This window comes from Ylistrum balloti, unplaced genomic scaffold (assembly GCF_031769215.1).
Source record: "Ylistrum balloti isolate Yb309-2 unplaced genomic scaffold, AGI_CSIRO_Ybal_v1 Utg370180, whole genome shotgun sequence".
NCBI lineage: Eukaryota > Metazoa > Mollusca > Bivalvia > Pectinida > Pectinidae > Ylistrum > Ylistrum balloti.
The window spans coordinates 129,819-184,534 of NW_026782166.1; the positions used below are offsets into that span (position 1 = coordinate 129,819).

Genomic DNA, 54,716 nt, shown 5'->3' on the forward strand with positions numbered 1-54,716 from the left:
TTCACCTCTTCCTGAATCAAGGGTCATCTCCTATCACTTCACCTCTCCCTAAAACAAGGGGCATCTCATATCACTTCACCTCTCCCTAAAACAAGAGGCATCTCCTATCACGTCACCTCTTCCTGAATCAAGGGTCATCTCCTATCACTTCACCTCTCCCTAAAACAAGGGGCATCTCCTATCACATAACCTCTCCCTAAAACAAGGAGCATCTCCTATCACTTCACCTCTCTCTAAAACAAGGGGCATCTCCTATCACTTCACCTCTCCCTAAAACAAGGGGCATCTCCTATCACTTCACCTCTTCCTGAATCAAGGGGCATCTCCTATCACTTAACCTCTCGCTAAAACAAGGAGCATCGCCTATCACTTCACTTCTCCCTAAAACAAGGGACATCTCCTATCACTTTACCTCTCCCTAAAACAAGGGGCATCTCCTATCACTGCACCTCTCCCTAAAACAAGAGGCATCCCCTATCACTGCACCTCTCCTTAAATCAAGGGGCATCTCCTATCACATCACCTTTCCCTAAAACAAGGAGCATCTCCTATCACTTCACCTCTCTCTAAAACAAGGAACACTTCCTATCACGTCACCTCTACCTAAACAAGGGGCATCTCCTATCATTTCACCACTCGCTAAAACAAGGAACATCTCCTATCACTTCACCTCTTCCTGAATCAAGGGTCATCTCCTTTTACTTCACCTATCCCTAAAACAAGGGTCATCTCCTATCACTTCACCTCTCCCTAAAACAAGGGGCATCTCCTATCACTTCAACTCTCCCTAAAACAAGGGTCATCTCCTATCACTTCACCTCCCCCCAAAACAAGGGGCATCTCCTATCACTTCACCTCTCTCTAAAACAAGGAACACTTCCTATCACTTCACTTCTCCATAAAACAAGGGGCATCTCATATCATTTAACCTCTCGCTAAAACAAGGAACACTTCCTATCACTTCACCTCTCCCTAAAACAAGGGGCATCTCCTATCTCCTATCATTTAACCTCTCGCTAAAACAAGGGGCATCTCCTATCACTGCACCTCTCCCTAAAACAAGGGGCATCTCCTATCACTTAACCTTTCCCTAAAACAAGAGGCATCGCCTATCACATCACCTTTCGCTAAAACAAGGGTCATCACCCATCACTTGACCTCTGCCTATACAAGGAGTATCACCTATCACTTCACACCTCCCTAAAAGAGGCATCTCTTATCACTTTACCTCTCTCTAAAACAAGGGGCATCGCCTATCTCTCCACCTCTCCCTAAAAGAGGCCTCGCTTATCACTTCACATTTCCCTAAAACAAGGACATCGCGTATCACTTTACCTCTAAGTAAGATTCTCTCCTCTTATTTCATCTTTCTTTTAAAGTAAGGGACCTAGTTCATCTCTATCTCTGAAACAAGAAGCTCTCCCCTCACATCATTCCCTCTCTCCCTCTCAAAAAAGGCCTCGCCTCTACCTCTACATCTCTCTTAAAACCTATCCCTTTTTTTTAATATATCTTCGATTTGACAATAGGGTGTTACCTTTACTTAAATAAAAGCACTTGAAGTTAAACATTTTCATCTATCGTTGTAGTATTGAGCATGGTAAGTGATCCTTCTTTAAAATCACATGACTTTTGGTTGTCATGTATGTTTGTATTGAAAGTTTTCTCGTTTTTCCTATCAGTACATCTATTCCACCAGTGACAGTTCACACTAGCTTGCCTGACAGCAAACAGATCATGTTCATGTATAGTTTTGTCAAATTTCCACCGAGAAACAGCTTCGGCTACCTTTTCCTCAAGTTCCTCCATCTTAGATTCGTCGTCACTCAACCAAAGTTTCTCTATGATTTTGGGTAAGAATATTATCACTACAAAAGCTATAGTTGTTGCTGTTTTGGAAAAACTGTCAAACGTCTTCCGTAGAAATATAATTGTTAATGTTAGAATCATGAATATCCCCGTCACAAGAATCTTTATCAATAGATTAGAAATTCTCTCTCTGACAGGTGAACATTCACTGCAAACGAAATCAAATTCTTTCATCGATATTTTCTGCCTCTTGTCTGCTTTACTCTTATTATCTAGTCTGTTACTAGATTCCCGATGTTTGTGTTGGACATATTGTTCTGCAACATCTTCATCAAGAGCGGCGTCAGATTTCAACTTAAACATTAACTTTAATATCGTCCGATATCCGTTTGTGAATTTCCGCAAATAAAAACATAAATATAGGATGATAGGAAAAACCATGCTATATTTGGAGAGGTCATCAAAAGAGTAGCAATGAATGGTGTACATTGATGAGTGAATCATCACGTTAAACAGGAACACCAGATTATTACCACATACTATGATAATAAAAAATGTAAAATATAGCGCAAGGAAACAGACGCGAAAAAGTTCGAACCGGGAGTTTACCAATGTCAAAGATGAGAAGAATAGCCCAATCAAAGGAAATAGTCCCCAGAGAACGTTTATCACAACATTTAAAGTAAAGAATAAAAGGCATAACAGAAAAACGGGAATAAATGTCACAATATCCCAGCACATATGTGTTTTTCGCAACAGTAATCCTGAAAATGATTCCCTAATAAGCAAACGCCAGAATCGTGGATTGAAAATAATCCTAAATCGTTCGACATGCATGGCTATCATTTGCTGACCATCGGTTAGTTTGTTCCTGTTCTCATGCTGAATGTGATATTTTAACCTTGATTTCTTCACGAATGCCGCCTTAGGTGTGCCGGTGGAAGAAAGCATGAATATATAGGGATCATCTAAAAGTTTAGTGTATGTACTTGTTGGAACCACATGAAGAAGAAAAAGCGTCACAACCATACCAACGATAACAATTACTCCGTATGTATAATATCGCATTATTGGTGACGAAGACTGATACATCCAGTCGTCTAAGTCCTTATACGCTAATTTAGACGATAGATCAGACACCTGAATCCACATATTGGGCACCTGAACTAATATACTGGTAATCCATAAGATCAAAATAGATCTAGTCACTGGGCGTGTCATATGGTACTTCTGGAAAAGTGGGTAACAGTTGACCATAAAAAGCGATAGTTTTAGGAGGAATCGTTTGATACTGTAAGGCCAGTCGTTTTGGTGATAGCAGGTAAGGTTGTCTTCTTTGATATGTAACGCGTCGTAAAATACGTACACCAAATGTGGACCGTAGAGTAGAATGATCACAACAAAGGCATAGGTAACGGATATAAGAAACGGCTCTTCCACCGCTTTACCACATTCTTCCGTACAGTTGCCGGTTCCATTACATGCTTGTCCGTTTTCTTCAATTTGATCTGGACTACCAAAAAATTCTAATAATCCTTTCAAAACTGGTGAGGCAAAAACCTCTCGGTCAGGAATGTCGCGAGAAAAATTACACGTCACGTTTGCTTCAATAAATTCCATTTCTGTTGATTCCTGACTATACACTGTCTTTACAAACTGTTCTTCCTTAGCCAAAACTAATTGTTCTGGATTTCCCATTGTCCAAACGAAGTCTGAAACACTTTTCATTTCATCAAAATGAACTAGAAAATACACCACAATTACATCCCATCTTCTGTCTTTTAGGTCCTGTTTTAATTGGTTTATCCGATCTATATCATCCGGGTTCATTATCATAAAGCAGTCATCTCTCTTGAGTAGCCCTTTTCGTCTAAGGAAGTTGTTCATCTCGACATCTACCTCCGATTGGATTGACAAAGACACCAAGAATATAAACACCAGGACTTGGAGAAGCGATCCCATACTGGAGATAAACTGCAACATGAAAGTTGCCAGTTGAATTACACAATTTTATTTCATCCAACTACTTTCAAAATAAATAACAGCTCGTTTATAATTAAGTATAACGTTTATGAATAAATCGAACATCAAAAGGGTTAAAATGTGGCCCATGATTATAGCTGACTTCAGCAAAATGCATATTTTTCTTAACATTTTTCTTGGTAAAAGGTTCACTTTATCGTTATAAACATACATATATATGTTACTAGGCAACAAATAGAAATAATTGTTATATGTTGCTAGGCAACACACGCCAGTCGTTTTATGCAAGAGTTATTAGGTAACTGGTATATATATTTTACTTTGATGATACGTACCAAATCAATTCTATACCGAATACTAACATGGTACTATATAGCAAAGGAAATGTAATCTATTAGCATTTAATGTTGTTTTATTGATATGATGTGTCACTATGTAAGGTTTGTATTAATGTAAATTTATCTGTAATTAACATTGTCGTATTGATATGATGTGTTACTAGTGAGTTTTGTATCCATGTTGATTTATCTGTAATTAAAATCTCTAAGTATTATTGCCTGAGTTTTGTATTAATGTAAATTTATCTGTAATTACCATTGTCGCATTGATATGATGTGTTTCTAACTTAGTTTTGTTTCCATGTTAATTTATCTGTAATTAAATTTATCTCTAAATATTATTGCCTGAGTTTTGTATGTAACAAAATAGGGTTTAGCGTAACACATCTGGATTTTCATATGGGACTGGTTGAAATAAGTTTAAACAATAGTTCGTTTAATGTTCAATAGTATATCAATAAAACACATATAGGTAGTTCACATGGGTGTGGATAATTACTTGCATATATACACTTAGGTTGGTGTAGTCTGGGCCCCGAGAATCTTATCAGTGGGTGTACAGCTTCGGCCAGTTAATTAATTAGAGACTATTCCCACTTCCTCGATAATTAAACTGATGTAATTCACCGTGCGGACAGTGGCCACCTAGTGGTGGAGTAATTATAAGGGTATATTTCAAGTAACAAATTAGCAGGAAGAATCTCAATCTTGCACCTCGAGTACAGGTGGCTATACTTCAACAATCGTATCATCTAGTAACAAGTGAAGTCCATATAAGGGGATAGCGGGACAGAATCGGTCAAGATGAGATAAAGGGGTTTGGACACCCGACTGCACGGTCAGAGACAGCCTTGGGGGAGCCTACCAGATGGACAGTTATGGTACGAGACACAACGTGAAGCACTAGTATGAGTATATAAACTCTGTATGTTGATAAGATGTTGCTTTTGTACATGTAACATTATTATTGTTCAACATGTAATAAACATGGCTATTACAAACAAGTATGTGTGTTTACGCCTACTGTGTTGCATGTATTAATGTTGATTTATCTGTAATTAACATTGTCGTATTGATATGATGTGTTACTAAGTTTTGTACCCATGTTAATTTATCTGTAATTAAATCTATCTGTAAGTATTATTGCCTGAGCTTGTATTAATGTTGTTTTATCTTTAATTAACATTGTCGTATTAATATGATGTGTTACTAAGAGAGATTTGTATCCATGTTAATTTATCTGTAATCAACATTTTCGTATTGAGATACTGATTAGTGGGTGAATGGTTTTTGTATGGTAGATACCTAGTGTAGGTTGTTTTGTAAGTTAGACCTTAGACAATACTACAGTGTATATTTGAATAATTCTGACGTTTGGGTCCGGAACACTTTTTTGTGACACCTGAAACTACAGTCATTGTGTTTTTTGCAAGGTATCAGCTAGACACAGGTATGTTGATGGCTATTAGCTAAATGATAACACAACAATACGTCTAGCCATTCGAATGGCACACGCTTATACAATGACTGTGTACGCTACCCTGTTATTGGATGCTGTGATGGGAAAGTATTAGACACGTTAAATATCGTATGCATGAGTGCCACTTAACAATGTCCCACATATTATTAAGTTACAATATGGCACATAAAATCAACATTCCGTAATTTACGCCCTAATGGTAAGAGGGAAAGGTGTTGAAGTTATAATAACGAGTGTACAATATAATCAAAACAAATAAACAACACATACACGTCTTAAAAAAGTTCCTGATAAACTTAACAAAAAAGATTATTTATCAACTTAGCTGAAGAAATTATGTAATAGTTTCATTTCCTACAATTTTACAAACTTGAACTTTCATCATCTTTTTACTTTCTGTCAATAACGGGAAACACTCCCTACACCTGACTTGATTTATCATTGTGATCCCCATAATCAACTTCGGTCAACATCTACCCTTTGTATACCTCAATATGTGATCATACAAAGCTCCCCACTTCTCTGGATCATTGTTTGTGTCCGATAAAGTTAAAATCAACTGTCATACAACGGTGTTGTATGGTCAGTGTACGATTTGAATCAAAATAATTGATATTATGTGAACTCACCTTTCAGACAGACTCTGACGGGTAGGACACTGCTGCGTTACGCAATTTGTCTTGGTTTTAACTGGTGTAGACAGCATACACTTAAATACAGATCTTTAGCCCTAAGTATGTTATTAATATCTGCGTTGAGCCACGTGTGGCCGGTTTCAATACACGTTGAATAGCATCGCTTATCTCACCTTGTTTTCAAACATAAAACATTTAAAAACCGCAATGTGTGAACTGAATCCAAAATATGAAATTATATGAAATACTCAAGTGTATTTATAATTTATCTTCACCTTTTATATGGGAATTAAATTAAGATATCGACTTGGACCTAACGTGATTATTAGTTTTTAGTTATAATAACTTAAACATTGAAATTTTATAGAATTCTGATGTTTACTATTATGAATACAAAATCATTGCTCGACAACCAACAGTTATACATTCAAAAATGATCAACTTATCATAGAATCTGTGTGAAGCGTCCATTCGCTACGTGCCTTGATATGGCCGAACTAAACACACCTGGTCAGTTACCAATAAAAGTAAATTTTGACTGGTAAAGTTGCTGACAAATGTATACTGGGAAACATTGTGCCAGCTCACCAATCCTTATATGAAGCCTTTACATTCCATCGCTCAACAGCTGTGAAATTTTCAGTACGTTTTGACCACGGTCACCGTGATTTTGTCTTTCACTTACTGAGGTTAAACACGATGTTTTATACTAATGTTTCTGAATTAAGGGATGCTGTTATGGTTTATTGTTGTGTACATGGACATTTAAGATAAATGGTTTGCTTACTTATCTGTCCAGACCACCAACTGATTCGTTTCAATGTGACAGTCACTTCATTGGTGAAAGTCACTTCATTGGTGAAAGCCACTTCATTGGTGAAAGTCACTTCATTGGTGAAAGCCACTTCGTTGGTGAAAGTCACTTCATCGGTGAAAGTCACTTCATTGGTGAAAGTCACATCATTAGTGAAAGTCACTTCATTGTTGAAAGTCATTTCATTGGTGAAAGTCACTTCATTGGTGAAAGTCACTTCATTGGTGAAAGCCACTTCGTTGGTGAAAATCACTTCATCGGTGAAAGTCACTTCATTGTTGAATGTCACTTCATTAGTGAAAGTCACTTCATTGTTGAAAGTCATTTCATTGGTGAAAGTCACTTCATTGGTGAAAGTCACTTCATTGTTGAAAGTCACTTCATCGGTGAAAGTCACTTCATTGTTGAATGTCACTTCATTAGTGAAAGTCACTTCATTGTTGAAAGTCATTTCATTGGTGAAAGTCACTTCATTGGTGAAAGTCACTTCATTGTTGAAAGTCACTTCATCGGTGAAAGTCACTTCATTGTTGAATGTCACTTCATTAGTGAAAGTCACATCATTGTTGAAAATCACTTCATCGGTGAAAGCCACTTCATTGTTGAAAGTCACTTCATCGATGAAAGTCGCTTCATCGATGAAAGTCACTTCATTGTTGAATGTCACTTCATTAGTGAAAGTCACTTCATTGTTGAAAGTCATTTCATTGGTGAAAGTCACTTCATTGGTGAAAGTCACTTCATTGTTGAAAGTCACTTCATCGGTGAAAGTCACTTCATTGTTGAATGTCACTTCATTAGTGAAAGTCACTTCATTGTTGAAAGTCACTTCATTGGTGAAATTCACTTCATTGTTGAAAGTCACTTCATTGGTGAAAGTTACTGCATTGGTGAAAGTCACTTTCGTTCCAATTTTCAAAGATTTGTTCCATATTTCAAATTTTTCAGAGTAAGATGTCAAAAACTGACCCCAGGTGTTTAAAGGCTAGGTAGAGATAACCAGTGGTTGATGTTAATTTTTCGAATATAAATGAAAAAATAATAATGATAATAAATACGAAACACATTATCATTTCACAGCGATGACTTTGTTAAGACAAGTTAGATTTATAAGTTTTCAGGGTCAGATTTGTTTTTCGAGTCCTGACTTTGCCAGTGGCAACAATTTCAACTTATCACTAGCCACTTGTTAACTCGAACAAAAATTTCAGCAACTTGGTACAACTTTTAATACAGGTTTCCCTTGAACTTTTCCCAAGAGTATCCGTGTAAATCTTTCATGTACACTTTTCTGTGCACATATCGGTATTTTCATGTTATTTCTGCTATTAACTACGGCTGTCGCCGAATTTTCCATTTGAGTTGACAAAATAGATACATAAATACAGTTTCTTGCTTTCCAGATCCCTTCTATAAACCTTTAAAACAAAAGTGGCCTTTATCAGGCTGTAACTATTAATGACGTCAATGCCATATATAGCCAGCGAGGGGAAAGGTCAAAAGTAATTACCTCGTAAAAGCAAAACCATTTTCTTTAATCAAAACTACTGAAAGGAATGTTAAAATCGGGAGGTCATGTGGTGCAGTGGTAAATCTCTCACCTTTCACCTAGACGTTCAGGGTTCGATTCCGGAAACGGACGTAAAAAGGTATAATGGGTACTCCGGTTTCCTCCCATAGTAAGACCATTTAAAGCGCTTCCATCCGGACAAACACGAGTGATTGATATAAGCTGGAAAATTTTGTTTCCCAATTGTCGTAAAATAAATACTGTTGAATTTAATACTAGATATTATTTTAATGTTAATTGTATAAGGAACATAAAATTGCATGAAAGTATAAAGTCACATGATGGATAACAGTGTCCTGCACGAACGGTTTGTTTTAGGCAGTATCAAAGATTAGAAAACGCTATAACAAGATGTATAGAATGTTAATGAACCGTCTAAACGACTACACGGTGTAATAATTTGATATCTGCTGAAGGTAGGCCCAGTGAAAGCGCATCCGGTTGTGTTTTTACTCTGGAGTTTACCACATGTCCATGGGTGACTCACACGTAGTTATATAATATTTTTATGTCATAGAAATAAATTTAGAAGTATCGGTCGTGTCCTCGAACTCCAACCCATGAGAAACACGATGGACATAACTAGTGAATGTTCAGTTGCCCTAGGACAAGAAATCATCAATATATCTTTGAGTGAAGTAAAATAAGTGCAGCAGTAAAACAAAACCAAGTCAGCCAAGAGAGGGGCAGTCAGCCTGTATATCAATTCAAAACATGCCCAAGTAAACTGAAATAGAATAAAATGACTATTTTTGTGAGGGAATACATTCCTTTATTGAATAATCTTTATTCTATGCTTGTGCTCATAAAGTGGCAGATAATATTGTGCATCATAAAAACGTTTCCAAGAATAATCTGATATCAGAACATTATCTCTATTTTTCCTGTCAATAAAATTAACATATTAGTGTAAGACAGGCTGGATAACTCGTAATTCAGGATAATCTCAATGTCAATCTGTCTTGAATAAAGAAAATATTCAGTCTTATCTGGATTAGAAATGACATCCGATGATTAAGACTTTCTTGGGACTAATCCTATGATAACTGTTAAAGGCACAACAAATTCACAAAACCAGTTATCCTCCGTACAACGTGATAACAATAAACCAATGTGAGGCTGATGCTTTACTTTCTATAAAAGTTATTTTCAAGATTTATTTTAGACCAAACTCCATCTTGGTATACCGCTAGTGTTGCGTGTGTGACGGGCCTTGTGTTTTTAGATGGCCATTCATCTGATTTTTGAAAACACCACTCATACAAACAAATTCATCCTTCTTCCAAACCCAGGTATCAAGTGAATAGCCAGTGAGGTTATTACAATAGTTAATGATATACCTCCTTAATTTGTACCAATTTCGATAGCAAGGAAACTAACCAGATATTATTTCAGACAGGAGAAGACTGTAGACATCTAAAGGGTGTGAATCTGCAGGTATTATGGACGAAATATTTCGGCATGAGGCCGCACGCATATGGGACTATTCTGTAGAAGTTTAAAGAGCAAGGACCTCTAGGTGTTGTGGCAGTGGACTTATTTGTATATGTTTTTCGTGCGCTGCTTAGCGACGTTTTGTTTGTCGATGTTAGTGACCATTTCTTGTTTTATACAGATCTAATTTGATGTCACAAAGTTGATTGACCACCTTTTGAATGAAACAAATTTGAAACTCATTTAAATTTGTTAGGGTTGAGTATTTTTTAGCTAGGGTCTGTCACATTTACCAAATATGTGAGTTTTTTTATATACACTCGTTAGTGCCTTACTTGCATACATTAGTATCCAGGGGGCTTGTAAGGTAGGGATTATCTCAATCACCAGGTCTCTGTACGGTTTTTTTTTTTTATCTATAAATTCTCTATTGCTAAACATGTATACAGTAGTATCCAGAGGTTTGTAAGGTAAGACTATCGAAATAACCAATAATTGTTATATATAGACATTATTTTGCCCCCTTTTTATATCCATATGATATTTTGTCACATGTGTAAAAGTTACTATTGTTTGTAACACAGCCATTGACGTATGTATGTTACATGCTTAGATGCCTCTTAGGGATCTATTTCTTCAAACAAAAGTCAACTCAATCAAGTGACATTTCAAATCCGTTCAGTTTTTTTATAAACAATTATATTCATATCATATCGTTTTGGGTGTTTACAGGGAAATGTATACCGGCTGATGATAGATTCTTGACTTTTGAAACGAAAGATAATTGTTAAAAGGCTATATCTAAAGTTTCTAGATCAAACTAACAATGATTATATGATGTTATGCTGGAAGAGATCCACACGCAGGATACAATGAACTACTGAAACTATAACTAGAACCACAGAACGGAACAAATTGTCGTATATCGTATTACAGGTAGTATAAAGTTATAAAATATTTATTTGGCTAAATTCGAAAATCTCACATAAAATCTTGGTGGACTTACCTGTTGATATACGCGTGGTGTACGGATATATTGATCACATTTCTCATCAGAACACAATCTCTATCCGGATTCTCATTTTTTTTCGTCTGTCCTTGTAGACAGTCAGGGTTCCTGTTTACATATCAATTTACCCAAATTTAGTTTTCCATTCATTGCTTTGCATTCAAGTCACGCAGTATATTTTTTAAGCAGCGAAATGACGCATTGAAAGATAATCATCGTCTTTTGTCAAATCCAGCTATGGTGATCAAGAAAACATGTTTAGTCAACCTAAGTGACAAGAGTGTCTTAGAAATGGTCGCTATCTTCGGGAAATTTCATTTTGTCGGCTATTTCAAAAAGTTTTAATTACATCCAGTAGTGCCAAATCATGAAGTAAACTGCATCATACACCTGCTTCGACCTTCTTGAACTGGTCATTTTAAAGCTTAGGAGAAGACTGAGGAAAATCCAAAGCGATCAAAAGAAAAGTTGAAATCAGATTGAAAGGTGCATTAATCCCATAAAAGATATTTCGTAGTTTTCATATTATATACATATATATATATATTAGAACAAAGATATGTGAATGTGTATATTCTGAACTTTGCCACTATTGAAATTCATTGAAATGACAAGCAGGTTATTGAATAGATGTTAATACAGGAATATCACATGATAATATGATATTAATAAGAGGCCTCTAGATTTACCTGTAAGGTAAGGAAATGAAACAGAGTTGAGATCATTTTTCACAAGATCAATTGTATAAGCATTGAATCTTGCTTTCGATAATTCCATGTGGTAATGAATCGAGCTGCTCTTGTGACAAATTTAATGCTGAATTTACTTGTACAGATGTAAGGAGCATGCACATATATGATAATGATGGAATGTCATGTGTCAGTCTCTCCCCCTCCTTTTTACAGTTTTTCAACGGTATCCATACACTTATTTTCATGATTAGACCAGTCAACATGACTTGAAAAATAGACCAAAGTGTTTAAGACAACGAGTAATTTTATAACCAAATTGTTGGAATACAAATCTGGATGCAAATTATCAATGTCAATCCGTCTTGAATAAAGAAAATATTCAGTCTTATCTGGATTAGAAATGACATCCGATGATTAAGACTTTCTTGTGACGAATCCTATGATAACAGTTCAAGGCACAACAAAGTCTCAAAACCAGTTATCCTTTTTTCATATTTAGATGCCTATTTATCTTATTTCAAAACAATGCTCATACAAACAGCCTTTAAATATATCCTTCTTGCAAATACAGATATCAAGTGAATAGCATTGAGGCTATTGAAATAGTTTAAAGTGATATGTCTCCTGAATTTGTAACCATTTTGATAATAAGGAAAGTAACCAGATATAATTTCAGACAGGAGGAGGGTAAGGACCTACAGGTGTATCATGGACGAAATAATTCGGCATGAGGCCGCAGGAATTTTAAAGAGTAAGGACATCCTGGTATTATGGCAGTGGACTCATTTGTATATGTTTTTCGTGCGCTAATTAGCGACGTTGTGTTTGTCGATGCTAGTGACCGTTATCTTTATAGTTTTAATTTGATGTCACAAATTGTTTGACCACCTTTTGATTTAAACAAATTTGCAACTCATTTAAAACAATTCGGCTTGAATTTGTTTTAGGTCGGGACTATCCGGATCACCAGGTCTGTGGACTGTTTTATAATCATTCTCTACGGCCAATGTTCCGAAAGGGTTTGTCGTCCCGGTCACCTGCTTTAGGCACTTTCATTTTAAATCTGTGATCTATTGTCATAAACACTGTAGACTGCTATTACGATGTCGTTTGTTTAACAATATGATCTGTGAGCATCTAGCTTTTCATCATAATCTATTGACGTCATATTTTGTTTACCTATAACATATTTCGTAGAACCACAAGTTCCTTAGAACTGACGTTGATTGTTACATATATTAAACGTTTAAAAATTCTGGGGACATTTAATGAAGAAAGCGACACGAACTAGGCTAAATTATCAACTTACGGTATATATTTGGAAGGGTCTCCATCAGAAACGCCAGCCTGTTGGAATAGAGTTGTACAATTTTGATGAATTACTTGGGTTTCATTTTATATAATCACAATGATTGTTACATATAAACATATCAAAGAAGGCTTATTCTTTTCTTTCTTTTAAGATCCCTGTGAGGTTTTGTACTCGTGTAAATATACAGGTAACACAGCCAATTACGTACGTTATTTGCCTGAGTGTCTCCTAGGGTTCAATGTCTTCTAACAAAAGTCAACACGATCAAGTTACGTTTCAATCCTGTTCGTCGTTTGATGCCCAATTATATTCACAGCGTATCGTTCTAGCAGTTTGTAGGGAAATGCACAAATTGGCTGTTGATAGATTCATTGCTTCTAAAAGCATGTATCTAGAGTTTCTAGGTCAAACTAAGAACAATTATATAATGGTGTATAGGAGGATATTTATACTCATAACCCGCTGAACTACTCGACCTACATGTATATATAGTAGTATAGAACAGAACAAATGGACATATACCGTATTACAAAGTTACAAAATATTTACTGGACTAAAATCGAAAATCTCACATAAAATCTTTGTGGACTTTCCTGTTGATATACGTGTGAGGTACGTATATATTGGACACATTTCTCATCAGAACACAGTCTCTATCCTGATTCTTATTTTTTTTCTGTCCCTGTAGACATTCAGGGTTCCTGATTACATACCAATTCGCGGAATTTTAATGACATTGTATCTATTTAAAGCAGGGAGATGACACATTGAACAATAATCAGAGCCACCAATGGTTATAAAGAAAACGTATCTAGTCAATCTAGAAGTGGTTAGTATCTTCGGAAGATTTCGTTTTGGCGGCTATTAAAAAATTTGGAATTACATTACTGCATCATACAGCTGCTTCGTCCTCCTCGAACTAGTCTAAATCGCTATGAGCATAGACACGTAAACCTTGGAGAAGACTGAGGAAAATCCGAGGTGATCGAAAGAAATGACAAAATCTAGATTGGGATGTGCATCGTAAAATATACTTGTTGTATTTCGTAATTTTCATATATCTGTAGAGCCTTATATTATTCAGTAAGGTATGGACTTGAAACAATGTTGAGATCATTTTCCTATGATCGATTATTTAATCAATTTTTTATCAATGAATCATATGTGTTGCTCTTGAGGCAAATGTTTAAGTAATTATCTCAAGAGCAGCTCAATTTATCGTGAAATCGACAAAAGCAAGATTCAATGCGTATATTTCATTTAAGAGGGCTTGTTTTCATTGCATTAAAACATCCAAGTTGGTTGTTTCTAGAAATTGTGCAAGTGTAATGGATTGTGGTAAAAAATAGTTCGACATTTTAGAGGATTATCAAACAATATCATTCAGGCAAAATACGATTATACGACGCATTAAAAATATAAACACAATTAGATTGTACTAATTTATCTTGTCAGAAAATTTTTGAAATTACGAAAATTCTCCGACATCTCTCGGAGGAATAAGTGATATACTGTGTTCTACGTTCGTGTCCCGCTTAGCTTCGAACTGTGCGACAGTCATTTTTAGATTGCTACAGAGTGTGGTTTGCGGCCTTTCTAAGTATTCTAATTATCTATTGCATCAATAACTTTGTCAAGAAGCAGTCTTGGTGGATATTTTCGTTTTCAGACAGTACAAGGTTACAGATATTTGTAACAGACAACATTCTCAGGATCTCAAGCAGATTTCAAAATATGGAAAACAATTTTGTTCTGCTAACAATTACTATAATGTCCTATTTTGTCTGGAGTAAATTCGTTTACTTTTATTTAAAGATTAGAATGACACATATGTAAGAGTTCTCTCCCCTTACAGAATCTGTAAGGGATGTATTCATACGTCCAGATCAATGTTAATCTGGTCAAATTCATTGACAAATGAAATAGGCTAAATTTGGTAGTTTCACTGATCCCAACTTGAGTAAAAATTGTAATATTCGCAAATATTGCTGAAAATGAACTTTTCATGTCATATATATTTAGATAATGACGTCACGTTTATATAATATATCATATGAAATGAATATATTCAATGACAAAAATGGCAACCATGCGATAAATTTAATCCACTCACAATAAACATTATATCTTTCAAAAAGAAAAAAAAATAATAATAATTTCATTTAGAATATTTTATTGATTTGCTTTTACAGACAAAAGGAATTAGACAACAGACATAGCACATGAAAGATATTTTTTGATAAGTATACACAAGAGGTACATGGTGAATGAATAAGATGAAAGGTATTAGAATAATATAGAATTATTTGAAACGTGCTACAAGTCATAAAACAAAAATGACCGAATTGGGTCGTTATGATAATAAATGATCACGTAAAAATTTGGTACAAAAGTCACTTTGAATAAAATACAGCATAGACAACTTGTCCACGTACTCACACTCCTCTGTTGAATCAGTACAGATAACATATAGACAAAACTTTGGCACAACAATGTATGACGTTAACGCCCGGTATCGTTAACAGATATCTAAATCCTGAGAACTTTTAGAATACGATCACTCAGATCAGAAAGATAGGTAAATTGGATATGATTTCGGTTAGTGAAAAGAGGACAATGGAGCAAAACGTGAGACCATTCTTCATCCGGCTGGCCACAGATACAGAGAGGGTTATATATTAAGAGGGAGTTAAATTAAACACGCCAACATAATTGCTTAACTGACATAAAGACATATTCAGTTTCCTGTCTCCATTAAAAAGAGAAGTGTTTTGACGTTGAACATCTTCAACAGGTTGAAGTAAAACATCATTTGCTGCTTGAACTAATGAATGACATTGTGGGAAACAGACAATATGGTTTTTTACTTTCAGGCACAATTTTTGGGAATATTGCTAGCGGTACATCAGAGAGTCTATCATGACGAAGATATTGAACAGTATTATTGATGATATAATATTGAATGATAAACATGAGCGGGAGAGCCACTGTCAAAACACTTCAAAATGAAATATTTTGGTGATGGAGATGACGTTTTACAAGTGGGACTGTCCGTTCAATTTGCCACTCTATACCTGCATATTCTAATATTGGATGTATCAATGTAATAGATATCAACTCAAACGTATATCTGTCAGTTTTATATTTCGTTATTCTATGTATATTTCTGACTTAATTTCATAAACTTATTTCTATGATTAAACTCACGAATATGGCATGAAAAATTGGCCAAGGTGATTATGACAACAATTAATTTTGTAACTAAATTGTTGCAATACAAATATGGATGCAAAATCTCAGTGTCGTTCCGTCATGAATAAAGAAAGGACTCTTATCCGAATTAAAAACGATGTCTCATTTTGTTTTCTCATGCTATCGTTTAGGTTATCAGCGGCTTCTTCTATATTTACCTCAATTATATATCTTGAATACTTGCAAGGGCGGGTAGTGAAACTCACAAAAATAGATATACGCACAAACACTGACAGAAAATATCAAAATTTCGACAAAGCAGGTAGCTTTCCCATATCATAGATATGGTTGGTAGACATGAAAACCACTTGTGTGTCTACCTATGAATGTTGCATTCTGGTATCCTTGCTTTACTAAATATAAACTTAAAACCAAGGGTAGAAGGAGTGAAGAGAAATCAAAAATACCTTTATTAACGTCTGATTGAAAAACTATTCAGATTTTGTTGCACACTCCAACCTCCGAATCTATTAGGCTGGTAAAGAATCATAACAAGTCGAGCGTCTCATGTCAGTAAAAATATTCCTGTCCAAAACCAGGAACCATAAGAATCGTTATAGCCTAAACGTTGGTTGAATCTCTGTACAACTTTGTTAAATAAACAGCTACATGTACAGTTATGATTCAGATATAACAAACAGCAGCTACGTGTACAATTCTGTGTCAGTTATAACAAACAGCCACCTGTACAGTTTTGTGTCAGTTATAACAAACAGCCACCTGTACAGTTTTGTAACAGTTATAACAAACAGCTACCTGTACAATTCTGTGTCAGTTATAACAAACAGCCACCTGTACAGCTTTGTGTCAGTTATAACAAACAGCCACCTGTACAGTTTTCTGTCAGTTATAAGAAACAGCCACCTGTACAGCTTTGTGTCAGTTATAACAAACAGCCACCTGTACAGTTTTCTGTCAGTTATAACAAACAGCCACCTGTACAGTTTTGTGTCAGTTATAACAAACAGCTACCTGTACAGCTTTGTAACAGTTATAACAAACAGCTACCTGTACAGTTTTGTGTCAGTTATAACAAACAGCTACCTGTACAGTTTTGTGTCAGTTATAATAAACAGCTACCTGTACAGTTTTGTGTCAGTTATAATAAACAGCTACCTGTACAGTTTTGTGTCAGTTATAACAAACAGCTATCTGTACAGTTATGTCAGTTATAACAAACAGCTACCTGTACAGATCTGTGTCAGTTATAATAAACAGCCACCTGTACAGTTATGTCAGTTATAACAAACAGCTACCTGTACAGTTTTGTGTCAGTTATAACAAACAGCTACCTGTACAGTTTTGTGTCAGTTATAATAAACAGCTACCTGTACAGTTTTGTAAGTTATAACAAACAGCTACCTGTACAGTTATATGTCAGTTAAAACAAACAGCTACCTGTACAGTTTTATGTCAGTTATAACAAACAGCTACCTGTACAGTTATGTCAGTTATAACAAACAGCTACCTGTACAGTTATGTCAGTTATAACAAACAGCTACCTGTACAGATCTGTGTCAGTTATAATAAACAGCTACCTGTTCATTTGCCATTTAAAATATGTAACTGATCTAACTTAACGTTTGTGTCCCTGATATTGAGCCAAAGAGTTAAAGATTTTTAGCAGGAAATTAAACTAAAATCACCATTCTATTGTCTTGTGTATGATTATATACTTTCATAATTTTTTTAGTTATTAATCATTGCCGTCGTGCACAAGAGATTGTGCATTTGTATGTATAATTGTATAAATGTATACTTGGTTGAATTATCAAATTGATTATTGGTTAAACTGAGCTAGTTTTGTTGTCACAATCATTCCCCTTCATATTTTCCAGCTTGCTTGTAATAACATGAGAAGGGAAGTAACTCTCATTCCCTTACTGACATCAAACAGAGAAGCGAGCCATCAATATACCATAGTTGCTTTTATAAGGTAAAAAAAAAAGAAAAAGAAACAAGCCCCAGTATTAATATCCTGAGTTCTGTATGTATCGCATTAGACTGGCACCGTTGTAATGTCACGTTTATCATAAACGTTTTTCTTTAGTCTTGACTTCGGAGGCAATCGTATGTCATCACAATATGTATGAGACATGAGGATGTACACGACTGGCTCGATACACCGTAAGTTAAAAATTACAATTATCGCGAAGTTTAGTATAAAGTTAGCATGAAATACATGAATAGATATTAAAGTAAGCTGGCAAAATAGAGACAATAAGAGAAATTAAAAAAAGTATTAATAGAAATATGTATCAGAATTCGAAACAGTTTTCCAAGGAAGAAAAAAAGGACAAGTTTAATGAATCTTGATTACAAGTGATATGATAAATATAGGGTCATGATAGGTCATATTATATGTGTGTCATGAACTGAATATCCACGTGGTATTGTAAAAAATCAGCGAACCCGAAATTAAGTAAAGGTCACCTTCAATATAGAAATATAAACTACACCTTGCAAAACATAGCAACATGAAAAACATGTACTATCTTCCAATACATTATGTATATAGAATCATATCACAGGACGATCGAAAAATGTAGTTCTGAATTAAAAATATAACATGTCAGTAGAATGACACTACAGCGTCAACTTACGTCACTAAAATATATCAATGATTCAAAACGTAGCGTAAAATAGAATGACACTACAGCGTCAACTTACGTCACAAAAACATATCAATGAGTCAAAACGTAGCGTCAACTTACGTCACTAAAACATATCAATGATTCAAAACGTAGCGTCAACTTACGTCACAAAAACATACTAATGAGTCAAAACGTAGCGTCAACTTGAGTCACTAAAATATATCAATGAGTCAAAACGTAGCGTAAAATAGATTTACACTACAGCTTCAACTTACATCACAAAAACATATCAATGAGTCAAAACGTAGCGTAAAATAGAATGACACTACAGCTTCAACTTACGTCACAAAAACATATCAATGAGTCAAAACGTAGCGTAAAATAGAATGACACTACAGCGTCAACTTACGTCACAAAAACATATCAATGAGTCAAAACGTAGTCAACTTACGTCACTAAAACATATCAATAGTCAAAAATTAAACTACAGCGTCAACTTACTTCACTAAAATATATCAACGAGTCAAAACGTAAAATAGAAACTGAATTATACAAACTCGTTCACAATATAAAACGGAATCAAAATGAAAAAAAGTCAAACTACAAATATACGGTGACCAGGAAATAGTACGATATATATATAATGCAGTGTCATCATGTTCTATTTAAATAGAAATGTACTATTCTGTTCACACTTAGTATCACTTCAACAGATAAAACCAGATTATTATTATAGAGTCAACAGATTGAGATATTGATATGACGAAGAAAACTGTTGTGTTGGTGGTTCTATACACATTGTATATCATATACATTGTACTTTGTTGTCACACCTCTAGTGAGGAATGATGTTAACCTTTCTCTCTTTTTATTTATTGTGCGATGACTTGGTTGTCTGTCTATCCGTCCGTTCCCTGTTTATTGTACGATGTCTTGGTTTTCTGTCTTTTTCGTCCATCCCTAGTTTATTGTACGATGTATTGGTCAGTCTATTTCGTCCATCCCTAATTTATTGAAAGATGTAATTTACATACTTCTGTTGTCTTTCCATTATCAATAAAGTTCTTTACATAATAAACTACAGGTGCATGTTTACCTGATATACCGAAAATAAACAAGTAATCTGAACTTCAGATCATGTCAAACGTAGGTCGGGGCGACTGCAACTATAATGTAATGACAATGACCTCTCAATGACCTTTACAGCTGAGTAAATTCTACACCGGTTATAGAGTGTGAATTGTACGAGAACACACTATTGTCAGTGAGAAGGAACCGGTTTTAATACTCTGACAGAAACAGGGATTTAAACTGCCAACTTCCACTGGTATAGTCAATCTTCCTCATTCACAACTTATACACAGTAGGCGACCCCATGTATAGATCACATAATCTCGTCACAGGTATTCCATTACACTTTTAAGTTAAATCCAACACTAACTTATGTTCTCTGACGAAAAAAAGTTATGCAACTTTCGGGACACATTTCAGGGTTAGAAGGTCACATTCGATCTCCTAGTGTGGCCTGATGGCCGGAGATAACGTATGGTTTAAATCCACCAGGCACCATTTATAAACTATAGCGGACATCTTTGAAAGGTTCCAATTGGGTATTTCTAACATGACAAAGTAATGTCAAATGAATGATAGGACACAATTTTTTCCCTGTCATTGTTTCATCAATTACACAATCAATGTTATTTCTGTGAGGTTAGGATTTTTTCCCCAGTTTTGAATGTCATTGGATATATACGATGTACACGGTGATGTTTTTAGGTGGTGGATAACAGGCCTTTTAAATCTATATGCTATATGTGTTATAATGTTGCGTCATGAAAAGAAAAGATTATATTTTTATTGTGTATGTATCTGTAGAACAAATATAAACATGTCTGTGGCGGATTTTTAACATCCCGATTAGGGCGAGATATAATGACGATTAGCGATTACGATAGAAGAAACCTGCTGTTATATGCTTTGGTACTATTCAGTGTTATGAAATTGTTACATAATGGTTTTCTTCTAAGGACATGGAAAGTCCATGCGATCAATGTCCTTTTTGTGTCGATATTATTTCATTATTTGAAATATTGAAATATTATGTAACTCCTTTCTACGTGACAGCATATATTTATCAGAAAATATACTTGATAATGTCAGTTTAGATGAACATAATCGGAGAATTATCTGTATGTCGTTTATAAAGTACAAGAATGTTTTCACGAACAAATCACTGGTAATGTAATACATATGTGTCATGTTGAAACAGGTAGGAAAAAGAAAGCTGCATTATACCGACATCTCAACGGAGTCTCAATTCAAACTTAGAGTCCATGAGACAAAGGCTGATCTGCGTAATCTTAATCAGCCTGCGTGTTTAGAAACCCTGTGTCGTGAGTTTTCATGTCAGCTCCCGAAATCTTGCACATATCGTTACAATTCCTCGCATGCCGTCATATAAACGCCATAGGTTGATGGTGCAGGTCTGTTGCTATCAAGAAAAAGCAAAAATCACAATAGAGAAATTGAAATCATCACGTTTATCACGCAGCTTGTTGGAAAGCTGTTCATGCTGATTTCATTGTAGCAAAAGACCGAGTTAAGCAGCTAATGTAGAAGAGTCTGTCGTGTCTTTGATTTCAAACTCAGGTGGTTACATACGATGAACATAGTCAATAAATATCTTGTTATTTAAAGTCAATACATCATCAAATACACCTGAAAGTGAAATTGAATGACTTCGCAAGGTCTTTGTGACCTGTTCTGACAAGATCTTCTATAAATAAGACTCGTATGAAAACAAAAATAGTCCGTCAAGAAAGGATCACAGTTTGTTTACAAAGGTATACACCACTTATCGTATTGTTACTTAAACTCTCTGTTAAATTAAGTTTGTAGCAAAGTATGACAAATCAAATCAAAGCACTATCGATACATCTACGTGTTGCTGTGAAGTAGCTTCTCATAAGCATGTACGTTAACAACATATATTTAGCTTTAACGTGTATACCATACTATGCTGTACATTATTGTAAAACCTACCTAGCTATTGATTATTTACATCAGTGACGTACCTTGCTATAAATCGGTAGGAGTTTGATTAACGTCTCCATTTGTCCTGTATAACATTAATTGGTATATTATGACACTAGTCTAACATCCGTGACCATTGTTGCCTTAGAACAATACATTTCACTGTATCAGTAACTAAATCACCACTGTTAAAATATGATTGGTCATCATCGCCGACAGCGAGTGACGCAAAACACAATCCTACAGATTGTTTATTATTAGTCTATAGCTAATTATTCCACATCACAAGTCGTTGCCCATGGTAACCTACCTAAGGACAAACCTTTTTAACTGAAATTATGGTAACTTTTACATAATATGTAGGTCACTTTGATATACTTATTTAACTTTCCACACCTCGCCAATGAGAGTAATTAACATTGTGATGTTCATGTGCTACCTTGTTGGTAATTAAACTTGACACTTTATATATAATCATATTTAAGATTGTTTAAGATGCGACTCTCTTAAGTTTCCCAGTTGAGATACAAAACGACTGTCTAGGAGCACAGAAACGCTGTGATATATGGTGATAGGTACATATGTTAAATGTTGTAGGTGTTCACGTCATTGTTGTGGAATACGGGGTCGTCATTTCACCTTGCATGAATATTAAATTAGCCTGCCAGAAGCTGCCCTGTTTTATATCTTAACGTAAGTAGTGTATGCTTACAAAACTGTGCCAAATACACACTAGGGAAAAGTGCAAATTTGGAATTAAATTCACTACAACCAAAAAGAGGATTCAAAAGAAAAAATAATAGACAAATAATAACTTAAGAAAAATATGTATATAACAATAAATAATTAAATACAAATTATATCAAGTTGAGTTTGCTCGAATACATTTCATCTTTTTTTTTTTTATTGAATCTGTTAATTTATGAGTTTCCCATTTCTATCCGCCGTTTTTGGTTTCGATATTGTTTACGAATACTATTAACTGATTTACGCCAAAAAATAATAAACTTTAACAATAGCCGGTCTTGATCAATTAATTTACATAAGATATAAATCCTTTATACCCATATTTAACTCACTCTACCTTAAATTCAACAGATCTGATGTTTTTTTCTCTCTCAGCTAAATCTATCGGAATATGAACGGATTACGTATGAAAATTCACAGTATTTGGTGCTGATAATTTTGTTGTAACTAACCGCTGATTAAGTTTTCTGTGTCGTCGATGAGGTTCAAGTAGTGGTATTCGGTATCATTGTGACGTTTTAAAGAAGTTCCAGAGAATTTTTGTAATTTTCATAGTCTTTGGTGAAACCTGCATGTATTGTGATTTTTAGATATTCAAAACAAAATTATAGAAAAACTGATTGTAGGGTAACTTTACCTCTTTAATTAGTCACCGGATGATCGGAATACCACATACATTTGTATTTACGTCTAAATTTGGTTTACTTTTTAATCACACCTTACGACTAATCTACCAAATAGACAAAAGATGAGACGATATGTATAATTTATACAACATCTTTTGTTACACACCGTATACTAGACAGGTGTGGTGATCCTCTCCTCCCTATCTGTTCAAACTTATGACTCAAAGTCTGTGTTTATTAATACCGGTGTACAGCTTTTCCGTATAATTAACACAGGCGATGTAAACATCGAACGTTAGTGAAGGGGCTAAGTCTTATGTGTACAGCATACCTGTAAACCTTGGCTTTAAGTGTTTCTTCGTCTTGTCACGTGATTTTGCCTGGCATTGTGTGACGAACCACTCGGCCAGAATAGTGAACTTTGCGACACACGGACTTTTACATTGCTCACGGATTTAAGATTTCACCCAAAAAGGGACATCAGCCATGGCGAAGGTAATGTTAATCTTCATACTTTTAAATTTTAAACAATACAAATTAATTATTTAACAATATTTTGTTACTTCCACAGTACTCTTTTTCCCGAAAAGGCGATGACATTGGAAACCCGAACATGTAAAAGTGTTACATAGTTTCTGATGAAAATGATGTTCAAGCAAGCCTTTCAGAAAAAAATCCAGAACAAAGTCTCGTTACAATTAGCGTTTTACCGAAAGTTACTATCTATGTGTTCAGATTTTAAAAATTCGATCTGTCCGTCTAAAACCGGTTTTAAGTTATGTATGTACGGTATGTTTGTCCGTTCACAGTGTTGAACTATTCGTCATCGTTGGTCAGAAAATGCCCTAAGTTAGCTTTCGCGTTTCACTGACCAGGGATCGAGTAAAATAATTACTTTCCGGGTCATGAGCTGGGTCATCTGTAGTGATGTAGCGGTAACCGTGACAAGTGATGTAAAGCTACCTTAATAATGGTAAAATAGTACTGCTCACCAAAACATAGGTTGTCAATATCAATGGACCGTCCAAAAGAAACGTTGAATATTTAAAATGATGATGTAAATGACAGCAATGTCAAAACCAGTATACTGTTAGAAAGACACTATAAAAACATGATAAAAGTTATCATAATATTAAGTTGTCAATCGTGCGATTTCATTCACATCTGATACACTGTTTACCTCCGTTCAATCGCTCTTTATACATCGTCAGGTGAAGGTGACAGAATACTCTCCGAAATGTCACACATAACGTACTCTCTGGCTGTGATAGAAGAACATCGTTTTAATTCTACTTCAAATATGTTATCCGTGCGCCACCTGAAAGTTATACCTTTGGAGCAATATTCATCCGCCTGTACCTCTGTAGGGTGATAATACCGATACAACAGAATTATGAAATTATCTTGAGTATGATATTAACTGTCCTGCTTTGATCCGAGAGAAGGCTTTGAATACCTCGAAATGACTATCCACATGTCCGGGGAAAACTGAAGGGTTCTTCAATAATTCTGCTGAATTGGGGCTGTCCGTAGATCGGAGTATTTTGGGTTATAGTGGACACACCTGTAGCATTCTCTACAGGAAATAACGCTGATTGTAGGAGAGTTTCCATTTAATCTGGTAATAAAATGTATTGAAATCTAACGTGCCGACTGATGTTACACAGACTACCGTTAAAAGTAAGCCCGTGATTGATGGATTGTTGTAGTGATGGACGTTGGTTTCAGCATTATGGAAGGTATAGAGTAAGTGTCTGTCAAATAATCCGACGGATTATAAATCTACACAGCCACAGGCTAGCATATTAATAGAGGAAGGATCCGCCTACTCAACCGTTCTACTGTGTTGAGCTCTGCTGTCTAAGTTACACCAGGAAGGCGTACACTTTACCAGGTCTAAATCTGATGTAAGCTCTATAGCGTTCTCAAATCTAAACATTTCCATTTAATAAGTAAATGAGTATTTTACTATCAACAATGCAAAGAGGCATACCCCTTTCTAAAACTAATCCTTATCAAGTGCCACAGATTTCAAAAGATGAAATTTCCAGATCATAAAGACGTCCCCCAATTATTACAACACGTACAAGTGAACCGTTTACTCTTTGTCGAGGTTGTACAAAAGACACACAAGTGAATAACACTTTAAAACACAAATTTAGAGTTAGATACAGTAGAGGTAAGTAATGATTTGAACTTCATACAGGTTTTTGTCCTCATAGGACTCGATAGTGATGCTAAGGGCTTAAATTTTGAAGCCTAGGAGGCGACTGGGGAAACCCAAAGCAATCGAAAGAAATGTCAAAGCATAAAATTGGAGGTGCATTAGGTCCATCATTCAATATATTTCGTAATTTCCATATATCTGAAAATTTTAGAAATATAAGCAAATACATGTGTATATTATGAACACAATTAAAAACTTTTTAAATTTTTTTTTTTTTAAAAAATCCAATTTTAAATCGTTCGGTTTGAACGACATTTCCATTTATTTTTCCAATATGGTATTTCAATCGCACCAATTACAACATAATAATTTAAATCTCAAATGAGTCGATGAAGCAGAAGACGCTTACTCTACCGGAAAACCTGGTCGTATTCTCCTTGTACTTTATCTGGAATCTCCGTGTAAATATTTCTTTCGTTCATATTTTGCCCTAGTTTTTGGAATTTGAGTTTGAATTATGATGATGTTGCCATGTTGGTATTTTCTTGATTTTTTTATTTACTCGACGCGTCATGGATAGTTATTTTTAAATGTGTTAAGATTCAAGGTTAAAAATTCGCCGATGAGGACAAAATAAACATAATACCCATGTGTCATGTATGATTCATTCATTAAACGAGGTCTCCGTAGTAATGATATTAACTTTAAAGTGCTTTGATGGTGATCAGAATATCTTACACATTCTCATTGATATGGATTTACCTTCAGCATAATTTAAACTAATCGCGTCCCTGACTCTTTACGTTCTGACAGCTTGTTGCCTCCAAGTTATCTTACAATTTTGAAGAAAACATTGGTCGTAATACATTTCTACACGCGATATCAGCGATGTTAACACTTGGTTAGTAAAAAGCCAATTCGGGTAGCCGCTTTGGAGACGATGCGCTTGGACGTCGTCTACCTTACTACTAGGATCTGGGTAACAGGATGACTGCATCGAACAGATTTAAGTGTACTCGGAACAAATATTGATGCCCAGATGGAATGCAGTGTTACGACCATTATATATATAAACCAATAGTTTCGGATGAAAATATTCACTGTTCACTTTTATAAACATTCCTTTCGGAGATTTGTTTCCGGAAACAGGCTTAACTGATGTTCCCAGTTATATTACTGTTGTATGGTAGACTCATGTCGACATCTCGCGTAATTAAGTCTAAAGTAACTTTGTGTATGCATACGTCATGCACAATTACCTCTGTTATAGCAACGTGGTAAGAATTTGACCAGGATAATTCCCATCACAACGATTTAGATGGAACTCGTTAAAGGCGATCATGAAGTATATTAATATTTGTGTACGTAATGACGCTGTTTCGGGACCTTGACTCTTTTGTTCTTTTTATTTATTAGCATCATCATCCTTGGTGACACAGAGAAAAAAATTAATGTCAATGAACGCCAGTGATATGTTCGATCTTGTCTCAAATACTGATTGTTCAATTTTGTTGACTTTAAATATTACCCAGGTCAACTTCAAGTCGGTACAAACTTTATTCAAATGTGACAGGACCAAAATTGGAATCTCGTGTTTGCTTAGCTGGAGCGCAAACAGTCTTTGATTTTTTTGTCCTGTAACTAACCAACATACGTTTAAATCGTGTATCAGGATTCACAGTTCGAAAGAAGTGATATTTACTTTGTATGAATTGTATACTGAAATACGTGAGTATAAATATTCGTAGTCACCAGGTTCTACAATAAAGACAATTTGGACGAGATAAGTTCATGACATTATCACACGACAAACGACTCGACGTGAATATCATTATCAATTCACTTAACTCAGTGTTAAATGAATATTAAAGCAGAAAGTGAAACAGGAAGCAAAATAGAGACTTTTGTCTATATGGAATTGTAAACCGCAAAACTGGAGACGTTAAAGACACTAAATGCAAAATATGAAACTCATGTGCTTGAAACACATTACCAAAATCATGCATAAATTATATTATACAAAAAGTTATTATGAACAAAATGATATAAGGATAGACTCTTGAATAAAAATGTGGTTAAATATGGCTTATAATATTTGCGATTTTAAAGAAAATATTGATAAATTGAGAAAAGAAGACCTATAATCCCTTTTCCACTTTATTTAAAACAAGGAACGTCTGTGTATCACTAAGATAGACACATTTCGTAAATCCTCGTGAAGATGTCGCATGTATTACTGTGTGTTCAACATAGATCGAAACATTTTTTACTTCAGTGTATGTATACAAATATTGTCGCCATAGGGCGTGACGGTAATTGATGACGCAGTCGGGCGACCAATGATCCACGCACTAAAGTTATAGATGAGGGTGATAGCTAAGGTCATGTCATCTGTCAGCAAAGACATGATCTATCATCTAGTCTCAATCAATTGTACTAACTTGAGGCAAATTTAAACACGACGAGTATAAATATGAACAAATCTTCATTGAATGTGTGTCCTCTTTCTTCCTTCCATAATAAGTGATTAAAGGAAAAGTTTAGATCTTGATGGGGTGGTCCACCAGATCCATTATTCAATAATTCCGTTATTTTTGTATATCACACAACAATGACTTATTAGCCACAACATGTCGGTTAGGTTTCGTTAACAGAGATAATTTTCTGATACTGCTGTTGTTGTTGGGAAAGTCTTTTGCAGGTGCTTGTTACAGTTTAATTTGGTGGATTTAATTAAGATACCACCTTTGTAGGTGAACGAAGTACTTGTGTTTGAAACAGGAAAACCTTACTTATATTCATGGCCCATAAATGTTTACATATCAAATAACGTATCGGCTTAAAAGCAATGTCTTCTTAAAACAACCTTAATTAATGTACATGACGACCCGTTGTGTAATATTTACATATTAACATAACAAGCACGTGTTCACACATTACCTTGCCGACAAATATCAAAGGATCTTCAGGCCTCAATATTTGTGTTTACAAAATAGGAAGAGTAAGCTTAATCAGTTTACAGTGCCATCCAAAGTATTAAGAACGAATGGGTGTTCTGAAAAGGCTGGCTTTCACATGTGTACATTGTTAATCTTACAAATGACAATGCCTTGTGTACATTTGTATACATTTATTTTGGCTCATTAACTGTGACAAAGTAAGTGATGAATGATGTTTGTAGTATACAAAGAGACAAAAAAAAAGTAAAGTGGTGGTTTAGCCTTAACAACGATGCGTTTCTCTTCAGTACACTATTGTGGTTTATAAAATGTAAATACACCAAGTCTTATATGGCAAATTTCATTTATTTCAGTATGGAAAACTTATAATGGACGTATTGATATTCTCCTATACTACTTTAATATTCTATATATTCTACCTTCAATAGAATTTAAAAATGGACAAATCTTGTCAGTTAAAATAGACAAATTTATTCTGAAATGTTTTATGATAGAGAGTTTGTAAACGCAAAGTTATCATTCAAAATAAAACCTAAATCTCTAGTGCCTAGAATACTATCCTTACTACACACCCTAAATGTATCTATGGCCTCACGTGGAGACCACACTCTATCGAACGTACATCTTAATGGCATTTTATCGTAAACAACAACAAAACAAGCTTTAGTCATACATGTATTAACCATCAACTGGTCAACACTATATTTGTAAGTCGGAATCGCCGACATCACGGCCCAGCAATACGCATGGTCATAACTGTGACAGTACTAAAGTTGTGAATTGGTCACTCCTTGGGATAAAACAGGTTATCATAATTAAATCAGATCACTGTGAACAGTACCTGGTACCGCAGGCGCAGTTTAGGCGGTGGGAAATATCGTTGTTTGAACAAAATTAAAGCCGTTCTTATGACGGACAATAGGAAATTCTTGCATGAGCTGTAATCTCTTCATTTGTCTACAGACTGAAATATAACATTGTATACATTACATCAGGTTCAAGCCTACATGTAGTTATACACATATGTAAGAAAATGTTTTCTGATCATACTTTGATAACGTGACACTACCGTAATCGAGCAATGTCCGTTATACTATCATTATAAGAATATTGTAAGAAGTATGTCGTTAAATATTATCATAGACGGTATTTTCCATGTACACATGTATTACCATTTTCTTTTCTTAAACAATGTAACAAGTAATCATTGAAAAGGAACTCGTGATGATCATTAAATTACTTTGTAGCAACGAAATTCAATGAAACAACAGTAAATTAGGAACAGAACAAAGATTTACACTGAAAGTACAAAAAGTACAATGACAACAAGAATAATGCATAACAACTTTTGCAGTCAGATTCTCATTTTCGGACAAAGTCAATGTTATTCATGGAGGTCATTTCTAGAACGTTTTGATCCCTAAAACGCTCTTTGCATTTTCCGCCTCGACTTATAAAGCAGAGCTTGGAGAAATAAAATTTAAAGATTTACGGTGATGTCCTTTTAACTGTTTAACTGTTTGTAAGGTTTCGTCTCTGAAATGTCTAATGGTCATACAGAATAACATATACCGACATGGTTATCAGTACGAATTAAGCGGTCTTGGTTATTGTAGAAACAAAGGTTGTTCTAATGAAGAATTGATGGCTATTTTACATTTTCACTCTATTTGCTGCTCGAACTTGTACAAAAACACCAGTTCTCCCTTTTTTAACAGCCACTCGTATTTCACTGAAATAAGAGTATAATTGGCATTACAACTAATACAAAGAATACAATACACTTGTGATATCTCCCAAATAGTGTAACCAGCATGATAATATACATTTCCTCTTCATAACACAACAGGATATACCAGCATGTTAACAAAATCTTAATTCAAACTCCAAATTAATCACAAAAATTCATAATAAGAAGGAAATCGTTCAATTTAGATGTTCATCTTTGTAATTTATTTGTTTTATTTTTGCGTCATATAAATATGAAATATGTATATATCAAGGATAAAAATGTATTACCTGGAAATATTGTTCTGTATCTCCATTTCCGTATATCAATAAAAAGTCATCTGACCCCGTGATTTTAGACACCGTTATAAGCTGCCGTGGTATCACCTCGCTACAATTTATAGGTTCTCACACCGCGCTTTATATAACCCCGCTTATGTGAAGGTATTCTGTCTAACTTCTGTGAGCTGTTGACATGGAGGATGCATCCAAACAGACGGATATAGAAGGCAATGCCTTTGGCAAAAATGACCTTGAAAGGTCAGCAGAAATAGAAAACGACACCAATGTCCAGGATGCCACCCCTAACATTGCCAATGAAGCTGTCAAATTAAAGGTAAGCCAGCAGATACTGAGGCATTTGCTTAACTTCGAAAGCAACGTTTAGATACTCTTAAAATTAGTTGTTCAATTTTGAATTGAATTAAGATTGGAATCATGGGAACTGATACTTCACCATGGTCATCATTTAAATAGTATTGTTATGGGTTTTGTTTCGGATCACAAATATGTCTCACTCTAAATTATGAAAAGGTGCTACTCACTTTGTGTCTTTTGTACAATCAGAAACATTCAAATCATATCTGTTCCCAAAACCAATACTATAATTTACGCAGGTAAGACATAATAACTGCTATGGGCGAGGGAACGGAAATTACAAGTCACAGCCACAATTTCAATAATGTCCTACCTTTGTAAACTCCATACATTGTGAAGTAATATACGTTGTTGTCTTATCCGTTAGCCCAAAATAAAATTGGAAATTTTAAAACTTTCTGTTGAATTTTTCATTTAAAATGAGTCTGATTGATTTATTTTTGATGTTTAACTTTATATCACGATTTTACGTAATAGGGTATTGTCAATAAATTAAAAAACTTGCTTGAAATCTGTACAACATATTTCGTGTAAAATCTTACAGCTTTTAAAGAAATCCTTATAGCTTTGGATTTTACTTATACCTATACAAAATGTTAATCAATGCATCCTGTTTGAAAGGCATTTCTATTTTTCGTCCTGTGGTAGAGGCTTTTACGTGCCACTGTCATGTACGTGGCCGCCATGCAGATGTCGACCATTCAAACGGACGGCACCACTTCAGAATTGATTAATTGTATTTCAATATGCAACCGCGCTAAAGATGTTCAGTTTTAATAGAAATAAAACTTATTCCATACAAACATCTCGAACACCCATTGAACATATGATATCACTTTCAATGAAATTTCTAGTGGTTGGCATGAATTTAGAGTAATATTGACACACCTGTGCTTTAGAAAAAAGCAAATCATGCGAGATAAAACTTACTCAATACACATACTGTATTATCCGTCAGACCGATAATGCTGGCTTCGGACTATCAAATCTTCATTCCTAACACTATTTACTTTCAGGAGGATCGCGTTTCTATAACTTACTAATAAGTACAAAATTATTACTTTGAGATAATGAAACTGGTGACTTAACTAGAGTCATTCATTGCCGAGTTGATTTTTATGTGTTATTGACCCCTTATGCAAACAGTATAACTTTTCGTGACGTTAGACCTGTTGATGACGTCATTATCAAGTACGAGGAATGAAGTTCTTTCCCTTCAATTCAATTTTCTCAATATCTAACGAAATGAACTATTTATCAGTTCTTAAGTACTTTGATTTTTATCACGATAATTATCGGCTTAGTTTAGAGAATATCATTAGGTACTACCTTTCGTGTTATGAAATTAGCTGCAGATACATGCGGTAAATGAAACAACCGTAGGTTGTATATTTTTTATGCATTTCACTTCATAAGCTTTTGTATGATTTAACATTTTATATTTGTCGGTTGTATTTTTTTATGTCAAATGAACACTTTATAAGTCACTTATGAAAATTCTGAGTACAAAAAATTAACCATAGGGTAAATAAACATATTTACAAAACACGAGAATTATATAAAGTAACCACCAGTATGACGCCGACTGTTATGCTTTATCTTTATATAAATGTAAATCTACCCATATCACTATTTCCTATTAGCAGTTCAACAAAAGATAAGTTGTGTTACTACAATATGCTGTAAACGTATAGTCATGAATTATATTTCTATGGTAGTCTTTTTCACGATGAAAATATTGCGCCCAAACATGGATGCACTTATTGTTGTTTTACATTAATCGTTATGGATGCATAATTTCATTATTGTTATTATAAGTTCAAAGTAGTGCGCGAAACTTTAATGCGCCAAAATATAAACGTTAGCAGTACGTTGTATGCCGAATAGTGTGAAAAAGTCCACGAAGAACCGCTTAGTTTGACATAAACAACCGTATATATACATTAAGACCACTTCCCAACTCGAGTTGAGCAGTAAAAGAACACCATTAAATGGCATAAATAGACTTGGACTTGTTTAGTTACTACCAGTGTCGGTATACATAGGCCCGTGACTAGTAATGGCCAGCCTGACACGCTGTCATTAATGGCCGACTATTTTGTCCGTACACTGTGCTGGTTATACCTCTCCTGTCCTTGTCTGTTCACCTCACCTGTTAAAACCTGTCAAAGAAATAAAAGTAGCATTAAGTCGATACGACCCACATCAAATATCCAATCGATATTTAAAGAGGGGATTCAGTTTTAATTCTTTCACCAAATGTAGGTTAAACACTCTAAAAACCACATTAGTAGAATTCAAGCACCGCAGACATATTAGTGTTAAATTCATATGGCTCTCCGTCCACAAAAAATTATGGTCTTGGTGTGTACTGACTGCATTTTAAGGAGCTGAAATATCAAAGTACATTTTGACATAGAAAGACATAAAAGACATAGTATATTTGTTTTTCTCTCAAAAAAACATAGTGTATTTGTTTTTTTTTTCTGTAAAAAAACATAGTGTATTTGTTTTTCTGTCAAAAACATAGTGTATTTGTTTTTTCTATCAAAAACATCGTGTATTTGTTTTTTTTCTGTAAAAAAACATAGTGTATTTGGTTTTTTTTTCTGTCAAAAACATAGTGTATGTGTTTTTTCTCTCAAAAAACAAAGCATATTTGTTTTTTCTGTCAAAAAAATAGTGTATTTGTTTTTCTGTCAAAAACATAGTGTATTTGTTTTTCATTCGAAATATTTGATTTTTTCGCTTCTCATTGCCAGGCATTTTACTGCAATGTAACTCTTTTCTACTGATATTCTACAACTTCCACAGAGTGTAGAACACATGTAAATCATTGTTGACATATCTTATGATACTACAATATTACGATACTGATATACTACAACTTCCACAGAGTAGAACACATGTAAATCATTGTTGACATTTTTTATGATACTACAATATTACGATACTGATATACTACAACTTCCAGATGAGAGTAGAACACATGTAAATCATTGTTGACATATCTTATGATACTACAATATTACGATACTGATATACTACAACTTCCACAGAGAGTAGAACACATGTAAATCATTGTTGACATATCTTATGATACTTCAATATTACAATACTGATATACTACAACTTCCACAGAGTAGAACACATGTAAATCATTGTTGACATATCTTATGATACTACAATATTACAATACTGATATTCTACAACTTCCACAGAGTAGAACACATGTAAATCATTGTTGACATATCTTATGATACTTCAATATTACAATACTGATATACTACAACTTCCACAGAGTAGAACACATGTAAATCATTGTTGACATATCTTATGATACTACAATATTACAATACTGATATACTACAACTTCCACAGAGTAGAACACATGTAAATCATTGTTGACATATCTTATGATACTACAATATTACAATACCGATATTCTACAACTTCCACAGAGAGTAGAACACATGTAAATCATTGTTGACATATCTTATGATACTACAATATTACAATACTGATATACTACAACTTCCACAGAGTAGAACACATGTAAATCATTGTTGACATATCTTATGATACTACAATATTACAATACTGATATTCTACAACTTCCACAGAGTAGAACACATGTAAATCATTGTTGACATATTTTATGATACTACAATATTACAATACTGATATACTACAACTTCCAGAGAGAGTAGAACACATGTAAATCATTGTTGACAAATCTTATGAGACTACAATATTACAATACTGATATACTACAACTTCCACAGAGTAGAACACATGTAAATCATTGTTGACATATCTTATGATACTACAATATTACAATACTGATATTCTACAACTTCCTCAGAGAGTAGAACACATGTAAATCATTGTTGACATATCTTATGATACTACAATATTACAATACCGATATTCTACAACTTCCACAGAGAGTAGAACACATGTAAATCATTGTTGACATATCTTATGATACTACATTGATACAATTCTCCTTCCACAGAGAGTTTACAAATACTCTGGCATATATATCTTACAATATCATCACAGAGTAGAACACATGTAAATGATGGTTGATAAAGAAAGACTTTGATACAGTATGACCTCGTTGTATATCTGAATAGTTGTGGTTAACTTTGACATACACTTTCTTTGTTTATTATACTACAACTTCCTCAGATAGAATTGTAAATCATTGTTTACAAAGTTCGGAAATGATACTACAATATGATACTCAAAACCACAATATTAAATATTGCTGTTCTCTTGTAAATCAATATTACAATCCTATCCTTCAAACTTCCACAGAGATAGAACACATGTAAATCATTGTTGACATATCTTATGATACTACAATATTACAATAAGATATACTACAATTCCACAGAGTAGAACACATATAATTATCTTATATGTTGACATTTATTACTAGGGTTTGATACGATATTCTACAACTTCGAAACACTAAACTTGAATATCATTATTTTTTCAAGACGTATATACACATGTGGTATTTCATTGTCTGACATATGGTAATGAATCAATATTACAATTGATGATATCTTCAACTTACAGCCATACTACATGAATATGACATATCTTATGATACTTCACTATTACAATACACAACTTCCACAGAGTAGAACTAACATGTAAATCATAATGTTGACAATATCTTATGATCATAACACATGTATATACAATACTGATATACTACAACTTGAACACCATTGTTGACATATTGATGTTCATTTTAGAACACATGATCAACATCATTGTTGACATAATCAGGATGCCTGTACTCACACACAACAATATTATGAACATGCCCTATCATACTTACAACTTCCACAGAGTAGAACACATGTAAATCATTGTTGACATATATATATGATACTACAATATTACAATACTGATATACTACAACTTCCACTGTAGAACACATGTAAATCATTGTTGACATACTAAGACAAGCATCATTAGAATACTGGTATTACAATCCACAGAGTCTGTGAACACATGTATTACATTGTTGACATATCTTATGATACTACAATATTCCAATACTGATATACTACAACTTCCACAGAGTAGAAAACATGTAAATCATTGTTGACATATCTTATGTTACAATATTATATTTCTACATTTACACATAAATCATTGTTGACATATCTTATGATACTACAATATTGATAGAACACATGTAACATTGTTGACATATCTTATGATACTACAATTACAATACTGATATTCTACAGCTTCCACAGAGAGTAGAACACATGTAAATCATTGTTGACATATCTTATGATACTACAATATTACAATACTGATATACTACAACTTCCACAGAGTAGAACACATGTAAATCATTGTTGACATATCTTATGATACTACAATATTACAATACTGATATACTACAACTTCCACAGAGTAGAACACATGTAAATCATTGTTGACATATCTTATGATACTACAATATTACAATACTGATATTCTACAACTTCCACAGAGAGTAGAACACATGTAAGTCATTGTTGACATATCTTATGATACTACAATATTACAATACTGATATACTACAACTTCCACAGAGAGTAGAACACATGTAAGTCATTGTTGACATATCTTATGATACTACAATATTACAATACTGATATACTACAACTTCCACAGAGTAGAACACATGTAAATCATTGTTGACATATCTTATGATACTACAATATTACAATACTGATATACTACAACTTCCACAGAGAGTAGAATACATGTAAGTCATTGTTGACATATCTTATGATACTACAATATTACAATACCGATATTCTACAACTTCCACAGAGAGTAGAACACATGTAAATCATTGTTGACATATCTTATGATACTACATTGATACAATTCTCCTTGGTTTATTCAAATGACTCTGGCATATATATCTTATGTCAATATGCGCCATCACACCCAGCGAAAATCAGGATTCAATGATGGTTGATAAAGAAAGACTTTCGATACAGTGATGACCTCGTTGTATATCTGAATAGTTGTGGTTAACTTTGTATAGTTTTTCCTCACTTTCTTTGTTTATTATGACCTGATGCGATATTCCTTCCTCATTTATCCCGATGAATACATTTGACTTGAATTCCAATCTTCGATGTTTTACAAAAGTTACGGAAAATAGGAAATATTTCAAACGTACTCAAAACCACTACTTTTAGGATATATTGCTGTTCTCTTGTAAATCAATTAAAAGCTTAATCCTTCCTATCAAACATCAAACAAGGGATATGATATAAGTGCAGCATAAAGGTGAAGGACGAAATTTGGTCTTTCATTTACTGTAAGAAGGCATGACCGCGTCCTCATAAGAGCGGACAAACCAAATATATTTCTCATTATCTTATATGTTGCATTGCGGTATTACTAGGGTTTGATGTCGATTGGCGATTGCACGTGTCGAAACACTCACTTGAATATCATTATTTTTTCAAGACGTAATACAATTTACTCTCCATGTGGTATTTCAGTCTGATGATTATGGTAATGAATCGAATGTACCATTGATGCAACAGCCTGTTTCAATAATCGCTATATCAGCCATACTAATGAATTATGACTTTTATAAGCTACTGATACTCTGTTTCAATAATCGTTATGTAAACCTAACTATTGACTGTAACTTTTATAAGCTACTAATAGTCTGTTTCAATAATCGGTATGTAAACCTTACTATTCACTTTCATAACACATGTATACTCTTCTTATACCATGTTATATCAAAATACTAGGTTCGTACATTGCCGCAAGGTGTGCACTGAACACTTAGTGTCATTTGCATTGTTCATTTTCAATCTTTTCCGCCAGACAGTGTCTTAGATCATTTACATGCGATACGTGACAAAATGGCTCGGTTCACTAACTAGGAGGTTATTGCCTGTCCTCACACACAACAATTTATCCCAGAACATGCCCTGATCATCATTATCTAGATCAGTGAATTTACAATAAATATTCGTAAGGAGATATTGTCATACGTATAATATATATGATAAAAAATACAATTTGATGAGATAAGGGCTGGTTTCCTCTGTGGCATATAATGCACAATATGCATACTAAGACAAGCATCATTAGGACACGTTGTGGTATTAATAAGGTCTGTGACAGAAAAAAACATGTTTAAGAGATATGGACTGGTTTCCTCTGTGTCATCCTAGGTAACAAAGCCTGTCTATTGTATCCATTACCTTAATTGTGTTTTATATTTCTGCTTGCACATGTATGATTAATGGATGCTTAGTCATATCAACATGGCAGTTACATAGACGTCAAATACAAAAAAATACGTATTTCCCTAGATTGAGAAGAATGTTAACATTTTATCTAGTCAACAACTCAGCTGAGGATTAAGAGCAAGCAATTCAAATGTAATGAATCCGTTTTATTATACAATCAGGGACTTTTTTCTAGATATTTTTTTTTATGTTTTCAGGACGAGCCAGAGCGCGGAAATTGGTCGGGAAAACTAGACTTTCTATTGTCATGTATCGGGTACGCAGTGGGATTAGGAAATGTTTGGCGATTCCCCTACCTCTGCTACAGGAACGGAGGGGGTAAGTAATGGGTCAAAGTTGGATTCGAAAATGTTTGGCGATTCCCCTACCTCTGCTACAGGAACGGAGGGGGTGAGTAATGGGTCAAAGTTGGATTCGAAAATGTTTGGCGATTCGCCTACCTCTTCTACAGGAACGGAGGGGGTAAGTAATGGGTCAAAGTTGGATTCGAAAATGTTTGGCGATTCCCCTACCTCTGCTACAGGAACGGAGGGGGTAAGTAATGGGTCAAAGTTGGATTCGAAAATGTTTGGCGATTCGCCTACCTCTTCTACAGGAACGGAGGGGGTAAGTAATGGGTCAAAGTTGGATTCGAAAATGTTTGGCGATTCGCCTACCTCTTCTACAGGAACGGAGGGGGTAAGTAATGGGTCAAAGTTGGATTCGAAAATGTTTGGCGATTCGCCTACCTCTTCTACAGGAACGGAGGGGGTAAGTAATGGGTCAAAGTTGGATTCGAAAATGTTTGGCGATTCGCCTACCTCTTCTACAGGAACGGAGGGGGTAGGTAATGGGTACAAAGTATGGATCGAAAATGTTTGGCGATTCGCCTACCTCTTCTACAGGAACGGAGGGGGTAAGTAATGGGTCAAAGTTGGATTCGAAAATGTTTGGCGATTCGCCTACCTCTTCTACAGGAACGGAGGGGTAGGTATGGGTATACATTATGATCAGGAAATGTTTGGCGATTCCCTACCTGTTCTACAGGAACGGAGGTGGGTAAGTATTGGGTATACAATTGGACTGGGAAATGTTTGGCGATTTCCCTAACCAAGTATTAGGTATACCATGGCACTAGGAATTGTGTGGCGATTCTGCTGTCTCACTTACTGGATGGAGGGTATACGTCTGGATTATATAACGGAATTAGCAAATGTATTTCGATTCCAGTACTGCTACAATATCGGAAGGGGTAAGTATAGGGTATAAAGTGGTATAAATACTAATACGTAGTAATATAAATATCAATACGTAAATATGCGGGGACAATCTCTTTCTAATTCAACACGTCAAAACACAAGTGTTTTTGCTAATTCAAATTATAACATATCAAAAAGTCTATTCACCACCTTGAATGTAAATGGTCAATAGATTGACTACTATCTAGTGTAGTAGTGAGAAGTAGAGGAACCAAAAACAAAAACCTACCATTGCTATATACATTTGTAACTATCGCAAAATCGTTCAAAAACCAACAAAGGAAGTTGTATAGAACTTTCCAAATACTGTATTGCCAGTTAATAGCCGACCATAAATCTTATCATCACTGACAGCTAAAGTGAATAGATGGGCTCTTTTGCCTTCCATTTATCTTGAACATCACTAACACTTTTTTACAGGCGCTTTCCTCGTACCTTACGTCATCATGTTGTTGGTGGCTGGGCTACCCCTATTCTTCCTGGAGTTGTGTTTAGGTCAGTTCTCCTCTCAAGGACCAGTCACTGCTTGGTCACTAAGCCCTCTCTTCATGGGTACGTATAAACGACTTCGGCTTTTATGACACTGCGCCAATGTTGACAATAATTATGGCTATGCCTGAAACACTGCCATTTATTCTTTATCATTTTACTTCTTTATAATATTGTTAATTTTTCGTGATCAGTTTCGTTTTGATAATATTTTGATGACCTTGACCTTCAGGTATTGGTTGGGCTATGATTTTGATCAGTGCAATGGTGTGTACCTACTATAACGTCATCATCATGTACGCCGTATACTACATGTTTGTGTCCTTTGTCAACCTTGACGACGAGTTACCATGGCAGCGGTGTGGAAAAGCTTGGAACACTGAAAGGTGTAGGGATGAACCATACCCTGATCTCACAAATATGAATGAGACTATGAAAGTGAACGCCACTCTAGGTAACAAACAATCAAACTTTCCATTAGATTATCGTGTCATTGGAATATCTTTCAAATGAAAAAGAGAAAATTGTTTTCCTTGGTTATAGTTTAAATTGAATTGATATATGTTTGTGTTTTTTTAATTGAAGAATTCGAAATTCCAAATTGTAATTTTTCGAATGTGTCTGAAAAATGTTTTCAACATATGACATTTAAATAATTTCCTATCAATTTAATGATAATAAATGTTTTGTCATCTAAACCGTATCATATTCCTAAAAATAGATACCATGTAGCCTTAACAGAAATAGTGATGCTTTCGATTAAGCATTGTGAAAGCTATATGATTTACTAGTCAAAAAAGAAATTTTATTTAAGATATTTAATGGAAAATATTTGTTTTAGGAAAAAGTTTTAAAATACATAGCAATATTTAATGAAGGTGTGTTAGGCAAATTATAATATTCACAGTCTCAATAACTCATTGTTCTTTGACTATTGCAGGATTGAAAGACCAAACCTGTCTCACGAACATGCTCACAAAATTGAGCACCAAACTCGGGGAAACCTTCACATCAATAGCGCAACTCAACTCCACAATACTAACAGATCATACAGACGATTGTGACATCCAATTTGAGACAGCAAGCAGTGAATATTGGAAGTAAGTTGAATTACATATATGGGCTTCAGCCTGCAGATTTTGGTGTAAAGTATTTCGAATCAAAGGAACTTTCAACTGTATTGTATGTAAATCATAATTTGACTAATATCGTTATCGATATTCTGGTTCTTCTATTTGTATCTATGATCGAGGTTGAATTTGCAAATATATTCATCGCCACTTAATGCAATGTTTCACTTCCAAAACTAACGATAAATAGTGTCTTTGCATTGGGGTGAAGGTACATAAGATTGATCAAAATTAAGCCGACACGAAAACAGATTTCTAGGCAGCAATAAAATACTGAAACAAACAAGAAGACAATATTACTTATGACAATCTGATATTGATTTAATTTTCAAGAAAAAGTTTTCAATGTTCGTTTATTCCTGTCTTATTCCACAGTCGATACGTTCTGAGGGTACATGAATCTGATGGTCTTGAGGACATCGGAGGCGTGAGTCTGAAAAATGTCCTCTGTCTTCTCATCTGCTGGCTCTTCATCTTCTTCTGTCTAATGAAAGGTGTTAAGTCATCTGGAAAGGTAAAAATTAAATTGTTCAATCTTGAAAAACAAAACAAAAAACCAGTACGAAAACAATGACCTAAAAAGCTGACAAAGTAATTGTGAACAAAGCTTATAATGAAAAACCAATACCCACGCGTTTACATACCAAATTAATTGTGTGATGGTATGATACAGGTACATTTGCTAAATTTGTTCGTACTATTGTTGTTGTTGTAGTTGCTACTACGCCTTTGCCAGTGAGTGTAAATTTTCTTTTTAGCTTTCTTTTTAATTGCAATACCGATATGTTGTATATTATATGGAAGCCATGTCGTACTCGTGTATTCCAGGTGGTGTATTTTACCGCTACATTCCCATACGTGGTGCTCCTTATCCTGCTCGTCCGTGGTGTGACTCTGCCAGGCTACTACAAAGGAATCGAGTTCTACATCTTTCCTAAATGGGAGTTGTTGAAAAATGCTAAGGTAGATAATAATCATTTCCGTCGTATTATACTCGACACATCACAAATAACAACTAAACACAAATTTCATTTAATTATACATATTTGTTAGGCTTTTGTAGTAAAGGGAAGCAACTTCTCTTACAGAAAATCGTGTGTGTTATTTGGGTTATTACCATCTTGGTAGAGTGATGTCCTATTTACATACGAAAATAAGTTGCGTACAAAAAAGATGACTCGATGTGTATTGCTTAACTAATGTTAAAATAAAACCTATTCACTAAACTTTATAGAGATTCACAATAGGATTTCACGTATCATGTCGTTTAAATCTTAAATGACGATTGCCTATAAGAATTGCAATCAGAAGATTTAAATATTTTTTGTTGAAAAAATCTCATAATTTCATAAACATTTGTAATTAAAGCAATGAACCCGTCAGTCTACTTCTCATCGGATTTTAATTGAAAAAGTTACTTACATCAAATAATTTCATATTGTTAGGTGTGGGGAGACGCCGCCACACAGATATTTTACTCACTTGGACCAGCCTTTGGGGGTCTTCTGACCATGGCTAGTTACAACAAGTTCCATAACAACTGTCTACGGTATGTAAATAAGCCAATGTAAATGTTCCTACATGTATATCTATTCCTTGTTTATTGTCAGGCGAATCATCAATAAATATCAGAATAAGACGAGAACGAGAGTAGGAGGGAAAATATCTCAACATGCATATAAAAGAACATCACGTTAAGTTAGTTAGGAGAGTTACATTAATGGTCATTCTGAATTCATGTGGTTATTTGTTCTTCCAAAGTTGCATTTAGAATGCCATCCAAAGCATCAGGTTGTGTATGAGCTCATTAAAAAAAAGTTGGAAGGCAAAGTGTGGGACGCAAACTGAAAACACTCGGCAGATTTATTTACTACACTGTGGCCGAATAATGGTCCAAGATGCTGTTTGAAAATTACGAAATTTATCTAACTATAGGACCGCTGCACTCCCAAGTCCAGATTTTGACTTTTCATTTGATCACATTGGAATTTCCTTAGTCGCCTCCTAGGCTTCACATTTTAAGTCCTTAGCATCACTGACGAGTCCTAGAAGAGCGAAACAGCTGTATGATGTAGCATCACTGATGGGTCCTAGAAGGACAAACAGTTGTATGATGCAGCATCACTGACGAGTCCTAGAAGGACGAAACAGCTGTATGATGCAGCATCACTGACGAGTCCTAGAAGGACGAAACAGATGTATGATGCAGCATCACTGACGAGTCCTAGAAGGACGAAACAGATGTATGATGCAGCATCACTGACGAGTCCTAGAAGGACGAAACAGTTGTATGATGCAGCATCACTGACGAGTCCTAGAAGGACGATTCAGCGTTATGGTGCATTTTATTAATTGTTTGGCTTTACTGTATCTAGCTATAAGTCACGTTAAGGTGCTATTCACTTGTGTGCCTTGTGTACAATCTTGCTTTAGTCATTGATGCTAGAGACCTGAAGTGTTGAAGACCACATTTAAACACCGATATCGGTCTACGGTTCTATAAATTGTGTTAACCTAAAATCTGTATAAGAAAGGCGAAACCATATTTGAACCGTACACTACATGCTTATTATTATAATGATATGTTAAGAACTGAAAATACTAACATAACTGATCAACAAAATTCCTTTTTTCAGAGATGCTGTGATCGTATCGTTCATCAATTGTGGTACCAGTGTGTTCGCCGGATTCGCCATTTTCTCTCTGCTTGGTTATATATCTTATACCACCAATGTTCCCATTGATAAGGTGGCCGACGACGGTACGTATATTGTATCAGCATCAAATATACCAAGAACCGGAAAATATATTGATAACTTTTATTAAAATACATGTGTTTCATCAAATCCACAATGATTATAAAAAAATGTGTTTTTCATAAGGAGACAAGTAAAAATTAATTTGTTTTACAGGTCTTGATTTAGGTAATTTTACTTTTTTATACCAGTCTTGGTTTAGGTAGTTAATTTTACTTTGTTATACAAGTCTTGGTTTAGGTAGTTAATTTTACTTTTTTATACCAGTCTTGGTTTAGGTAGTTAATTTTACTTTGTTATACAAGTCTTGGTTTAGGTAGTTAATTATACTTTGTTATACAAGTCTTGGTTTAGGTAGTTAATTTTACTTTGTTATACAAGTCTTGGTTTAGGTAGTTAATTTTACTTTGTTATACAAGTCTTGGTTTAGGTAGTTAATTTTACTTTGTTATACAAGTCTTGGTTTAGGTAGTTAATTTTACTTTGTTATACAAGTCTTGGTTTAGGTAGTTAATTTTACTTTGTTATACAAGTCTTGGTTTAGGTAGTTAATTTTACTTTGTTATACAAGTCTTGGTTTAGGTAGTTAATTTTACTTTGTTATACAAGTCTTGGTTTAAGTAGTTAATTTTACTTTGTTATACAGGTCCTGATTAAATTATTTATTTTATTTTGTTATACAGGGCCCGGTTTAGCCTTCATTGCTTACCCAGAAGGCATCGCCAGATTACCCAGTCCACCTATATTCGCCTTCCTGTTCTTCTTCATGTTATTTACCCTGGGACTTGACAGCCAGGTAAACTTCCCTCCGGTCACTATGGATGTTAAAGCAATCTGTTTCATTTGATTACTACCGATGCTTATTTTCACTGTAACATTTAATTCCTCCATGAACTTTGCGTACAGCAATGCAAATTGTCTGTTGTACTCGGCATTAGGGTGCATTGAATTTACATTCATGACAGTGACCTTGGCTTAACTACAATATTCATCTCAGGATATAACTGTGGTACACATTAATGTTGGAAACACCTAAGTAGTTTTATATATACCTAAGTAGTTTTATATATATACTGTTTTATATATACGTGTTATATATATTAGGTTAAGTAGTTTTATATATACTGACGTGTTAGGTTAAGTAGTTTTATATATACTGACGTGTTAGGTTAAGTAGTTTTATATATACTGACGTGTTAGGTTAAGTAGTTTTATATATACTGATGTTTTAGGTATAAGAAGTTATATATATACTGACGTGTTAGGTTTAGTAGTTTTATATATACTGACGTGTTAGGTTTAGTAGTTTTATATATACTGACGTGTTAGGTTATGTAGTTTTATATATACTGACGTGTTAGGTTAAGTAGTTTTATATATACTGACGTGTTAGGTTAAGTAGTTTTATATATACTGACGTGTTAGGTTAAGTAGTTTTATATATACTGACGTGTTAGGTTAAGTAGTTTTATATATACTGATGTTTTAGGTTAAGAAGTTATATATATACTGACGTGTTAGGTTTAGTAGTTTTATATATACTGACGTGTTAGGTTAAGTAGTTTTATATATACTGACGTGTTAGGTTAAGTAGTTTTATATATACTGACGTGTTAGGTTTAGTAGTTTTATATATACTGACGTGTTAGGTTAAGTAGTTTTATATATACTGACGTGTTAGGTTAAGTAGTTATATATATACTGACGTGTTAGAATAAGTAGTTTTATATATACTGACGTGTTAGGTTAAGTAGTTTTATATATACTGACGTGTTAGGTTAAGAAGTTATATATATACTGATGTGTTAGGTTAAGTAGTTTTATATATACTGACGTGTTAGGTATAAGTAGTTTTATATATACTGACGTGTTAGGTTAAATAGTTTTATATATACTGATGTGTTAGGTTAAGTAGTTTTATATATACTGACGTGTTAGGTTACGTAGTTTTATATATACTGACGTATTAGGTTAAGTAGTTATATATATATACTGACGTGTTAGGTTAAGTAGTTTTATATATACTGACGTGTTAGGTTAAGTAGTTTTATATATACTGACGTGTTAGGTTAAGTAGTTTTATATATACTGACGTGTTAGGTTAAGTATATATACTGACGTGTTAGGTATAATATAGTTTTATATATACTGACGTGTTAGGTTACGTTGTTTTATATATACTGACGTGTTAGGTTACGTAGTTTTATATATATACTGACGTGTTAGGTTAAGTAGTTTTATATATACTGACGTGTTAGGTTAAGTAGTTTTATATATACTGACGTGTTAGGTTATGTAGTTTTATATATACTGACGTGTTAGGTTAAGTAGTTTTATATATACTGACGTGTTAGGTTAAGTAGTTTTATATATACTGACGTGTTAGGTTAAGTAGTTTTATATATACTGACGTGTTAGGTTAAGTAGTTTTATATATACTGACGTGTTAGGTTAAGTAGTTTTATAGATATTGATGTGTTAGGTTAAGTACTGACGTGTTAGGTTAAGTAGTTTTATATATACTGATGTGTTAGGTTTGATTGATAAACGTATTTTATTGATTGCATCTCCGAAAATCAATCAATTGACTAAACTAGATTATTTTGACTGTTTATGAAAATTTTCCATTTTATCTTTCTTATATCTTATCCTACGGAAGGTTTGTCCTTTGACTATCGGTCTCTTCAATAAGAATTATGTTGTAAATGGTTCCCTAATTATTATCATTACAAAGCACCGATCACAAGATATTCCCCTTACCGACTACATGTTACCATTTTAATACTTCACAAATCAACCAATAGATATATTCAATAATCATTGATACATAATTAAAACATCAGCTTCTACGTTGTTGTTATTGAAGATGTTTTTATTCCAATTTTCGTATTGACGACAGCTTAAACATATGAATGGTTAATACTATTGATCGATCGATTTTTGTTTTCCCCCCTAAAGTTCGCCATGATGGAAACAGTCATAAGCGGTATCACAGATGTCTTCCCCAGGCAGCTAAGGAGCAAGAAGGCGCTGTTTACATTCTTTTGTTGTATGGTCGGTTTTGTCCTGGGTATCCCCCAGACTTGCAAGGTAATCCTATAAACAATGCTGAGAATGTAATCATACAAACACTCCATGTAAATGTTGTTCATTTAATCTTATTTCTTTAGGAATTTCCATTTTAGACTATAAAAAGGATAGATATTACAGAAATGTTCTTGCCTTGATCCGGAAACGTCACCTATTGATTGAATATTTTATCATTTTATCGGTTAACTGTACCTTAAAATAATCAGCAAGCAAATACACTCAAACACAAGATGATAATGACGACATAATAGCAATGACATGAATATGATCATTCTTAATTCAAATTGTAATTATATTATTAAGATAGACTATGTCATAATCAGATAAAATGTTCTTAAATAAAAAGATGACATTCATGCCAAAAATATATGATAAACGTGATTGTTTCTATGGTTTTAGGGAGGAATTTACTTACTCACGCTCGTTGATTGGTACTCCGGAAGTTACAATCTTATGATCGTCAGCTTCGTCGAAGTTGTTGGAATAAATTATGTATACGGTAAGTCATCAACAAATGCCAGATCTTCAGTTTTATCATCACGTGTTTTACTTACTACTTTTGCATATTACTTGTTATAAATAGTTATCTTATGGTATATTATGAGTTTGCTTTTAATATAATCGTTTGAGAAGAAAAACATTCAGAATCCGGAGTTTTCAGGTTTCTTGCTAATGGCAGCTCTCCTGAAGAGCACCCAACGGCGAAAAACCTAGAGAAACTGGCCTCTTGTGATTTTTTTTTATTTTTATATTTTTTCCTGTTACAATGACTCTAAATCTTGTAATCTTTTATATCTTTATCATATAATGTAAAAAAAGTATCATTTGATATCAAATTTAGATTTGTATCAACTATAGAGCGAAATATCATTGAAATAACATATCAAATTGTTTCATGAATAATTTTCCTTCGTATTATTGGAAATCAATAGTAATACATGTATACAAAATAGCATCATGTTGGAATGAGAATGATCTTGGTATACACAACTTGTGTTTTAACATTAACGTAAAACTATTCATGTTATTGCATATTTGATCAGGAATAAACAATTTCCGACAAGATATCGAGCTGATGCTGGGGAAAAAGAGTCCAATTATATGGGCCTATTTCTATACCATGTGGTGTGCCATAACTCCACTCGCCATCTTGGTAAGTTTACAATTATAAAATATAAACATAGCCTCGAAAACTTATTCCACAAACTTTGTTATAAACCTCATTTCGTATTCTCTTATCCTTAACAGTGTGACAGGTGTATAGTCATTCCAGTGTTCGCTGTGTATTATGAATACTGACTTATCATGAAAATGTAGAAATGTCTTCTCCGAGTTCGATTCGGCAAAAGATCGTTAATAGAGGCGTGTTTACAAATAGTGAATATCAACAGGGTTTTTTTTTTTTTTTTTATAAATACCAACACACAATATCGTCGTATTTCTCAGATAAATTCATTTTTATTAAATTCATAAAAATAGAGACTTTTTCTCTTCGCTTTTAAAGTGAAAACTGCGTATTTTGGGGCTTTAAGAGAGAGTAAGGGTAGCCTCGTGCCGTTTGTGGTGATAGACCAGTTAATATAGAGTAAGGGTAGCCTCGTGCCGTTTGTGGTGATAGATCAGTCAATATAGAGTAAGGGTAGCCTCGTGCCGTTTGTGGTGATAGATCAGTTAATATAGAGTAAAGGTAGCCTCGTGCCGTTTGTGGTGATAGATCAGTCAATATAGAGTAAGGGTAGCCTCGTGCCGTTTGTGGTGATAGATCAGTCAATATAGAGTAAGGGTAGCCTCGTGCCGTTTGTGGTGATAGATCAGTCAATATAGAGTAAGCTAGCCTCGTACCGTTTGTGGTGATAGATCAGTCAATATAGAGTAAGGGTAGCCTCGTGCCGTTTGTGGTGATAGATCAGTCAATATAGAGTAAGCTAGCCTCGTGCCGTTTGTGGTGATAGATCAGTCAATATAGAGTAAGCTAGCCTCGTGCCGTTTGTGGTGATAGATCAGTTAATATAGAGTAAGCTAGCCTCGTACCGTTTGTGGTGATAGATCAGTCAATATATAGTAAGGGTAGCCTCGTGCCGTTTGTGGTGATAGATCAGTTAATATAGAGTAAGGGTAGCCTTGTGCCGTTTGTGGTGATAGATCAGTTAATATAGAGTAAGGGTAGCCTTGTGCCATTTGTGGTGATAGATCAGTCAATATAGAGTAAGCTAGCCTCGTGCCGTTTGTGGTGATAGATCAGTTAATATAGAGTAAGCTAGTCTCGTGCCGTTTGTGGTGATAGATCAGTCAATATAGAGTAAGCTAGCCTCGTACCGTTTGTGGTGATAGATCAGTCAATATAGAGTAAGGGTAGCCTCGTGCCGTTTGTGGTGATAGATCAGTCAATATAGAGTAAGCTAGCCTCGTGCCGTTTGTGGTGATAGATCAGTCAATATAGAGTAAGCTAGCCTCGTGCCGTTTGTGGTGATAGATCAGTCAATATAGAGTAAGCTAGCCTCGTACCGTTTGTGGTGATAGATCAGTCAATATATAGTAAGGGTAGCCTCGTGCCGTTTGTGGTGATAGATCAGTTAATATAGAGTAAGGGTAGCCTCGTGCCATTTGTGGTGATAGATCAGTCAATATAGAGTAAGCTAGCCTCGTGCCGTTTGTGGTGATAGATCAGTTAATATAGATAATAGCCTCGTACCGTTTGTGGTGATAGATCAGTCAATATATAGTAAGGGTAGCCTCGTGCCGTTTGTGGTGATAGATCAGTTAATATAGAGTAAGGGTAGCCTTGTGCCGTTTGTGGTGATAGATCAGTCAATATAGAGTAAGCTAGCCTCGTACCGTTTGTGGTGATAGATCAGTCAATATATAGTAAGGGTAGCCTCGTGCCGTTTGTGGTGATAGATCAGTTAATATAGAGTAAGGGTAGCCTTGTGCCGTTTGTGGTGATAGATCAGTCAATATAGAATAAGCTAGTCTCGTGCCGTTTGTGGTGATAGATCAGTTAATGTATCAGAAAAGTACAATTCCAATGTCGTTAATTTGCAAATAACGTTTTGTTGAATTCATTCAAGTGCACGTTCACGATGCTGTTCTATTAACCTTAGGCCTGAAAGTTTTAGTCTATCATTTGATATATAATTCACAACATTACAATCTTCACGTTTTAGATTTTTAACCATTAATCGGAACCATATGGGTTGTTTAATTCTGTCTATAATGAAATTATTGACACGATGAAATAATCTTCAAAATATCTGATGTTTACTTACAGTTCATCGTAATCATGATGGCCATCAATTACTCTCCGGCCGTACTGGGGGATTACACCTACCCTCCATTCGCCGAGGCTATTGGCTGGATGATGGTAATGGCGCCCCTTGTTCTAATCATCATCGGTGCTATCGTACAGATGATTCGTAAGGGAGGGGTATGTATATTGTTAAAACTACATCCGGGCATTGTGATTGTGTGTATAAAATGTATACAAGCTAACTCAATATTATGATATAACGTATTTTAATTTAAATTCGATAAAAGTTCCATTGGATTTTATTTTCTTTTACAATACATTTCTAGCTTGTATCATGCCTGCGTGTGGAAATGGTCTTGAGTAAACAGATCAACGACATGTTGTCTGGCATCAGCTGATACTTACATACCATCAACTTATATAGATCAGTTAATGTAAATGTACTTCAAAGAAACCTACATCTTAATGTTTACATCGCTTTCCAAGAAACCTACATCTTAATGTTTACATCGCTTTCAGAGAAACCTACATCTTAATGTTTACATCGCTTTCAAAGAAACCTACATCTTAATGTTTACATCGCTTTCAGAGAAACCTACATCTTAATGTTTACATCGCTTTCAAAGAAACCTACATCTTAATGTTTACATCGCTTTCAGAGAAACAAACATCTTAATGTTTACATCGCTTTCAGAGAAACAAACATCTTAATGTTTACATCGCTTTAAAAAACCTACATCTTAATGTTTACATCGCTTTCCAAGAAACCTACATCTTAATGTTTACATCGCTTTCAGAGAAACCTACATCTTAATGTTTACATCACTTTCCAAGAAACCTACATCTTAATGTTTACATCGCTTTCAGAGAAACCTACATCTTAATGTTTACATCGCTTTCAAAGAAACCTACATCTTAATGTTTACATCGCTTTCAGAGAAACAAACATCTTAATGTTTACATCGCTTTCAGAGAAACAAACATCTTAATGTTTACATCGCTTTAAAAAACCTACATCTTAATGTTTACATCGCTTTCAAAGAAACCTACATCTTAATGTTTACATCGCTTTCCAAGAAACCTACATCTTAATGTTTACATCGCTTTCAGAGAAACAAACATCTTAATGTTTACATCGCTTTCCAAGAAACCTACATCTTAATGTTTACATCGCTTTCAGAGAAACAAACATCTTAATGTTTACATCGCTTTCAAAGAAACCTACATCTTAATGCTTACATCGCTTTCAGAGAAACCTACATCTTAATGTTTACATTGCGTTCAGAGAAACCTACATCTTAATGTTTACGTCGCTTTCCAAGAAAGATACATCTTAATGTTTACATCGCTTTCAGAGAAAGCTACATCTTATTTTTTTCTATATCATTCAGATTCGTGCCGCCATCAAATCGGAGCCGGAATGGGGTCCAGCTAATGACGAGGACCGTAAAGGTCCTAGGTATGCCCCTATACAGACCTTGCAAGCCGCTCCTGATGGTAACGGACATTATCCCTCTAATGTAGGTTATAACAGTGAGAAGGGTAACATCTACATGGTTGGCCAGGACAATAAAGCCATGACGCCAGAACAAGAACGACTCTAGATCTGTAGAGGATGTTTGGAAATCAGAATGAGACAATTTACTGCAAAACTGGAAGCTTTAGTCGGATTCTGCACTGTTATGTTGGACAAACACCATGACTAAACGCACTTAGCTTACAGCCGTAAGGAAATTTATGCTCAAGACACATGTTCACAAGGTCACTCTAATATTTCTCTTGATGTAAGTCAATGTCACACAGTTCTATGTGTTGCTGACGACAAGTGACGGAATGGTGTATGAGATGTAATGAGATAACGTCCACGCAGTTCGACAAAGAAATATGTCACAATAGATACTAATAATTACTAACGTTAGGGTCTTTCTTTCTCAAAAAATACGTTCTGTTTTAGCAACGCCAGCACATGTACTATATATGAACCCCAACGATATCACGAAATCCCAGATTCGTCCCGTTCGAATTTCTCGATACGATATGTCGCCTTGGTTTTTGCTACGCACCGGTTGATATGAAAAATATCCTGATTTAGATAGGACAAAGTACAAGTTTATTCCGAATTTGGCAGCGTTTTGTTTCAATGGATCAATGTCAGCCTGTTTAAAAATAAAGATATGAAATCAGTCGATGAAATCCAGTCAAAGTTATGATGCTTATATTTGGAACACGATTTGTTAATCTATTTCTCGTCAGACGTGTTTTTGTCAGGTTTATATGTTTGTTACCCAGTGTCACGTTGACATCAACTGCTTCCATAACTTCCGTAACAGCACCTCACTGCCTCCTGTTAATACGGTAGCGACACCTCTCGTTAACATTCCATAAACGTACCGAGATTTATCTTAAATCAATTGCAATTACCATTACCGTAAAAATTTGAAAATAAGTCGACCTCAAAAACAAGCTTATCCTGAAAATAGACCTGTAGTGTCTTGATATAAATACCTCTGTATTTGCTTACTATTGATGAAAATAAGTCGCGCCTTATTTAGTAATTAGGGTAATACATAGGGATTGCAATCGATGTCTGTATAAGTACATGTACAGCTCGACGTCCCTAAGATCTCCACTACTTGGCTTCGTGACGGTTTCGACACGCTTTGTGTAATTGACAATATCTGTAATATTCCAATCCACTAACGAGTCATGTAACATTCAGTTCTGGGAGCCTGTAGGTCGAAATATGTTTCTGGAGGGTGATTACTCGAAATGTCGAGGCCTGTTTTATCTTTATATCGGGTCCAGTACGTCGTGACTAGTATGTAGTATATGCATGTGGTAGATATTGGTGTAGGATACTTCAAATTAACTCATAGACTCGAGTTAATGTTATACAAGAAGCAAAGAGATCATTACTCAATCTGCCCTATATTTCTATTTTGTCCGCCATTGTTTTACTTACTATCTGCTTTTGTCTTCGACTGATCTTAATGTCTCTGGCCACTTTACATTCGCCACCACGTGTTTTTCGGTCTTCCCCTGTTTTTAGTGCTAAGCAGGGCGTTACATGAGAGTGTGGGTGTGTGCCATTCATTATCTTTACTACTTGTTGAAGAAAGACAACTCGCAATTTCTCAGAAATGTTTATCTTACAAATGCACGGAGACAAATAGTGCTGAATCCAAAGAGTTATCATTGGTAACTATCTACTACATGTAATTACAGCTGAAGGCTGGTACTATCCTCCTCGATATATTCTTAGATAGATCTTCAGTACAACTCTCTGTCTTTTTCCTTTAGAAAATAATACACAACGCAAGTCATTGTTTTAGTAAGATAATGTCCGTAAAATCACGTGATATGGATACCGTTTATGGTAAAAGGCAATATCATGTTTACACATGGACAGTATAGAATAGGGATCGGGTAATACAGTCTAGCATATATGGGCAATAGTTGTAATTTATCATGTTAAATTCCACCCTGTGATCATTACTTTGTGTTCACCATTTAATATCAGGCGATAGCCGGGACATATTGGTAAATGTTGTTCTTCAATTTGTGCAAAACTAGCTCCAGCAACATGCTTTCTCTGGCAATCAGCCGGACTCCCTGTACAACGCCTCTTTACAGGACATTTATAGATCCATAGTGTATGTGTTCGCATAATATTGTAGGTAGCACTGTTAGAGATATCCTGATCTTGAGATGTTCAGATGAAATGTCAACGCTCACGAGGAAAACGTTGACCTTGATTTTAATGAAAAGTATATAATTATACCGAATGATTTTAACAAGTTCTAACTGTACCAGACTGAAGTAGTATTAGTTTGTAGAATTAGAATAACTCTGTAACTATGGAAACTGTCTCACGTGTTTCCTGTCATGCACACTATAGATCATCTATGTATATTATAAGCAGATATTTTATTAATAAAACCTTATATTCCTTTCTATGTGTTCTATTTTTATTGTAGCCACACGACTTGGCATGACTTTCCAATCACCGGCCAATAAATACAGTGTAGGTGTAAAAGTCACTGTAATATATTTATATGACCTGTGGGTCGGGAATTTGTGCCAAGTCCCTGTGATTGTGACTAAAGAATCACTGAAGCCAAATATTTTAAGAAAAATATTGTAAAACTGATGGTGATTGATAAGTTGAGTTCACATTAACCTAAATGCCAGTTGAACAAGATGTCGGAAAATATGTTTGTTTCACAGATGTCTTAGCGCCTACTATCTCATATACTACCTTTCTCTGTTGTCCTACTCATATTCCAGTCAATTATAAATTAATGATGACGTGAGAATGCCATTATAGCAAATTTCTTAAACTTCATGTATATTTTCCAATAATTTCCTTTTGAGCTTCCGACAAGTCATAGCATTGTTCGGGAGCCATTTCTTACCATAAATGTTATTTTTTGGAACAAAAACCTTGGTAAATTACAAACAGGAAAATTAGACATTTGGAAGAGACCACTTTTCTGATACAAGTCGACAAGCAATAACAAATGTAATGCCTAAAACTTAACAAAGTCTGTTTGCCAGGCACCCATGTGTACAGGGTAAAAAAATTTTGTTATCTTATAAACATTTCAAAAGAACCAATA

At 34.6% G+C, this 54,716-nt stretch overlaps 2 protein-coding genes across 2 annotated transcripts; one reads left to right on the forward strand and one right to left on the reverse strand.

Annotated features, from left to right (window-relative positions):
- Positions 1-1,563: 1,563 nt before the first annotated feature.
- LOC132551142 (uncharacterized) lies at positions 1,564-3,771 on the reverse strand. Its single transcript, XM_060215253.1, has one exon. The coding sequence runs from the start codon at positions 3,769-3,771 to the stop codon at positions 1,564-1,566; it is 2,208 nt and encodes a 735-aa protein (XP_060071236.1).
- A 26,887-nt stretch (positions 3,772-30,658) lies between these two features.
- Positions 30,659-51,701, forward strand: LOC132551134 (sodium-dependent proline transporter-like). Its single transcript, XM_060215244.1, has 15 exons — positions 30,659-30,799; positions 38,345-38,465; positions 39,806-39,937; positions 40,107-40,328; positions 40,815-40,974; positions 41,380-41,518; positions 41,833-41,967; positions 42,450-42,553; positions 43,641-43,765; positions 44,444-44,556; positions 46,719-46,850; positions 47,250-47,349; positions 47,894-48,003; positions 50,119-50,274; positions 51,489-51,701. The coding sequence occupies exons 1-15, from the start codon at positions 30,659-30,661 to the stop codon at positions 51,699-51,701; spliced, it is 2,103 nt and encodes a 700-aa protein (XP_060071227.1).
- The last annotated feature ends 3,015 nt before the right edge of the window (positions 51,702-54,716 follow it).

Coding starts and splice junctions, on each gene's coding strand:
- LOC132551142 (XM_060215253.1), bottom strand. CDS start 3,771: ATGGGATCGCTTCTCCAAGTCCTGGTGTTTATATTCTTGGTGTCTTTG.
- LOC132551134 (XM_060215244.1), top strand. CDS start 30,659: ATGGAGGATGCATCCAAACAGACGGATATAGAAGGCAATGCCTTTGGC. Junction 39,938..40,106: donor ACTAAGCCCTCTCTTCATGG/GTACGTATAAAC, acceptor CTTGACCTTCAG/GTATTGGTTGGGCTATGATT. Junction 40,975..41,379: donor GCAAGCAGTGAATATTGGAA/GTAAGTTGAATT, acceptor CTTATTCCACAG/TCGATACGTTCTGAGGGTAC.